Source organism: Excalfactoria chinensis, chromosome Z (assembly GCF_039878825.1).
Source record: "Excalfactoria chinensis isolate bCotChi1 chromosome Z, bCotChi1.hap2, whole genome shotgun sequence".
NCBI classification, from domain to species: Eukaryota; Metazoa; Chordata; class Aves; order Galliformes; family Phasianidae; genus Excalfactoria; species Excalfactoria chinensis.
The window spans coordinates 74,926,197-74,989,162 of record NC_092857.1 but is presented as its reverse complement, the minus strand read 5'-3'; the positions used below and the strand labels follow the sequence as shown (position 1 = coordinate 74,989,162).

At 44.0% G+C, this 62,966-nt stretch overlaps 1 protein-coding gene and 1 pseudogene across 2 annotated transcripts; one reads left to right on the top strand and one right to left on the bottom strand.

Annotated features, from left to right (window-relative positions):
* Nucleotides 1-4,461: 4,461 nt before the first annotated feature.
* On the top strand, nt 4,462-4,637 carry LOC140264678 (U2 spliceosomal RNA; annotated as a pseudogene).
* Nucleotides 4,638-38,013: 33,376 nt separating this feature from the next.
* FEM1C (fem-1 homolog C) lies at nt 38,014-51,822 on the bottom strand. Of its 2 annotated transcripts, none has more exons than XM_072360287.1 (3): nt 51,643-51,822; nt 50,650-51,381; nt 38,014-43,066 (listed from the first exon to the last, which is right to left on the bottom strand). In XM_072360287.1, the coding sequence occupies exons 2-3, from the start codon at nt 51,191-51,193 to the stop codon at nt 41,757-41,759; spliced, it is 1,854 nt and encodes a 617-aa protein (XP_072216388.1). In that variant the 5' UTR covers nt 51,194-51,381; nt 51,643-51,822; the 3' UTR covers nt 38,014-41,756. The 2 variants fall into 2 exon arrangements, with proteins under 2 accessions (XP_072216388.1, XP_072216390.1); XM_072360289.1 differs by having other exon boundaries at nt 40,547-43,066; nt 50,650-51,316; nt 51,643-51,776.
* Nucleotides 51,823-62,966: the final 11,144 nt, after the last annotated feature.

Below are 62,966 nucleotides of genomic sequence, written 5' to 3'. Positions count from 1 at the left end.
TTCCCCATTTTCCCCTTCTGTTCTTCCTAAGCAGCCAGATCCTTCCATTGCACTCTCTGGTCATGGTACACATCTAACAGTATCTCCATGATCCCACTGAGGTCACAACCCTGCAGCTGCACACATATCTCTTAAGTCATGATGTTTATTCTCCATACTGCATTATTTAGTACATGCACTTCATAGGGGCACCATACTATATTGATTTCTCAGAAAGGGTTGTGGATTTTTTGTTTGTTCTTTGTTTTATTGTCAAAATAATGATGCTTTGTAAGCACTCCCTTGCAAATACAACTCTGGTTAAGCCTTGTTTTGATGATTTTGTGATCCCTTCTTGTCATGTTTCTCCAGGTCCTCTGCTTGTTGACCTTCATTGCCTCGCAGGGATGCTGGAGACTCCCTCCCCCATCATTTTTTGTATAAAGCCGTCCTTACCAGTTGGCCATCCTCCTAGCAACGATGTTTTTGTCTGATCTTGTTAGATCCTTCTCAAGTCCTTCTCCACAGGGCTGCTTTCTCAAGGAGATCTCCCCCCAGTCTGCATAAACACCTGGGATTGCTCTGACCCAAATGCAGCACCCTGCACTTGACTTTGTTGAGCCTCATTAGGTTCACATGGGCCCACTTCTCTAGCCTGCCCAGGTCCCTCCAGATGGCTTCGCTTCTTCTGCAGACAGTAGGTCAGGTTGATGGATGAGTGTCTGTCCCTGGAAGGAGGGAGCAGCCCACTGCCATCACTTGCTTCTTCCTGCTTTACTCCTAATGGACTGCTGGCTGTGATGCTCGGCTTGAGAGCAGACCTGGCTCCTCCTCACCATGTTCAATAGCTGTGGGCCTTTGTGTTCAACACAAACCATCTTTCCAAAAGTCCATCCTTTGCATTTTCCAGGTGCTGTGTTTACCATTTTACTAGGTACAGATACTGTCTGCATCTCCACTGCAGCTGGGATCTCAGGCTTTTGAAGCTGTTGCATGTCTGAGAATATCCTGTCTCTCTTTCAGTAAAAATGAGTGAGATAGATTTGAAATTTTATTTTCTTAATATGCATGAAATGTTCTTGTCTTCTGACGTGATTCCTTTATTAAGAAGAGAGTTACAAGGCAATTACCTTGGGTTCCTGCATGGAAGGAGAACTTGAATAAGCAGAAATTCCTTATTTAATATAATCTGCTATCAACCTGAGCAAAAGGCATTAGAAGTATATTAGAATAAAGTTGTGTTTCTCTAGCCAGCATGCATTTGAAGAGGAAAAGTTATTTATATAAAGGGAAAAGAAAAGGTCAGTGCTTCATTTTCAGTTGTTTGAAAGCACGATTCAAGCCCAGGATAGGGATAGTAGTTTCAATGGAAAAAATGGGGGTTTCTCTGAAAATAATACCTCCTGTTTTAATATCCTGGTTCACAAAATCAGAGGCAGATAAAGTCATGTAGCTGAGAATTTGCTCTATCAAATAGTGTTACTGTGCTCTTCGTATCTGTTGTAGTTTCCACAGAAATAAAAAGGAGGCATCACTGTTGGGGCTACCTTTATACGTGCCTGAGAAAAGTATGTTCTTCACAAGGAGAACAAACTTTTTCATTTGGCCTGAATATTCCCTTGGTGGTAGGATGAGGAAAACAAATGTGTATAATAGAAGTTACAAGACCTTTGGCTGTTCAAAGACAGGAGCTAGAAAAAAATTGTGGGTTTGAAGTTATAGTTTCAGCAGGATGAGAGATTCAAGGGCATAAGGCAGGAGCTGAGTCACTGGGTCCTATATCTGCATTCCCTCCAATGGATGAAATATGTTAGGTATGCTTATTAGCTGTACAGGACGGTCATGACTTTGTGCCTTCTCAAAAGACATGGGAAGATTACAAAGCCTGGCATACTCAACTCCAAGGGACTGATCTTCTTACCCTGATGTTGGGGAAGTTGAAATCCCCCATGAGGACAAGGACCGGCAATTGCCCAGCTTCCACCAGCTGCTCGTACAACACCTCATCTGTCTCTTTATCCTGGTTTGGTCCCACCAAGATGTCTGCCTTGCCAGCCCTTCCCCTGATCTTTATCCATAGGGGTTCAACCTTATCATCCCCAACCACAAGCTCAGTAACATCAGAGCACTCTCTAACATAGAGAGCCACAGTGCCACTACTACTTCCTTGCCTATCCATCCTGAAGAGTTTGTAGCCATGCATTGCAGCACTCCAGTATGGAGCGGTCCTACTATGTTTGTCATAGTTAGTGTGCTGCACAATGGCTTCCAGCTCTTCTTGTTTGCTGCCCATGCAACAGAAAAACACTCCAACCTTCAAACATGTTGCCACTTATCAACTTATTACTGCACCAGTCCAGAGCAGAACTGTCACAAGGTGTTCAGTGCTGCTACTCAGCTTAGTTTACTGTCTGACTGGCACAGCAAGCACCCACTGCCACCCTTTTGATAGGCATAGCCACCTGAGACTTGATTGCATCAGGGCAGAGAACTGCTCATCTCAAGCAATCAGCTTACAGCAAGCTGCTCTGCCTACCACTGCAAGAGCAACGTGCCTCGCAAGGCAAGAACACGTCAGGCTGGTGCAAACACCTGTTGCAATGTTATCTCTGCTCCTCTTCATCAGTCAATCATTGCCACTTCTGGATGGTGATAGCTGGAAATCTGATCTGTTACTTTTAATACAGGTTCTGTTGCTCTTTTACTCGAGGATCAAACAGGGCATGTCTTAAATAAAGGGCATCGGATCAGCTTGTCTTCTAAGAAACAGGTGTCAACACTGGGCAACAGCCTGGAAATGAAACATTTCCTTTCACCTGCAATAATGTGCATGAGCACATTTTTGTCCCCAGCAGTTACCTCACTGTCCCAGACTGACCTGGGCTGTCTGCCCGGTACCTACCCAGTTGCTTTTTGCTCACAATCCCCAGAAAAATAAGGTGAAATGCTCATGAGTTGACGTCAGAACAGGCAGATTGCTTACTCGTTGCCATCACAGACAAAACAGACTCAGCTTGGGTAGCTTAATTTATTGTAAAGCGAAAGCAAGGCAGAGAAAACAAAACTAAAAGCTCCTTCCTACTTTCCTCTTCTTACCAGGCTCAGCTTCACTTCTAGCTCCTCCCATTGAGTGGTACATGGGGAAAGGGAATGGTGTCTGTGCTCAGTCCACTACAGCTCCTCTCTGATGCTCCTTCCTCCTCATGTCCTTCCCCTGCTCAAGCACAGGGTCTCTCCTGTGGGGTACCATTCTATTGCTCCAAGGCAGGTCCTTTCTATGGGATCCTGCTGAGGTTTAATCTGGCAGGTAGCTCAGTACTGCAGAGTCATTGGCTCATTGCCCTCCTTCCAAGTGGGATGAGGGAGAGAATAAAAGAGCAACTTGTGTGTCCTGTGGGTTGAAATAAAATTATTTGCTAAGATAGAAATAAAGAGAAGGAAAATAGTTTTGACTTCCTGTATATAAATGCATTTAGCAAGCGAGGCACAATAATAGCTCTGTACAATGCTGCTTAGCAGCAACTATAAACACTGGTGTGCTATAAGCGTTGTTTTTCTCCTAGAACCAAAACATAGAATCATGCCAGGTGCTCTGAAGAAAACAATTCCATCCCAGCTGAAACTAAGACAGGTACAGATTTTGCCTCACAGATGCCATTCCTGCAGCCCCTCCACTAACAAAGCCTAGCCACATAGACCCAATACACTTACAGAATACACGGTGCGAAGAATAACTGAGTTCATTTTATTTTGCTGGACAGTGTCTGTCTTCTTCTGTTAAAATTACAGGGCATGTCCTCTGCTCCTCCTCACTGAAAGTAAAATGGCGTTTAAATTTATTTTGTTTTCCTACTGGCTAAATATTTAGTAATCCCTTGCCACTCCACTGAGATTACACCTCCATTAGAAAAGGCTAAGTGGTGTTGGCCAGTGCTTTCACAGTGTGTGCTTGTGTCTTCAAAGCACAGCAACACACTGACACCAAGGACAAACTGCTGGTAAAATCAAGGTTTTATTACCTGATTGCTGGAGGTTCTGATTTTCAGAAGGATACTGAGGTTTCTCATAACTTGTTCATAGATTGATTTATGTACTTGCATTTGGAAAAAAAAGAACAAACACAACATGTTATTAATAATGGATAGAATCACTGTGGCTATTTTTTATGGGGGGCTTCCGGGTTTGTTAAACTTTAAATAGATTCATAGCGTAGCATAAACACACAGTTTATACTTGTCACCTTTCACATCACGCTGCATGGCTATAAGGTGGTAAGCCTTCTTGTGAGATTGCCTTGTTTTTTAGCACAGTTCTGGCTTAACCACAAGCACAGTGGTTGCTTTTCCCCTTATGCAACCAGGGGTGTGTATTTTGAAACCTGGTGTAAAGCAAAGTCTTGTAGAGGGGGTCTGTAAGAGTTTCTTTTATTAGATTTTTATTACTGCAGCTTGCTGTTTGGGGGATGCAAGTAGATGGTTACAGACAACTTCTTAGTCTTTTGACTAAGTGTTCATATTAGTTTAATATCTGGTACATCCTCAATGAGAGGACGATACATTAAATGGATTTTGAGGGTCAACAGCTGGACCCAGAGCTTGCTCCCACCACTCCATGCATCATCCCAGTAAGGAAGTACCTGCAGCCACAGTGCACACTTGTTATTTTGCCTGCTCAAAAATGTGGTGGTTCGGGTCTGTGGCTTCAGGGGGTCCCTAAGCCTGTTGCTGCTGGTGAAGGGCAGCAGGGATATGATTTGTTTGAGGTGTGACCAGGAGGATGACCTGCTCTGTATGATGGTGGAGCTCAAGGAGGACGTGGAAAGGTTAAAGAGTTCTAGGAAGTTCAAACAGGCTGATGGAATAACTCCTTGCAGTACCAGCGTGAAACACCATAAACGGCAGTGAACCTTCTGTCCTGCTGCCGTCAGGCAGGGGATGGGGATTTAGGAGAGGAGTGGAAACAGTTCCCAGTTCAGTGTCGGGGGCAAATAACATCCCTACCTACCTCAGTTCTCCAAGTGTCCCTATGTAATATGTTTGAGGAACTCGAGGGAGAGGTGAGTGAAGATGTTGTGGAAGGTCCACCCATGAGGTTGTCTGAGGCAAAGCAATTGACTTCATGCCTCAAGACCTCTTCAGCCAAGAAGGAAAGAAGGGTAAAGGAAACTCCCTTCTGAGAGGAATGGTGGGCCCCACATGTTGGTCAGACCTTATATGTGGGGAGATGGGCTGCCTCCCTGGACTCTGACTCAGGGACATTACAAGGAGACTACCTAGCCTGGTTCACCTCTCTGGTTATTATCCATTACCGGTAGTTCAGGCTGGCAGTGCTGAAGTCACTGAAGACTATCAAAAGGGACATCAGGGCAACGAATCAAATATTCAGCTCAAAAATCTCATCATGTTCCTCTACCAGACTTTCGTAATCCCCGTCTTAACAGAGAAAAATATCCCTTGGTTCACAACGAAGCCTCATTCATGTCACCACGTTTTGGCTGCAGCCACTGCTGCTGAACCAGGCTGGTGCCTTACTTTAGCATCACACCATAATGAGCAACTTTCTTTGGAGAAACTTTAGTGCAGAAGGAGAGAGTGTTGCTCTCTGTCATGAAGAGCCTGTTGTTTGATTATTTATTTGAGAGCACAGATCTCCTGGAATTCAAAGGAAAAGTGCTCATCAGTAACCAATGTGTGTTTATTGTATGGCGATTCTCACTGCCTCTGGTAGGAGACCAGACTCTTCCAAGACAACAAGTAGTCAGCTCCTTCATGTGGAGAACTGACACTTTGCCGTGTGACTAATTACTTTCCTAATTAACAGCTGTCAAGCTATTATTATCGTCATTATTTACTGTCGTTACTATTATTCATTTAAAATGTTATTATTTTCAATTAAATGATCAAACCGGACTTATTCTAACACAAGCAGCTCTTCATCACCAACACAAAAGTTAGATGCTAAGATTTATAGATGAAGCCTGGCTAATTTAAAAGGTGCAAGTGCCTTCATATTTATAGACCCTGGTGTATACATATACCCAATTCCAACATGCTGGAGCACTGAGTTGGAGAAGCATGCTGCCAGCAAGCTCACAATCCCTGTGTGTGAATAGAGCATTTCCTGCTCTTCAAGGAAGCTGCGTAAGGGGTGTTAACCCTACCCAATGCATTTCATGAGATAAGAGCAGCTCATTAATTGTGATGGCTCTGATATTATTATCAGCCAGGAATTCACGGGAAGGATGATGGGCAGTTGTTTGCTGCTGACTTTAGCACTGATCCCGGTGCTGAAGCGTGTACAGCCAACCACATAACACAAGCAGTTGTTTTGCTTCTGTGTTCACCTTAGGACGCCGGTCCACGTTTATTAAACAGCCCACAGTTGTAGAACTTTCTTCTTTCTCACTCCAGAAAATGACCAAATCCAATGGTCCAATAGAAGCAAGAATATATATATATATTTAATTTGTTTTTAAACATATGCCCCAAATCTTCCAGCCTAACCCAATTTTCAACCTGCTTTTAAGTGTCGCACTGATGAAAGAAAATCATTCCAAGTCTGTTTACTGTAATCAAAATCAGAATGCACATTGGCATGCGGGTGGTATTTTAATCTGTTTTTCTTCTTATATAATGACACACATCCCTATTCAGTTAGGTGACTCATCATATTCTTCATCAGCAGCGTGCTCTGAAAAACAGCAAAATGCATTCCTAGCAATTAGCTACTTCTTCAGAAACTTATAATCAATCAAGATTGATAGAAAGAAACAAGGTTAAGCCCCATTTGTGTCATTTAAAATGATGTTGTGGTCTATTTCTGTGCAGCGTCAGTTTAAAATGGCAGCATGGTGTGTGATTCATACCCATACCCACCTGTCATGTAATCACACGTTTAATTCCATTTAACCACCTACATACATCAACTTGCTTTTCACCTTTATTCCTCGCTCTTTCATGCTTCACCCAGGCTAATGTGGTCCCAGAGCTCTTCTAAAGCAGCAACAAGACGTGTTTGATATATCCTTTATTCTTTAAATTGCACTTAAAAGCTTTCAATTGTTCATCAGCTCTGGTGCCCAGTTAGTCTGCTAACGTGCCGCTAGAAAAACCCAACTCTGCTAAAAGCAAAGCACTAAGAGGAGGAGCATGTTTCACAGGTGCTGCACAGCAGGCAGTGCAGAATGGATCTCCGACCAGTCACTGACCAGTCCTCACCTGGTGCATGAGGCTCTGCAGCCAGGCCACATGCGTGGCACATCTGAAGCCTCACATCCATGTGGATTAATGCCAGATAGTTCAATTAGTTTGACTTTCCCTTACAAATGGGATTCAGAAAGCGTTTTAAGTTGAATGATCTGAATGAAGCTGTTTCTTGTGGGCAGTTCGGGATCCGCGTAGCTATGAATCAAGCAATAGCTACAAAGAATGGTGGGGGTGAAAGTCAGACCCAGGCACGAGGATTTTGTCCACAAAATGGAAAATATTGCAGAGTCATGGTTAGTTCAATAGGTGGTACTCCAATATTAAGATTCTTTCTTAAATATCATGCTTATTTTTAGGAGTCAGTGAAGAAAAAATACTACCAAAAAACAAGTGAAAATGCAGAGGATGAATAATCTTAGTGCAGAAAAGGATGCCAAAATGTCAGTAAGTATAAAAACTGCAGATCTCGGAGCAGCTGAGAACAGATTCCATCAAGACAATCTGTGGCAAACTCCATCACAAAAATAACACTGGAGATTTCGCTCTGCTTGTGCCTACTCAACAGCCATATCCTATTTGAGCGCATTCCTTGTTCCTGCCTGATGAACTGAGATGTTATTCAGAGTAAGGAGTAAGGAGTTAATGTAACTTTCTTTCATTAAGGCTGATTTAATCCACGAGTTTGATACAGGCTGGTTTAGCATTAGGGATCAGCATATTAGTTTGAGGACCAACACGTTAGTTTAGCCAAAGGAATCAATTGAGTGCTGGTTCTAAAACTTTCCAGTTTAGCTTTGTGTGGAGCAAAGCTTCACGGAAGGACTGAAGTCACAACAGACCACTTTTATCTTTGCACCCAGCAGGCACAAGGACTTCTCCCTTGGATTTCACATATGTTGTTTTGGGTTGTGTTACACCAAGATAGAAAGCTGCTCATTATGGTGTGGTGGGGAGGAACAAAAAGTCGGCGAGACAGCTGTACCAGCTGCACCTATGATGTGAATTTTAGTGATGTTTTTCAATTTGTTCTCATAGTAAAGAACTTCCCCCTGATATCCAAACTAAATCTTCCCTCCCCCAGCTCCAAACCATTTCTCCTTGTCCTATCGCTATCTCCCCTTTCAAAGAGTTGATTCCCCTCCTGTTTATGGGCTCTATCTCCTGCTGCCTCACACTCAGCCTAATCAAAACCCACGTGTCTTACACCTGCCGTGCACTTCTTCCGCTCGATGAGTAACACAGGGATTACTGATAATAATGTTGTAACCTACCTACACGTGTGTGCCTGTGAAGATGTGCTTTTGTCATTAAGCAGACATGAGTTTCCTTGTTTAATTATCAGACTTGGGCTGGTGTAGTTCCATAAAATAGTTTAGTAAGTTAACATGCTCGCTGTGGAAGAAATATACAGATTAATTATGTTGTGGTGACAACAAAAGTGATTTTAATTGGTTTCCTGACATTGTCAGATCTGGCATTTTTGATGGATTTGGCCACTTGTTTAAATCAGTGAAAACATGTGTGTTCAAAGTGGAAAGCAACTTCTCTGTTCTATGTTTCAAGCCACACCAGGGTTCAAAACTAAACTACGGCCGGTTCAAGTTATGGCAAATAATTTTATACATTTTGATTTGTTGGCTAAACACGGTCCTGTGAACAGTGAAAAATATGCACCCGTGCTTTCCGTTTGATAAAGGAATTCCATCAGTTGGGATTTTAGCAGCTGGAGCAGTTTACCTGCCTTCCAGAGTTACCTCAGCCTCCTTTTCTCTGTGACTAAAGGGAAATCATTGAGTGGCTCAGAGAAGACCCTAGGAAATCTCCAGGAGGAATCTGTTCTGATCTCACCTCATGCGTGGTAAGTGCCCAACTGATCTAGTTTCAGGGTGCCAAGCTGTCATCCTGAACATGCCTATGAGCCACAGTTTTATTCCACCCACCAGGCGACAGAATAAGACAGAGCACGCAGGTTTTTTTTTCCTCTCCTTTGAGTCCAATTTCACACTGCAATTGCTAAAGTTGTTTTTCAGCTCCTGCTGTAAAGGGAAGACTGTAAGAAACAATTACAGACCTTCTCTGAGCGCTGCTTCCAACACCTTTTCAATTTCACTGCCTACGGAAACACTGTATTTTTCTGTCATTTCTGTCGTATCCATTCTGTATTTTTCTGCTATTTGTGTTATCGCTGCTGAGTGTGTGGTGCCTCAGTATTTACCTCTGTAAGTAGCTCTGAGTCAGTGATTCCTACCGCTTCCCTGCAGGAATGCAATAGATGATGAAAGGTTGTTTGGATGCCAGTGGATTACTGTTGCACCTGAGGCCCATTGTGTTCCTGCCTTGCCCTTGCAACCACTGATTTGGCTAACAACAAATGCTCAGTCACAGAACGGCTTGAGAATGGCACTGTGCATTTGCAAAACTGGGGGCTTGATGCCTTGTTTTGTGTGAAATAACTTCCTGGCTTTTACATTCACTTTAGTAAGAAAATGACATAATTGACAGCTCCGCCTGTGCCCCTTTGAAAAGAAAATGTGCACTCCTGAAAATCAGCACACCTTTTGTGACAAGCTGGTCAGCATGCCTGCATGCAGCACGTCTCCAGGCAGGCATGAGACCTGGCACCCATTAGCCTCCATCCCTGCAAGGACCAGCCCTCTTTCCCAGAGAAAAGTGTGGGTAAAGAATGTAGTTGCTTGGCGGCTAGGATATAATGTGCAGTTACATGTCAGCTGTAGAGCTCTGTTGGATGAGGTTTCAATATCAAGACAATCTTGACAATGTAGTTTTGCTGCTCTTGCTCCTCTCAAAGGGCAGCAGCGGTGCTTGACTTCAGAGCTTCTGTGGTTGAAATCATTGCTGGGGCACAGCTATCAGCAGGCTTCTGCCAGCATCCACATCCACAAGTGCGTGCTGCTGCGGAGTATGGGAACACAAACATTTTAGCCTCACTGACATGACTGTGTGCAAAGGGAACTGCAAGCAATGACCTTTTGATACAGAAGTTTTTAAGCTGTCATTAATGACTTTTGCTCTGCCTCTATTTTTTCCATAACTCAAATTGCAAGTGATGATTGCTTCTGAGGTGCATTTAAGCTGTATAATTCTTATGCTTTAAATCAATGCAGTAATAAAATTCTTCTGGTACTCTGTTAATTCCTTTCTGAATTAAGGGAGAGTTCTGCACCCAGCACAAATGTATTTAGAAACTGGTTCCCATGGAGTTGTGGTCATTTTCTGTTTTGATCTTCATGTTTTTCTACCAGTTAAATTTTCTCTGAACAGTATGGGTACTTCACATCCAAGCTGCACTGAAAGATAAAGATAGGCAGCTGTTCTGGTTAATAAGAGTGAAAATGCGTGGGATTTTCTGTTGACCTGGGAGATTTTCTTTGTCGTGTTTTTATAAGCCAAAAAGAATCTCCCTTTGAGCATGACTCTTACTGCAGGCACCAAGAAGTGGTTTCTGGTCAGAAGGAAGAGATAAGGCTGCACCATTCACGGTGTTGTGGAACAGCTCAGAAATGGCATTCCTCATTGCTCAAAACACTGCAAAAAATGTCATTGGGGCCTATCTGGGCCCCCATGCATATTTGTGCCTTGGATCCAGCAGTGCATAGAAGTGAATGACACGTAATTAGACTGGGAAAGGAGAACAGCAACTTGTGCAGTCTCTGATGAAAGCTACCATGGCACAACTGGTCAAATGCAGCCCTATGGACATCACCAAGAGGTTCATTTTTGGAAGAACTCAAAAACGCTGTAGAAGATATGGGGAGTAGGAAACATGCTGCACAGCAGATAAGAACAAGAACACGCTCAGACCAAAACTGCACTGACTCTTCCGTATTTACTGAGCCAGAAGTAAGGCCGCACTGTTATTTTAATGGCTTTTTGACACGTCTCAGCACTGTATAAATATGTGTTTCTAAAGGCTGTGCTGCAACTATGAAACTGGGGTGTCCAGTGAGGAGTGACTTCATTGTGCAGGCACAGCTCCTTTCTCCTTTGCTTTGCCCACCCCTACTCAGCACCATTGCCGGCCCTGTGACCCCTCACATGTAATGCCAAAAGCTTCACTGTAAGTGGCTCTACTCCAGCTTGCCATGACTCAGTGGAGAGCATGCACAGCAAGCTTCACTGAAGTTGGAATCTCATTCAAGATACCAAAGTGAAGTTCCAACAGAAACCACAGGTACTTTCTGAGACACACTGGAAAGCATACTCAGTGAGGAAACCGCTGCTAAATACAACAGAATGCTGATTAATGAGTAAGATTTCATGCAGCAGGAAGGTTTTCTCCACCAGCTTCACTGGCATAAACACTCAAGGTGTAGGAAACCTGGTAACGTGGGGCTGCAGGTAAACAGCCTTAATTTACTATTGAGTAGATCCTGCAGTGTTTTCAGAAGTGAAAGAAAATCATGTTTTCACAAAAGAACAGGAAAATACCCAAGCCTGCGATAATGCTTTCAATGTGACAAACAGTGTGGAATAAAACATGTTAATTACAAGGAATCGCTACAGGAAATAAATGCATTTCCATGTTAATACAGTGCCATTGGAAATGATTCATATGGGAAGGGATGAGTACAGAAACTGCTTATGAGTGACACTATTTACCGTAGAAAGTGGAAAAAACTGAGGTGGAAAGAGGATCTTGCACGAGAAGGACAAAGTGCCTTCTTGTATTTGGAAAATAAATGCTGAAGGTGTTGGAGATGTGACTGAAGTACTGGTGCTGCTACTTGCGATGTGGTTGGCTAACTGGCTGGGAAACCACAGTTCTTGCAGGTCTCGCTTTGCTTCTGTTCCTTTGTGTGCTGATTTTAAGTATTCCTACAATCAAACTGCTAACGAGATGTAGAAGCTGTGTGAGAATATGGATCAGTTGTTCAAAGACCTGGAAGGGACAGGGTTTATTGTATCCTTTGGTGGAGGCGTCCGTGCAGGAGGGGTGCTGTTATGAGCCTCTGCAGCTCTGCAACACCCAGTGTTGCCTTTGGTCAGCATGCAATGCAAACTGGTTCCTCATCTGTGTGTGGTTGCAGGCAAAATAACAGCCTGAGCAGGCTGAAAGACAAGCCTGAAAAACAGGAAATCTAACTGCTGGAACACTGTAATATATATAATATTGTGATTGAGAGCAGAGCAAGGGGATAATGATGAGAAGGATGCCTGGATTCCATCAAACTGAGGCAGCCACAAGGCACCTGTGATAGTGTCCAAAGGCAGCACACATAGATGTGTGTATGGGCTGGATACATGGTGCTTGAGAACATGCTCAGCATAAGGAAAAACTGCCCCAATAGGAACGTGTGCTCAGTGCGTGCTAGATACAGCCAGCAAGCCTAATGTAAAACACGGGGGGCTGCCTGAGCTCAGGTCCCAGTGGACAGTGGTGCAGCTGCCCCACAGCTTTGGGACCCCTCAGTGTTTTGCTGGCAGAGTAAGCACCACATTGGCAGGCTACAGTTTGCCCCTGGGGCTGTCAAAAACTCCTCTCAGCATTCTGCAGCAGCAGGGCATCTGCTGACAGACAAATGGCTATTTATAAAGCTAAGTAAATGAATTACATAAATAGCTTGGTTGACCTCAAAGCCATCCAGGTGAAGAGGCTTGCCCTGGTGCTTAGCAGGCAGAACACCAGCCTGGGGGGCTCTGGGCCCAGATTCCTGCTCCGACAGCTGTCACTTTCTCTCCTGGAAACACGAGGTATCTCAGTGACCACTGGACAGGCAGAGGAAATATTAAGACTGGGCTTGACAGCTCAGGGCACTTCTCTTGAGGCACAGGATACAAAGCCAAGCCTGCATGCTGCTGACGCAATGCAGTGCAATGCTCTGCTGCTCCAGGGCCAAGCACAGAGCAGAGTCTGGCAGCTGGGCAGAGGAGGACTTGTCACCTAGGCCTTCTTACACTTTCCTGCCTTTCTTTCTGCAGAGTTTGGTGGTTTGCATGCTGTGGAAAGATGGAAGAAGTGCACAGAATGGGAGCAGTGAGTATTTCAAGCATGGAAAACCCAGATGAGGAACAAAAGCTTCTGTTTCATGAAAGGGAGCTGGTCACTAAAAGTTCCTCAGAATCAGTAAAACGAAATAAGAAAGGAAGTGAATTTTAACACACCATGCACTGTAGTCTGTGACCATTCTTTCACACTGAAGGGTTAAAAAACCTTTTATGAGAGGAAGGAGTTTAATGTAATTTATACTAGAAACGAGGGCAATTATTTTTATTCAGGCTTACGTTCTGGCACTGACATTTTATGACTCTTAAGCCTGTGGGACCCTGCTGAAGATCTGTAAATGATGTTATCATCTGTGCCTCAGCAAATCAGTACAATTGGCACGCTGGCAGGGGTAGAAAGGGACCTGAGTAGGAAAGAGGGAACAACCACTTGACATTACACACCACTTTCCAGCTCTGGGGCTGATCAGTGAGCTCCAGCCACTGGGGTTACACCAGAGATGAATTTAGCCTGTTATCTGCAGGACTTATCAGTATCATTGTTGTTGCTATCCCTGTGTTGCCACTTGAAGACATTCGTGGCATATGGGATGTTCTGAAACACAAAAATCCTTCAATTACTCACCAAATGCTGTGAAACTTGTAGGTGGCTCGGTATTCAAGCAAGCAGCATTTTCAGTGCCCAATTAGTAGCAGGATGCTGTGTACAAGCACACAGCACGCTTGACAATTTTGCAGATGATTTAGTGCAGGCAGGGAGAGCTGAAACACTTCAGATTGTTTTATAGGTCTATTACCTAAAGTGCATCAGGATCTGAGTGTTTAACAGCTAGTTTGGGGTGTGTTTATAATGCCTGGTTTACATCTCTTTGAGGCAGAGCCCAGTTCGCAGCGTGTGCTTTCCTAGCTCCCAAGCAAAGCAAGCTCTAGACGTGCATCAGCTCACAAAACTCCAGCTATTTTAATGGAGACAAAGCAGTGCGTAGAACACAAGGCTGTCTTGTCAGAGGAGGCTTTGAACTGCTATATCAGACTCTGAGTAAATGATTTATTAATTATTACCACAAATGTTTTAAGAAGAACGTTTCAAGTTGACAAATCGTCTTTGGTAGGATATACAAAGAGGAACAGAGCGTAGGATAGGCCCATGTCAAAGAATTATTCAGCAGGAGATCATACAAGCAGCTGGGGAAGTCTTATAGCAAAGCAAGAGAGTATCCTGCAATATAGGTTATGACAGCTGGGACTGAGTATATTATTTCAGATCTACGTATCAAGATAACTTTGCCTCAAAATGAACTAGAAAAATAAATTGGGAAGGAGCTGATTCCCTGACATTGAGGAGGATGGGAAAAGCCAGGTGGCTTGGGATGTGCAGAAGGTATTTTGGGAGTTATGGATTAAAAGAAGATGATAGAATTCTTGCTAATGTGTCATATTGCAGGGACAGTTGCCATAGCACCATTTGCTGCTAAGAATAGATTTCTATAGCCCCGTGGTAGGTCAAAATAGGATAAGAGGGTGTTTTTTTTTTCATGGGGATTCAAACAAATTCAGACAAAACACAGGGCCCTGTACACAAGGGCTGAGAAGTAGGAGATGTAGCTCACGTATACCAGCCTCAGGCAAGGCTGAGGTGCGACGACTAGACACGGGATTTGGGATTTGACGTGAGGTTCCAATGACAGCAAAGCAGCCTACGATACACAGCCTGTCATACCTGCACCTTATTTTGGGAGGCGAGGTGCCAGAACTTGGATTACGAGGCGTTATTTCAAGTTAGATTTTCTGAAATAATGGAAGGCTTGAGGCAAAACAATGATCTGAGATAGTGCTTCCCTTCACCCGCCAGTTCTTCCAGTGTAGGAAGTCTGGCAGCAAGTCCAATATAAAAGAGTTCGGTGGCCCAAACAATGAAGTTTCCTCTCTGCAGCTGCCTTCACAACTTGGCTGGCACTGCAGCTGCCAGTGTGAGAGCAGCAGGGCAACCACCGGAAGCATAGCAGGGGCACTGTGACAAGGCTGACTCTGCCAGCTGCAGAAATACCTTGCCCCAGAGCAGCTAGAAGTGATCTGAATGGCTGAACTCGTTCTGTGCACTGGGGCTCAATGGGAATTGCTATTGCTCCCTCAGCAGTTAGCAGACAAGAGTCACAGAGAGGTTGATCAGCAGAAAACTGCTCCCAGCAGTGCAGAGAACCACAGTTCAACTGGAGAAGCGTGCTGCTAATGTTCCACTCCCTGCAATGGGATGCACCTACTTTCGCTGCCTCACCTAGGCTAGGCTGCACACCCAGTCTGTGACGGATTATTTTGCATGAGCATTTGTTCTGAATTGGAGCAGGAAAAGGAGAATTCAAAGAAGCCTCCGGGAAGAAAATGGAAATATAATGTCAGACTGCATCAAAATGAGCTCTTTTTGTCACTCGGGATATTTCTGATGAAGACAGCACTCATTTATGGGACGCACAGTGCCATCCCTCACTGAAGATTTGATGAGATCCAAGAGGCTTGCTGCAGACTGGCAAGCTATGGCAGAAGTTGCTGACTCCCTTTTAGTAATTGTGGGGGATTATTGCATTCCAATAACATGCCAAAGAATGGGAGAGCAGGGTGAGGAAGAGCAGGAAGGTAACAACAAGAGTCTGTCATCTTCAGAGGATGTCAATTAAGCATGCTGACTCCATGGAAAAACACTGATTCATGTTCTGCGTCTTCACACTCCTACAGAAAAATAGCTTGTTCTGTGCTGTATCTGCAAATTGCCCTTCTCCTGCTCTCAGCACAAGGAAAGTTCTTGGAAACTAGGGCACACAGACAATGGACTTACACTGACACTACAGCAGTCAGTTCTTAAAGTCACCAACATACTGATATCGTCCCTGCGTTCTTTTTCTTACTTGCCTGAGCTACACGCAGAGCATGATGAAATCTCCCTTACTTTTTCACTGCGACATTCACAAGGTGTCAGCTGACTGTATGCATTTACTCCATGAACATCTGCGTGGTGCTATCTCTTTCCCTTTCTGCTTCACCTGTATCTCTGTGAACCAGTCCATCTCTGATAGGATCAAGCCTTGGCGTTTTAGAGGTGCCTAGACACTGGGCTGCAGCTCGTGCCTTTGGTATACACAAAGCATTCCCCATGAAGATGCATAAGAGGTGAGAGATGAAAAGGTCCTTAAGCATTTGTGAATTGGTGCTTGGTATAGTGGAGAGTGTAGTTATTGGTTTATTGAATGAGGCTTCACAGAGGAAACAAGAATGTGCCATTGGCAAAAAGCGCTGTATGCCCCTCCTTACCACAGCCTAACTTAACAGTTCAGTACAAAGCACGACTCTGCTTATGCTGAACTATAAGCAGGATGATTTTGGTATTATGGCTCAGAAATAGAAGTCATTTCACAGTCAACATGGGGACCGTCAACATGTGGGCTTCTCATTATTTGGAACGTCCCATAACAAGCTCATCTTTGTCGTTATGTAGGAGGAATGTGAAGAAACATGGATACTCCAGGCAAAGAAAGCTCCTTGAAACTGTGCTCTTGGCGGGAGGTCCGCAGGCAGCAAGGAGACACCTGCTCACTGGAACCCAGCTCACAGTTTGTAAGAGGAAAATCACTGCCTCAGCTCTGCATGAGACAAGGTCAGGCACCTGCAGAGCACACTGAGCTGTTTGTGGCAGTACCCACATACAGGTGTGCTGGGTGCTAACAACATGTGACATTCAGCTGGGAGGCTGTAATGACAAGGCAGAAGGCATCTCCATTTGCAAACTGGGGTTACGGTCTGATAGCCAACCTGCAGCCATCCTGCCCACACAGATCACTTGGCTGGTGGCTCTGCCTTTCTAAGGGACAGTGGGCTTGCTCCATCTCATGCTTTGCCCCACGGCTGCAGCAGGTTGAAGCCCAGCCCAGCCCAGCCTTTCTGATGAGGATACCCCAGCAAGGGTGAAGGGCTTCTACAGCAGCCTCTTGGGCTTTTTGCTTACTAGCTGTAAGTGAAAAGGTAGTATTTCCCCAAATGACTAAGGTACTATTAAATGTAAAACTTGTGTCGTGGAACATGTAGTAATAATGCCATGAACTGTCAATGTATACATATTCTGAGTCACTGCCTCTAGGGAAAGGAGAGAATTTGGGTCATAGTAAGGCAGAATAATATATATTTATATATATATATTTTCCTGCGATGTCTGAAACTAGCTGAATACATACACATGCTAAAAGAACTCAGTTAAGGAACCAGCTCAACACACTTTCCCACATCATTGAGAAATGAAGAACTTCACCCCGTACTGGGTGCCATACTTCCTGTCTTTTCCTCCTTTGCTGTTGATTCCTCATTCCGTTTTCTTTTCCCCCCACACTTGCTGTTTCTTGTTTTCCCACCTCCATCCTTACCATGCGTGGTTGCTGCTTTTCCCATTCACCTGCCCCAGTTTTACCTCATGCTGAGCTACTGGCAAGAAGAGACATCAATCTTGGAGACAGCAACAGCACAAAGAATTGAATTTGCATCCCTTCCCTGGGGCGACCAGACCCGTGTGATGTATCTCCTCAATACATGTTGCTGGTGTCTATAAGAGGAAAGAAGAATGCCTTTTGTTTCCCTTTCATGCTCTCAGCTTTCCCAGTGGTATTTACTTGTTGTGGCTTTCATCCAGCTTAGTAAAACTCTGTATTAGATTCTCAACAAAAAGAGATTGAGTAATACAAGCAGCACACATATCATAGCATCATAGAATGGTTTGGGTTGGAGGGGACCTTTAAGATCACCTGGTCCCAACCCCCTGCTATAGACAGGAGCACCCCCCATAGCCCAGGTTGCTCACAGCCCCATCCAGCCTGGCTTTGAGTACTTCCAGGGAGGGGGAATCCACAGCCTCACTGGGCAACCTATGCCAGTGCCTCACCACCCTCACAGTAAAGAATTTCTTCCTAGTATCTCGTCTAAATCTGCCCTCTTCCAGTTTAAAGTCATTTCCCCTCATCCTGTCACTCAACACCCTTACAAAAGCTTTCCTGTTAGCTTCCTTTGGGTACTGGAAGGACATGAGGTCCCTCTGGAGCATTCTGTTCTCCAGGCTGAGATATCTGGGATGCTACTTAATAACAATGTCAGAAAAGGCAGCTTTTAAGTGAAAAAAAAATTCATTCTCGGATGCTGTCAGTCTATGTTTTTTATTTGGACAGGAGTTCTGATATCTTTTCTGGGTGCTACTGACACGGCAAATGTCTGCTGTGGGGAATATCTCTGTTTTTGGACACCAGGGTCCTCGCTGTGGGTTGCTTTGCTGTAGATGGCAGCAATGATAGCAAGGCCTATCTGTGAGATAGGACTCGTGGCCTGCAGAGGTGCAGACACTAAAGCTGCAGATGATCTCACTTAAGGGTTCTCAGAAAGGCAGGCAGCCCTAATCCCCCCTGGGAACACCGGGCTGAGAATAGCAGCATGGATGGGCACAGTACCCAAGTGCTGCTCCCCAGAGCTGCCTGTTTTTCAGAGTCTTGTAAGGCATATTTGTTTCTAATGCATTAATCAGCTACAAGAGGAGTCACTTTGTGGCTAACATTCACTGGTCGGGGTACAATAAGGCTACCTGCAGGGCAAACTGCACTGTATCAGGTGCAGGTTCTACTGCTGGCATTGTCCCTTGCTTTGGTTACCTGGATTTTCAACGTTGCATCAGCCAATGAGTGGGGAAAGAAAAGAAAGGCTTTTGATGATGTTAGTTTAACAACACCAGTCCATTTTCTCCCTCCTCCAACTAACCTATTATTTTTTACCTCTCTGACACATGCCCAGTTCTCTTCTTTGGGAGGAATTAGTTGGTGAACATAAGTGCTACATTTCAGCAGTCATGCTGGGCTTTTTTGTGAGGTCCTTTGCTATTGCTTGACATGAAATGCCTATTGCCATGCTATTATGGAAAACTGCAGAACACAACAGGCAACTCTCCAGTGTTATTACCTTTGGTAGGAAATAAATCTCTGACCTGAGGTGAAGTGCTTTGTATAACAGTTTCAAAGCTGTGTGAACAAGTTTCATGGGCGTTCTCTTCTTAACTCATTTGGCATCACACACAAAATTAAGTTCACTTTTTGTTAATTCATTTTTGTTAATGTTTGTTAATAACACTTTACTAATGCCAAAGGTACTTTCCATTCAGATGAAGTCTTGCATGTATATATGTGTGCATGTGTATCTATCATCTGTAAACAGCATAAATGTACTACAGCTCAGGTTTCCCATTCCATCCATCTGAGATGATCTCTCTCTTCAGATGAAAAGCATCATCTCCTATCACTGTGTATCCAATTAGCCACAGTCACAAAAATCTGAGCTTTTGATCACATCAGCAGTTCTCTGAGCATTAATTCCTCTCCCAGGATAAACTACTAAAATGCATACAACTCTCCGCTCACTTCAGATTGCATGAAACCAGATGGTTCAACTCTCCTCACCCATCTAGAAATGGTATCTGCGTCCTTGTGGAGAGACACTTCTTCAGCTGGTCTTGCTGTTTCTCTGTCTCTGCTTTGATAAAGATGGTATTTTCTAAGTTTCTTCATGATCTTGGGGAGGGGGAGAAGTAGATAGACATTGAAATGAAATGCTAGGTTAGTCAGTAGTGAGTAACAAGTCATTGCAGCACCCGCAGGAAGAGCCCCTCCAGGCAGGTATATTAGATAAACTTGACAGCCATCTGCAAGTATACCCACGCTTATGGAATGATACACTGCATTTAACAACAGGTACAAATCCATGCTCAGGAGTGTTCTGCATGCTAGATGGGCTATAGCACCCCATGAACTTCATTGAGCTTGCAGGTGAGAAATGCTTTTCCTTTTTCAATTTGTATTGTAATTAAATTCTAGGTAGAAGGGGGACTTATTTTTCCCTTTCTGTAATGAAACAATGTTGGAGGTAGATCTGACAAACAAGTGGGACTATCTATTTTGAATACGCTTCACTTTTAAGTCTGCTTTTAGTTGCGCCTCCATTAAATTCCATCCCAAATTTGAGCAGACAGGGATGTACAGTTTGCAAAGCAATGGAAGAATGATACTGCTTGAAGCACAGCAGTGTACTTACGGAAAGTGATGACATAAAGATGCAGGAGAAAGCTTGTCATGAACAGCAGCAACAAGAGAGCCTTGTGGGCGGTGTGGTGCGGGCAGCATTTCATGGAAGTGCCAGGATGACTTTTGCTTGGGTTATTGCAGTTTGTCATGCAGGTGACCAAGCTGGTGGCCATTTAGAGGAGGTTTTGTACAAACCACAGCTGTCTGGAAACTGCTGATATGAAGTGTTTGGGACTTCCATGGAAGGAGACAGAAAAAAAATGTACAATTTCAGTGTGCAGAACCATCAACGTGCTTTACTTACTCTGTTGTTTACTCAAAGACAACTTCATTAGTGATGCCAAGTTGAGCACCTCGGAGGCCCATCCTGGCAGCCTGTTTACTTTGGTTATAATGGTGAGATACTTATAAACACAGCAGAAGGAATAGTGCAGTGACCGTGCCTTGGATCAGCATTGCATTTTCAGAAGACTAGGAATGTATTTTTGCCCTTAGAAGAGCAATATTAGAAATCTTCTTTTCCAGTATAAGTATCTTGAAATAACAGAGACACAGAATCTAGCAGTCAGGCTTGGTTTCCATAGAATCATAGAATCACAGAATCATAGAATCACTCAGGTTGGAAAGATCATTGAGTCCAACCATGACCAACCATACTACACTAACTAACAAACCCTCTGCTAAACCACGTCCCTGAGCACCACATCCAAACAGTTTTTAAACACATCCAGGGATGGGGATTCAACCACCTGCCTGGGCAGCCTATTCCAGTGCTCCACAACACTTTCTGCAAAGAAGTTTTTCTTGATATCCAACCTAAACTTGCTCTGGTGCAACTTGAGGCCATTTCCCCTTGTTCTGTCACCTGTCACCAGTGAGGAGAGACTTACCTCACTCTCACTGTAAGCACCTTTCAGATGTCGGAAGAGAGCAATAAGGTTTCCCCTTAACCTCCTTTTTGCCTGATTAAACAGCCCCAGGTCCTTCAGTCTCTCCTTGTAGGGTATATTCTCCAAGCCCTTCACAAGACTCGTTGCCCTTCTCTGGGCCTGAAGCCATAATGAAGCTGAAGCTGAGAGCACACTGCTCAGAAACCTCAAGAGACTCCGGCTTCCTTCCTCCCACTCCTGAAAGTTTCCCATGTCATCTGGCCAATCAACTGCTTTGGTGTTCCTAGGTTCTTTGTCTATCAGTAAAATAACAGCAAGCAAAAACATCTCCTGAGGATGTTTTGTGACTTCAGTAATTTGCTTTAAGTCCCCAGGATGAAAGGCTCCAAAATGTCTGGTGATAAATACATACAGCCAAGACTGCAATTCGATTAAAAGCATTCCAATTATTCATGGAAAGAGGAAATGTAAACCAGAAGCTGCCAGATGTCCTCTGCACTCCTTCCAAAATCTTCCTATCAATAATTTAGCATGATTTTGTGCTGGGCAGATTCTTCACTCATTCCACATTGGAAAGAAATCTCAACCAGAGCAGTACCAGCTCTGTGATAGTTCCCTGCAGATCTGTAGTTAGTCCTCTACAGTAGATATTGGCAGCAAGAAAATATATGCTGACGTTTATAATGGGATAAGCATCACCATTAACCTATTATTCAGCCCAGATCAGGTGGGAGGGCATATTAATATACTTTCCTTGAAAATGCAGCCTAGTCATGGAGAGAAGTGTGTGTCACAGGAATGGAAGTGAGAACTTCCATCCACATTGGAAGCAGTTAAATAAGCATTGTGAATAGCAATGCTCTTGGTGATCTCTTCTTCCAGGTACGCTGCTTCCGCAAGTCGCTGCAGCATTAACAGCCTTGAAATCTGTGATGCTGGGCAGTGGAGGTCTCAGCATAGGATTAATGCAAAGCATGCACCCCCTGTGCTGCCTGGGGTTTGAGGTGGTCTACCTCTGGCCCTTGGGTTCGCCACCAAAACGTCAATCAAACCAATGTCAAGGCTGGAATTCACTCCCCCAGTCTTGGTGCAGAGGTTGTGCAGCTAGCAGCACTCACAGTAGCTCTCCAGTGCTGCCTTTACTCTGCTCTCCCCGTGTATTTCCTTTGCAGGTGACAAGTCACGAAGTTAGGAAGGAATGGCCAAAATCCCCAGCCGTGACCTTGCATCCAAGAGAACCTTATGAAATGCTGCCTTGCATAAAAAGAACAGGTGGTTGTTTTCTCAGCAAAGATTGGCTTTGAAGAGAAGCAAAGGCACATAGCCAGGAAATGATCGTGTTTCACTTTGAGATGTCTTTCTAGCTGGCTTGGATGTTACAGATAAGAACCAGGAGGCTGGAATTAGACTGCTAGGGTACGTGCAAACCTTTCATTACAAATTCCAGCCTACTAATGACAGTTTAATTTATTTTGGTGGGGCTCTTGGCTATCTTTGGAAAGTCCTACGTAGTTTCCACAGGGCAAAGACTCTGAAGTGTCCATGTGTCGTGCCGTTCTGAGAATGCATGGGTGTGTGCAAGACGGTGATCTTCCTTTAGGAGAGATAGGGTCTATCCACTTCATAATCTATTGATTTCAAGCTTAGAAGCAAAGTAATAAGTAGCAATCTCTCTTCCCCTCCGCCTTGGCACCCCACTCTTAATTTATAGCAACAGTGACTTGATCAGACCTGCTACTTAGAAACCCCAGAAACCCCTCCTGACAGCCCACCTCACACTGAGCCTGCTCTGCTTTCGTTCTCCCTCTGTGCAGTAAGGACATTTTACCTTTAGGATCATGCGTGTTCCAGGTTTCACATGTGGAGATCACTACAGAACACTTCTGCTGCGCAGCATCCCACCACCTGCATCTTCTCCTCACCTACTGAACCAAGGTCTTCATCAGCAGATATCTCAGTGACTTAACAAAGAGTTTACTCGAAGCCTCGCTCACCTCGTCACTGCAGCCCTTGCCTCTGTAGCTCAAGTACTAAACAAGATCCAAGTTGCGGGCCTGAAATACCTGGATAAAAACTCTCCCAAGAACTGAATCCAACCTTTGGACTTCCATCCAAGGAAGTTCTGTTTGTGTTCCAGTGTCGTTATCCCTTCCAGAAACAAATCCCTCCCTTTTCTCACAGATAGCTCCATCACAGTTCGGTGTGTTACACTGGCAGAGGCGGTCACCACAAAGTGGGATGGGGGGAAAGGCTCTTCTAACAAACCAGGCTTGAATGATCCCCCCTAGCCCTTTATTCAGCATTTTTACTGACAGGTTTTTAAAGGCAGTCATAAGACCTTCATGCACTGATTTGACAGGAGGCTTACTTACTGCTTTAGTTACTTCTATTTTCAAGCCTTTTTCCTTATTTGCATGCTTACTCTAGAGGGAAATGTCTGAAAGTGACCTTCCACAGGTCATTGCAGCTCCCTCTGCTCACTGCCTTGCCTTTACATGGTATTTCATTAGTACCTCGTAACTCAATTTGCATGGCCAAAGTAGGTCATTCCAAATTTAGTCACTGCCCTCTTTTTGTATAGACCCAACCTCTTCATGTTCCTGCAGCTACATTGTGCTGTGCTCACTATGGGACACAGCTGTGGGACCCTGACCTTCCACCCCATATCACCGTGGGCTCTGTACAAACCTTGTGGGAAGCCGAGGCCACTGCCACAGAGGCCTCAAGATAATAAACAGCACAAGAATGAGAGGTGGTCTTCATTTTACCAATGGGAAAATGAGGCAGTAAGGGATGCCCAGACATGGCAGAGCTCAGAGCATTCACCAGACCTATCCTGGCACTGTTGCATTTTCTATCATGATTTTCTCATACAGGTTTTGATTTTCCAGCCAGCTCTCCAGTCACTTAAAATGTATTTGTTCTTTCTGTGCACTCACTTTGCCCCGGAGACCCCTGTCTTGGGCTGCCTGACCATTGCAGTGGAAGGATCCAGACCGCGAGCTATTGAAAGCTGTTGGGAAGGTGAAAGGGCCATAAAACAGCACCTTACAGTGGACATCAAGCTCATGTACTACATGACTGACTACTGTAGGAATGAGACAAGATGAGCACAATTGCTAGAACAAGAACTTCATTAATTGTTCCTCTTGGGACTTGCTATCCACCTTTCACTCCTTTCTGACATGAGTTGTACCAGGAGGGAATGGTCTGGGCATGGGGAGTATGAGCAGGGTGTTCCAGGCCCTGATTTGACATAAAAAACATAGAAGGGAAAGCCCTTTACCAGGCATAGAGACAGCGCTGCACAACACTGGCATGGATCAGGCCCTGAACTATCAGTTTAATGTGTCTAATCCCATTCTGGACCCAGTTGTACTTTCAGTCTCTCAGCACAGTGGCAAAGTGGCACAAGTAGCACTGACATCCAGCACTGGTGCTGCAGGCATTGACCTCTGTCTGGATCATCTCCAGCAATGATGTAGCTTCACGAACAGCTTCAGAGTCCATCCCCACCATGAACATTCTCTAGAGGTATTTCAGCTCTTTTTCCAGTTAATTTTTGTGCCTGGTCTGACACCTACACTGCTGTTAGTAAGGCTGCCTTCATCCAGGTGAGAACAAGTTCATACCACACATTTCTACCCGAGAACAGAGAGAAAATCATTTCAACATGTAAAAAAGCAAAACTTGTACCTTCTATCAGATCTAACCTTGTTTAAAGTTTAAGAAATGCTTGGGAAAAGGTGCCACAACACAAGTGAAGTATAAACTAATCAGTTTCCTAGCATCCTGAGAAGCGGATCTGCATAACATATATCTCTGTGTCATAGTTATAGAGAAACCAGAACCAGCAGTGGAGGGCAGACCCCAAAGATGCATGAGTTTTCTTCTGTTCTACTTTCAGTTTCCCTTTCTGAATGACCCTCGTATACACACTGCAACAAGATTCACTCCACATATGAACAACCAGCTCACGGCAGCCAGAATTGTTAACAGTTTACATAATAATATATATTACGTGATATACGTGGTGACACACATGATGATATACTCCACACGTATAACAGTTTGTCCATAACAGTCTGCCCAGGTGCCCAAGCCTGTCTGAGCTCTGTGCCCTCACAGAGTGGGGAGTAGGGACAGATGGAACAAGCTGCAAGGGTAGCAATGAGAGCCTCTGTAGCATTACAAATACCAAACTCTGCTCCTTTGCCACACTTTGCAGAACATCATCCGTGTGCTGACTGCAGGATTTTCCCTTTCAAGGAAAGCTTTTGCAAGATAAACAAATCACGTTTTCTCCACTGCGTTATTCCCTGCAGGACCATCTAACAAGCTCTTGTACTGTAGAGTTAAAAGCAGATGTACAGGAACAGCAAAGAATGGATCACACTGAAGTTGAAAATACAAGTCCAGTGCTGTTGTGATTTCTGTTACAACTCACACTGAACTCTTAATTTTTAAGTCGGCAGGTTCTGATGCTAGCAAGATGGCCTGTTCTGGACAGCAGAGTCCCTGGCCTCACCCACTACCCTGCTGCAGTGAGGGGGCTATGTGAGCAGCCCACCATAGCCTGTGGTACAGCCCAAGCCCCATGGGGCTGCCTGTGGGCCTGGGAACAGAGAGGGGCTGCCAAGGGTTCCCTCAGGCCTGGGTAAATGTTAGCTATGCACAGGTACACATGTGTGCTTGAGGGCTTTAATGCCATCAACAGCAGGTGCCAATCCCACTGCTTTCTAGACACAGCATGCTCTTGCTCCCAAGGGCTTGTAAAACGTATGGAGTCTGAAAATAGAAAGGGAGAGAAGAGGAAAAGAAATACATCTATATGTTCGCTGCAGTTCATTACGTTGCTTTCTTTGTGAGGGCTATGTTAGCATCTGTTTGATTGTGGCCAGTTAGACAAACTGCAACAGGACCTGCAGGGATCAAAGCTGAGTGGCAGCGTGAAGGTACTTAGCATTAACACACGGGTGGACCTGTAAGCCAGAGAGCTGCTGCAAGCATCATCCTGGTAGGTGGGAGAGTCAGGAGGCACAACCAAGCAGCTGCTCCATCGCAAGTGTAGGTTTATCTTTGCTCCTCTACGCTCTCCCACTGCGGCACCAAGCGCTGACTGTACTGCTACTTAAGAAAGGCATTCTAGGAAGTGATCTTAAAAGTGTAATTGCAAGATGTGCCATCATCTATCTAGCAAATTCATCTTTCTGGAGGAGTCTTGTAAAGCTGCTGTGTCCATTCCAATTAATACCTGGTATTAATCTTTTGAAATCAGATTGGCATCGCACTGGTTTCACATCACACATGCACTGTACTTGGGGCCACTCGTACTCCATGGTAGATCACTCCTATCAGCAAAGGAGGGATGAAAAGCTGTGCACCCTTATGCTTTACCTACACTCAAATTCTAGAAGATATTGTTTGTATTTTCTTGCCTTTCAACAGTTTTTCGGGCAGCTTGGTTGCCCAGGAAGCAATGTGGGGGCCATGCATGCAGTGCTGACTGCACTGCAGAGCAGTGTAGAGGCCACACCACCTTGCAGCCCAGCCGCAGCGTGGGTTGCTGGGTGACCTGTCACCAAACAGATGCAGTCACTTGGGTATTTAAAGCACAGCCCCTCCTCAGAGACCCGTGGTGTTGCTGAGACACCTGTTGCTGGCATGTTTGACATTTCTGCCCTGAAGTGACAGGCTCAATATCACGCTCTATCTAGTTAGTGCTTTTTATAAGGAGGTCGTGCAAGATGTGTGCAGTCCTCCCTGACCTGTGACACACCACTGTTACTTAAATCAGACCTCAGCGCGTGCATTACCAAATGGACTGCAGGAGCAGCCTGTCCCTTCCCAAATGCATGGCAGTTTATGCATTTACTTGTATCTCTCTGTGCTTAGTGAAAACTGAAGGTCAGCTGCACTATTCAGGAGCAGGAAAACAAAGATACGTTTGTCCTTGTTTGCAGTATCTGAGGGAGAACATTTTCTACCAAAATGGGCAGAAATTGTTCTGCAGCATCAAGTCATCCAAGTACCAACGACAGAGCTGACTGCTGAAGTCCCTGACCTGCTCTGTGTGCTCTCTGCCCCATACACCTCATATGTTGTGGATGGAAATGAAGTGACAGATGAAAGAGACGAATAAGGATGCTGAAGTTACGGGGCAGTCAATGCAAGCTCCAGAAGCAGTAGATCCCAATTCCAAAATAAGAAGCCCTATGGGAAACCTTATTTCAGCTCTTCTGATTATGTGCTTGATGGGAACACAGATGGTGACCACTTCTGCTGACAGCCTGGGGCTACTTTCCATGGTTTAGCCATGGAAAGTGAGAAGCAGGAGGTCAGAAAGGAGGCCTGACCCTGACAGCAAGCATCTGGGGCACTATGGCACCCATAGCTCCCACACAGAACAGCAGTCACCTTTTCAGTCATGGTAAAGCCAAGGAGTTTATCTGCCTGCCTTTAGAAGGCAGCTCAGCAGTGTTTGCATTCTCCAGAGCAGTGCTGGCTTTGGCTGGGAGAGGCTGGAGTGCTAACAGCATCACCATCCCCACTGCCAACACCTCAGCTCTTCTATTGCCCCTAGTCAGAGCTGTGAAAGCACAGCTTCTGATGTCAAGCACTGTGTGTATGCACTCTGGAACTAAGGAACACTAGATATACGTGGCTGAAGTCACTTGCTTCACACCCTCAGAGTCCTGCAACATTTGGATGGCATCCACTTGACCAGACCACAGTCTGTCCTTTTGTGTCTCCTGCAGATCTCAATCCAACTCAATCTGCAGAGGCTGCTGTGCTGAGCCAGCCAAGACAAAGAGCAGAAATTCCACATACCACCTCCTGACTTGGGTAAAACACACACACACGGCTCCATGCTAAGATCAGAGCTCAGAAGTTTCTTCTTTCCAGACACTCAGCAGAGGGTTAAGATGTAAGAACCACAAACCATCCAAATTTTCAGGACCCATCTGGGTGCAGCCTGAGGCCTGGCCTGACTTGATAGCTGATCCTGCTTGCAGCTAGAGGTTGAACAAGAAAGCCCCCAAGCTCCCTTCCAAGCTGGGTTATCCCAGGAAAGTCTCCAAATGGAACCAGCAGCTGGAAAACGTGCAGTGTCTGATGAACACTTAGCATCTGGCTGAGAGTCAGACGTAACGTACATCTCCAGTCTCCTTGGCAGCAGTGGGGCTGCCAACAGGAAAATCTACCTGTCAGCCCGACACAAACAGGCCTAATATTGTGGTAATACAAAACACTGCCCCAAGGCTGCTTGCATCTCTAAGCTTCCAGCAGTGTTGCAAGGATGAAGGTTGTCCACAAAGCCATCAAAGACAGGAATCTGCCAAGGAAAGACAAGAGCGCTTATGCTGCAAATACGTTTTGAAAGATTTTTGTGTGCTTGAAAACACAAAAATAGCTTTATTAGATATTCCACGCACTCTTTGACGACACAGATTTATGCTATGCGGTGCATTCCTATCTTTGTACAAACAATTTAATCCTGCTGTGAAGGATTGATGAGTGCCTTGATAAGCAGATAACAGCTACCAAATATCATTGCAAAAGAAGGTTACTCTGTTGAGCCTCAGCCACTGCAACGCTCATCCTGCATACTAAAGCTGTCAGTTCTACTCAGCTCTCTTCTCTCGTCTTTCATTTTCAGGCTTTACTGTACTCTCTCACTCTTGTTAATGCTTACTGAATAACTTCACAGATCTGATCACCTCAAGATGCCAAAATGTGTGCTTGGATCATATAAGAGAGTACAGAAAGGCGGGCCACGTCTGATCAAGAGATATTATCCACACCCTGCCATCACCCTGCTGCTGAAGTACTGAGCATTTTGATGGCATTAACTTCCCTTTGTCAGCAAGCCCTTACACAACGTAGATGCTCTTTCACAACAGAGTCTTGACCTCAGATGACAGTGCACCACTGACTTCAGAGAGCACCGCACGCTGTCCCCAAGCAATCATTGATGCCTGTGGCAGAAAGCACACAGCACAGATGTCCTTCCAAAGGAGGTGTTACCCTCACAGAGCAAGCAGAAACGAGCCCCCAGGGAATGCACCTCACCTAAATGCAGACCCCTGGGGGACTCCCTTTGGAACACGTCCACAGCACCAACACAGCAGAACTAGGCAAGATGAGAATGATGATAGTGTTCTGCTAAGTTTCACCGACAGCTGGAAGACAACAGTATTAATAATCCTGACGTTTCTTTGCAGCTTGGGCTGGCATTTAACATGAATAAGCTAGGTAAATATCACTGCAGGTTTCCACAATAGTCACACTTGAGAGATGGCTCGAAAACAACTCAATTCTGAATGCTGGAACTCCAGGCTGCCTACGAACGGATCTGTAGTTTAGTGCTGATTCCCTTCTGGATACGAGTGTCACAGCCACAGACACCAACATCTTCATCCAATTTTATACAAGAAAAGCCTAAAATTAGGGATCAGGCAAGAGAGATGTTTGTTCTGAAAGCTTCCCACTGCTGACTCCCACCTGTGACATCTGCCCTGTTTCAGAGGTGTCTCTTACCAGCACAAGTTCTACAGCAGAAAACACAGCTAGGGATGTATCCGAGTAACAGTAATTGCGTACCAAGGTGCGTGATAACTAAACCACTCTCTCTCTCTGCTACCACTTTTCCATTGGTTCCATCCTGGGTGCTCTCAGACCCTGGAGACAAACCAAAGAGGTTTCTAATCCTCTAGACAAGTTCTCAGCTGAGTTTTGCAAGTTGAGTGTTGCAAGTGAGCTATTTAAGCAAAGCCACGCTTCCAGTTTGCAGATGGAAATAATCATTTTGAGGTTAAAAACAAAGAAGTTTTTACAGTTCTCATTTACATGCAGTTATTCCATGGAGGGTGAGAAGGGTGTTCCTTTCCAGAACGTCATATCGTTACCAATATCAGAACATAAGTTCTCCTTTTTCTTCCCACCCAATGAGCAGCCTCTGCATAAATGCCATATACTTACCTGCCAGACTTAGCATATATGATTTAGCAGAGGGGTATGATTTAGCAGAGGGTTTTTAGAGCTAGGGTACTATGTTTAGGCTGCGGTTGGACTTGATGATCTAAATGGTCTTTTCCAACCTGGGTAATTCTATGATTTCATGCAGGCCCTTTCTCCACTGGGGGAGCAAAGTGCATGCAGTCAAAGTGCATGTGCTGGCTTGCTCAATGCTCACGGCAGGAAAGGAAACAAAGGTAGGCATGAATTGATTTTCCACCAAATATTAAGTTGTCACACATATACGTAACCATACCAGAACGGCAAAGTAGTGTCTATCTATCCGTATACACAGTTGCATCAGATGCCTTTGAGTACACAAAACCAAACAATCACATGAGAATAAGGTTTTTTTTTGCTCTGTGGATGACTCTGTCCACTTGCACAGGGCTTTTTTTGTGTTTTTTTGTTTGTTCGTTTGTTTTTTGTGCTTTTTTTCCAACAGCATCAAAGAGACTCAAGCTATTACAGTGGCATCTCCTCATTTCTGCTTCTCTTGGTGCCTCAGCGTAGCTAGCTGTTATCTCTGAATTTGCCACTTCAAGATTTAAAGGAGGCTCTGCCTCTGCTGCTTACCACAAATGCAAGGAGATGCATTAAAAGCAGAGTTAATTAACCAGTTAAGTTCACAGCTCTCGCAGCAAAGTGTTCGCTTCCCTATTTGTAGGTGCATGTCTATACGCAGACCATTATGCCCCCATATGCGCATGCATATTTATGCAATGAGCTGTACAGAAATTCTTACTTCAGGCAGGCGCGCTGGCTGCCTTGCCTTTTTAATGGCAAAGGAATGTTTTCAGCATGTTTCAAGTTGTTTTTCAGCACTGGCCTGCCTCCAGCCCCAGTTGCTAAGCGCTATGACTTCAGGACACACTGCAGCAGGTTGCAGAACGTACACGCTCAGGTTGGAGAGATAGATCCTCCATTTCTGGGAAGATTTTTGATGCGTTATGTCTATCTGGCATTACTGATTAGTAAAAATCCCACCTCCGCATGGAAGCTGATCATCTCCCTCATTTAGGTAGCAACATTCCCAGAATTCATCAGCCTAATTGAACAGTTGTTGAACAGCATTCCTCTGCAAGCCAAAAGCACTTTCTGGAAGAAGCACCATAAATTATCTTTCAGAGGACACAGAAGAAAATATCTGAACAATCTCAGCTATCATTCTTCTTCTGAAGGTCTCTAGCCATGTTGTTACAGATGATGGAAATATTGTTGTTTTTTGTTTGTTTGTTTGTTTGTTTCCTGCCGCTAATATTTGAAAGAACGGTGCACTTTTATCTCTAAATTGGAGAGATATGGGTTCAAAGGATGGATTATTTGGTGGATAAGAAATTGATTGGAAGAGACTTGTGGTCTGTGGCTCCATGTCCAGGTGGAGGCCAGTCATGAGTGGTGTCCTCCAAGGCCTGTGTAGGAACCAGTACTCTTTAACATCTTTGTCAGTGTCCTGGATGATGGGATTGAGTGCACCCTCAGCAAGTTTGCAGGTGACACTGAGTTGAGTGGTACAGTTGATGCGACAGAAGGGAGTGATGCCATCCAGAGCGACCTGAACAGCCTTGGGTCCATGTAAAGCTAATGATGTTCAACAAGGCCAAGTGCGTTTGGGTCAGAGCAATCCCAGCTATGAGTACAGACTGGGAGAGCAGCCCTGCTGAGAAGGACCTGGGGATCCTGGCAGATGACAAACAACATGAACCAGCAGTGTGTGCTCGCAGCCTGGAAGGCCAACAGCATCTTAGGCTGCACCAGAAGAAGAAAGGCCAGGAGGGCAATGGAGGCAGTCTCTCTACACTCCACCCTTTTCAGGCCCTGTCTAGAGTACCGTGCCCAGTTATGGGGACTGCAACACAGAAAAGACGTGGAGCTTTTGGAAAGGGTTTAAAGGAGGGCCACAAAGATGGTAATAGAACTACTGCAAAGACACGCTGAGAGAGTTGGCCTGGTTTATCTTGGAGAAGGGTCTGGAGAGACCTCATTGTGGCCTTCCGGGATTTCAAGGGAGCTTTTAAGCAGGAGGGGTGAAACAGTGATAAGACAAGGGGAAGTGGCTTTTAACTAAAGGAGGAGAGATTTAGTTCAGATGTTAAAAGAACTTTTTTTTTACTCAGATGGTGGTGAATAACTGAAACAAATTGCCCAGAGAAGCTGTTGACACCCAATTCCTGGAGGCATTCAAGGACTGATTGGATGAAAGCTGGGCAGCCCCATCTGATCACTTGCAACCCTACCCATGGGAAGGGAGTTAGAACTAGATGATCTTTAAGGTGCCCTTCCACATCAGCCATTCCATCACACACCCAGAGAAGCTGTTGATGCTCCATCTCTGGGGGTGTTCTGTGGGGAGCCTTGGCAGCCTGATCCAGTGCTTGACCTAGCTGTTGGCAACCCTTCCTATGGCAGGGGGTTAGATCTAGGTGATCTTTGAGGTCTCTCCAGCTCAAGCCATTCTATGATTCTATGCATGTTTCTTCCCATCCCTGCAGTGATTTAGCATCTGCTGTGGTGGATATTTTAGCGCCGTATCAGAGAATGGTTTGATGACTACGCGTAAAACCTTGGTTGCTAGAAAAGACAAAGCTAGATTTGTACTTACATCTTTTTTGGTGCTCAAGCTTGCTAAAATTACTAAAGTGTTATTTCAGATTTCTTTTTTAGCCTGAGAGTTTACTACATGTGAACAGAGACACCAGTATTCTATCTATAGTAGCTGCCTTGTGTTGCTTTTTGTCACTGGTACAGTAATGACACTTCATTTTCCCACCAAGCATTCTTCCAGCATCCTCTCATCCCTGAAATAAAACACACAACTGCCTGCTAAACCAGCCTGGTTTGAGGTAGCTGCATGCTCTTCATTCACTTTTCTTCCATTCACGTACAACCAGTGCTGCACAGTTGAAGACTGAATCAAGTGGGTGATAGAAGAGTACCACCCCACCAGTTTGCCTTGATACCATTATAGTCAGATCAACACCTTCATGCACTGTGACTGGCGTACTGCACTCCAGCTTAGATGATGGCCCAGCTCAAAGTGGAGAGCTGCCTGTGCCAGCACGCTGTTCCCACAGCACCTGCTCCAACAGCAGAAGAGCAATGGCTGCTGAGTGCATGAGATGAAAGAAGGCTGCTGGCCACAGCAGCAAGAGCTGAAGTGTGCTCTTGGCTTTGCCTCTTGCCCTCGGTGCAGCAGAAACAAACCCAGAGCTTTGCCAGCAGCATGAAAGATGGCAAGGAAGGACTACTCCAAGGAGCTGAGGAGCATGGACTGATAATAGACATCTGTTCATCTAATTCCCTAATTCACATAAAGCATGTCCCAACTGCCCAGCACATCCTCCTTTCTAAAGGTGCTTTCTAAGCCTTTCTTCCTTCTCCTATTCTAAAACACAACCCCCCCCTACCAGTCTGGAACTGGATTTTCTTTTGCCTGCTTCCATGAGGAAGCTTTGGCAGCTCTGTGCAGGAAGTGCCACTTATTGTAAGTCCACAGAGGTGTTATTATCCAGCTAGAAGGAAGCTGGCAATAAGCAAGGGTGTGAGCAGGCTCAGGGCTCAGACAGAAGGGCATTTACATGCTCCTAGAAACCCACCAGCAGGTGCTTGTGTCTTGGGCCAAGGTGCAGTAATTCATATCCTGGAAGCATGTCCAGCTGCCTTTTTTTTTCCCCCCTCTTTTTGGATGTAGAGAAAATAGTTCCATATTTAATTCAAGTACGGGAAACCACAAATTCAGCCAGTTTGAAAAGACAGGACTGGCTGTTTAGACACAGGGCAAAGTTTTATGTACCTGCACTGGAAGAAATCCAATGCTGCTGACTCTGGAATGAGATTTGCTTACAGAATCAACAGTTTACACCATCAAAAACTGCCCTGTGTGCAAGCAGCCTCACACGAGACATAACACATCATGCAAACAAACAGTCAGCAGTCAGAGGTTCTCACTTTGTCCATCCCAGTCGGTTTTCCTCTTTATTCTGTGCCATCTTGAAATTAAGAGAAATGAAACCGTAAACCGGTTGGTCAGATAGCACCACCTGGATGAGCAAGTGGAAGGATTATATGATATGTGCTGTAACAAACATACAACCTGCCCTGACCAGCACCTGCTGCTGTCAAACAAGTGGGATACCAGAGACTTCTGTGGTTGTGAGTAATCAGTCTAGTCCTATGTGGATGCTCTCATGCCTAGTAACAGCCAGGCTCATGCCAGTTCTATGGCAGAAAGTGCTGTCAGGATCTCTGCCTTCTGTGCTGTCTACTGAGAAAAGTACTGACACTTTCGAGGCTGCCTCGTTGCTGCTGAATATATTAAACTGGCCCAACATGTTAAAAAACTACTAAGGATAGACACGTACGGTACGACTACGCAGTGATATCAGTCTCACTTCCCTAAGAAGTGAATCTAAAGAAACAGACGAGAACATTTTGGTTTTACTTTCCCTCAAAGCAGACTCTCCATAGGTGAAATCACCGAGGTCATAATATACCAGCAGCAAAGGGGTCTCAGAAGTAACATTCCTTCCTAACATCGGGGCCTGATGACCTGAGCCTGTTCCTTGCTACAGACAAGCTGCCAAGGGTCATTTTGAGAGAGCTCCGAACCTGTTGGTTTCTGCATTTCTATAATGGAACACATACTTCTTAATATCACATTGGCAGCATTTGCATTAAGGTCAGTCATGCTGTCAGACACGTACAGTATGGCTGATTCATTTTCCAACAGCTAATGATGTGGTAGGTCCACCATAGCAATCAAGTACATTATCTCATTTTCCAGCTCAAACCATGGCACAAATTATGGGGTGTTACACTGGAAATGCAGGAACCACTTAAAGGGAAGAGGAAAAAAACACCATACAGCACGTCAACTTGCATGTAAGGCAGGAAGAGAAGCTACAACTACATTTGTATTAGGAAGGAGTAGATCTGTAGAACAGAGTTGGTGCCAAGGTCAAAAACTGTGCTGCACACTTCTGGGGTAACGAAGGGGAAAATGGGAGGAAAAAGCACTCATTTCAGAACAACTTACATTCTAACCCCATGAACTGAACACCCCATTAGTGCTAAGTGCCTGTTATGTGAGCTTGTAAAACACATCTTCCAGCTTAGCTTCATTCAAAAGGAATCCAGGTCAGGGAATAAAACAACTGTGTGTTGTGAACCAAAACACAGAAAGAGAAGGCAATCAGAAAAGTGGCTTCAGAAGCATGCTCGCTCAGCACGACAACCTGCCCTTTGGTTCCAAGGTTAACATGAGATGGGACTGAAATGAGCCATATTGCACTCCTGGTTTAGCCACTCGCTGACCACCTTCCTCAGTGAGGAATTTTAATATTTAACAGTAGGACCTGGTTTATTTATTTTCAGCTCCCTGAAGTTTATACTAAATGCGATGAAATGAAAGCATGATGTATGTGAAGCCAGAGAGCAGCAGACAGATAGTTTAGAACTTAATCAGACAGGTTAGCAAATAGAGAACTGCCAGGGTACAGCTGGCAAAGCTGCAGAGGAATTTAAAAGAGACAGTACAATTCTGATAGTCCCATGTGCAAGATGAGAGCAGGGCAGAAAAGCAAGTTTGCTACTCTGAAACTACGTGAGGACAAGACAGAACGATCTGTCTCACACACAGAACATTTAGCCTCTCTTTTCCATTCGGCTAATGCAGTTCTTGGAAGGAAGACATAGTACCTAACAAGATCTAGAACAGGACAGTACGAGCTATGCTACATCAAGAGAAAATAATTTACTATTACAACTGTGCTTGCAGCAGCAAAAGGCCAACTGTGCCCTGGGTTGCATCAAGAGAAGTGTGACCAGCAGGCTGAGGTGAAAAAGGGAGGAAACAAACCAACAACAGGTTGGCTTAAATGACTGGATGATTTTGTTTGCTCATCCTTACAGTTAAGAAAGCTTGCTTGGAGTGGCCTTCCACTTGAACACTGAGAGGAGAACTTTCTGCATCAAGGACAAAGAAGCACTGAAACTAGTGAACATAAGTAACTGGGGAAAAAAAAACAATAAACACTGAATGGGAATTAAGTTCTTAACCACTGAGGGACTGGAGTGCCAAACAGACCTAGGGAGAAAAATTTGGCAAGGAGCCTTCAGCTAGATAAAACTTCCTTGGATGCAATGGAAGGAATCCTTAGCATTTCAGACTGCAATCCGTGCTTCTTACAGCCCCTCTGGGAGACAAGGCTGCTGCTTGTACCACAGCCTCATACTTCAGACAGGCACTTGTCAGGGTAAGAAAGCAATTCTGTCTTTTCCTCCTTTATGCACAACATCTTTCTTGGTAACTTTTGAGTTTCTGTGTCCACTCTTATCCTTTTCTTTTTTCCTTCATGTCAGAGAAAACATAAGGCAAGGAGTGGAGGGAAGCGTGGCCTTGTTTTCCACTGTTCATGTATGCAGCCCTTGAAAAAGTACATGGGTAGAAAGTACATGGGGAGGAAGAAAACCAAACACAAGTGCATTGACTTTGGCAGAGTAACCTACCATTCACTTGGCCTCTTTTGCCCTCTCCCTGCGAGGCTGTGCATTTTCATCTTCAGCTGACAGCCAGCATTTGTTATTGCCAAAAAGCACTCTGCGTGGGTACCCAGCTCAGGTAGACACTCCTAAATGAAACAGCTAGCATCACCTGCAGTTGCAGAGGGATGAAAAACAACATGAATTATTGTTTCTGGTTCTTCCCTTTCCCAATTAAGTGAATCCATGTTCAATTTATTAAGCCATCTGTTCAACAAGCGTGTGAATGCTCTGAATCGCATTATTTCATCATTTTTTGATGCATGTGTTACTGACCGGGCCTAAAACTAAAATGTCAGCTGTCCAAATTGGACACTACCTCACGGGATTACATCAACCACGTCTAACTACACAAATCCTTTGCAATTACGACAGCAATGCTCATCAAGGTACTGCATTCTGCAGTTCCTTTTCATAGAGATCTTCTCTTAGTTTGTCTCTCACCTTTGTAGTACTTGTTCCATTTTTTTCTCCCCACTCTCCAAATGGTGCAAGCAATAAGGAAAACAATTCAAAGACTTGAAGAAAACTAATCTGTACAGTTCTTAATGACATGGAATCGAAAGTCTAAAGCTCCATCATGGACGCTAGTTACCTTCAGCTTAGGCATATCAACCACCACTAATATAACCTTAAAGAAAAGGGATATTATAGACTCAGACAGGTATTCTCCAAAACATATTTTTAATATAATCTGCATCTGGAGCCTCAAGAGAATGTAAGCACAGAAATATGCTTGTTATTCTTTTTTGTTTTGTTTTTTTTTTTTAAACATTGATGCTAAAGCTAAATTACTTCACGTAAAAAAGAAACTGCAATGTTTCCATACATGAAGCTCACCCCGCACAGGAATTCTCTGTGGTAGAATGGAACAAATACAAAAAAATCAGTTAAAACCAAACAAACAATACCTTTTTTCATTCTGCCCTCACTGAGGGTTCAACAGGTACATTCACACTCGGAGCCAAGAGATACGGACAGTCTAGTAGGTCTCCCATTAATTTCCTCGTAGTTACTTTGAAACGTCAAAAAACCACTTGACTTTATTGCAGTCACAGAAAATAGAAATTAGTGTTAATTCTACACGGACACATCTGTCAACATTTCAGAGTATAACATGCATTCCACTCTGTATATTCCAAAGCTTGAGGAAGCTCTTTCAACAGTAGTCATGTTCCGCCACCATCACCTTGCAGTTGATATAAAACCGAGGAGAGGCACATTTTTATCCCCTTTTAAAGTACTTCTGTAAAGATTTTGCTATGGCATTCTATTCCTTTTTTTTTTTTTTTTTTTTTTTTTAAAAGTTTTTTTTTTTTCTTTTTTGAGTGTTTTATAAAAAAAAAAAAAAATTGAAAGTTTAATTTTAATGAGCTGCAAAACATTTATTAGGAGAGAACTTTTTGAGGACTTCAGAAATACACAAAATAACTTCCTAGCCAGGGACTGCTGTGAAGTACAAATGGAAAATGAATTGCTGCCTTGCATTTCAGAAAGTGCATTCATGTTGCACTTAAAAAGCACAGAGACATCACAGACAACAGCTGGAACCTTGTTACCAGCATGATACAAAAGCAGGAATATAATGTTAGGCTTTGATAAGAACAGCATCTCACGTTTTACTACAGTACTGTTCATCTACCTGGCTGAAGTATTTCTGTTGAAGCCCAAGAAGAATGGAAGAAAAACTCCAATGAGTGTTTCTATCCCTGCTCCCTCCTCATAATCCCCAAATACACCTTAAGAGGTCTTAACAAGCAAGGAGGTATCCTTGCACTTGTAAACTGCTTATTCAGTTTTAAAACCTGTGTCACCCTTGCTGAGCGTTACAATTATTTTTTATCCACAGTGTTCTCAACATTTTTGTGCTGGTAGCTCAGGAACTGCACACTTCACCAGAGAAAAGCCCAGATATGACAAGAATAGGTAATGTTAGAACAAAAAAAAACACACCTGTATTCTGAATGTATTCTGAACGCTCTTTAGTTCATTGCCCTGACCACATCAAGAGCTGCGCTACTGCATTGAACATCAATAGGTTTCACTAAAATCATTTTACAGCCACCACTGAATGAGTAACGAGGCTGAAAAATAAAAACCAAAACAAAACCAAAACCTCTTGTCCAGAAGGTTGATATATGGATTGCAGTGGAGACAATACTGCGCTGAACCAGCAGCTAAGGGAAAATCTCTTACTTCCCATCAGCACTGGCCACACATTGGTACGAGCATATATACAAGGCCTGCCATGGCCCTTCTACTCAAAAAATCCTGAAATCAATCCATAACGTTTTATCTGACACAGGCCTCGTACTGACTTTTTTTTAATGAAGCAAAAACTAAAGAGTAATGTGAACGTACAGGTCGAGAAGGAAATGGAAAAAGATAATTAAATGCACCAAGCACCAGGCGAAAATCGCAGCGTTGAGTTCAGCAGATAGCCTCAACATCATGAAAAATTAACTTCTGAACGGAGATGATGCACTTCAGGATTGGCTTGCGTCATCAGGCATTGAGACAGAACTGTACACAGTAAATCAGGACTCCCGATCACATAAGGTAGTTCTTAAAATTAAAAGCAAACAGTTCACAGAATAGGCCTTCCCTGGGTCTCCACTGGATTTATATACATTTAGCCATGATCTGCTTTCTAACCATTTTGGAAATGTCTTCAATAGAACAGATACTGTTTGCTAACAGTTAATTTCTCTGACTTTATATTTCTGGACTAACAAGGTCCAAATAACTGATTTTAAACTGGCTATTAGAAAATTACACAGGCAAATGTAAACTAAAATCACCAAGTGAGATTCCAGAGTATAAAACTCTAGAGTTGTTAAAAATCTTTCTTTCTGCAACCTACCAAAAGGTGAAGTATGCTCATGACTTAGTATAATAATGTGGATTATCTGTACTGTGGCGTGACTTCTCCCACTTAAAAAGCAGTAGAGAAGCATAAAAAATAAAGATAAGGAATATAAAAGTCAAGCTGTTGTTCTCAGCGTGGACAGTTGGGGTGGCACATGTTTTAATCGTCAGAACTCAGAAAACTCCAGCTAATTCAATAGTTTAGCTTGCAAATACACTGCAGTATCTGGATTTCTTCACTCCCAGGCTTTCAAAAGTGCACACGTGGCATTGGGATAAACAGGTGAAAGCCACTTCTATGTTAAGCCTAAAAGTGGCAATACACCAATGGCACTTTCAACATACCTTTGTTTAAAAACATTCCAGTATTTCTTTCAAGAATGACCAAGCTAGTAGTGTACACTTTAGAAAGAACCCCGAAATAGTCAGAAAGCAATGAAGAACTACTCTAACGTGCCCTCAAGACACATTCTTCCTCAACTCAGTTCACAGAAGACAAAGATGTTCCAACGTGAGGTTAGAAAATCAAAAATTACTCTCCCATGATAGATTTTATCTAGTTAACTTGGCCTTTAAATTTCTACACATCTGACAAAAGGCATAAGCCAACTTGTTGAATCTTCTGGAGCAAGAAGCCCATAGGTACGCTTACTACCCACCACTGGAATGAAACCTTAAGTCAACAATATCCAATATGCTAGGCTAAGAAACTTACAAGCGTATTCTACTCAACAGAACTGAATTTCACCTCAAGACATTTGCAGGGCTAATGTGCCATAATATAATCTACTATTAATCAACAGTAAAGTGCTGAATTATATTAATTACCTGAATTGCACATTTATGATCTCCATTTATAGATTTAACAAGTCAAAAGAGCCCTTTCTGTTGTAAAAGCTAAGCTGTTGTGCAAATATTATAAAAATAGGTACTTTCATCAGGAGCTTTATACACAACAGAACTTCTGCTTTTTTTTCTTTTCTTTTTTTTTAAAGTACAGCTGACACACTAGAGAAAAGAACATGCAAATATTTATAAAGATATTCAAAATGGAAGAAGGGACACTGCTATAGAACTCCCAATACCTTGCCATACAGCCACACAGTCAAAATAACGTTAAGTGATGTTTAAATCTGGACTGATAAGCGTCATGCCACCAACATGCTTTAGTTTCTTTTGTAGCTAAAGTTGATCTGTAAATTTAAAACTACAGCATTCATTTGATCTAATGCTCGTTAAAGTGTATCGTTAAGTCTGAGGTTAAACTTTGAACAAACTTCACATCTAGTCACATAACCAGCACAAGCAAGACATGACTGCAAAGGGGAAGGCGTCAGTTGTATATAATGAATACTCTTCCCCTAACTGTATGATGCAACAGAATGATTTTCAGACTTAAAGTTCAGGGAAATTATCACGTGAAAGACTTTCTTCTCCAAAACTTAGCTCAAATCTCCTGAGGATCAAGAGGAAAGAAACCTCAGTTACGGCACTCAGAGGAGTAAAATCCAAGTTTGGAGAACTGGTAAATAGTTCCAAAGTGTGTCATGCTATGAAGCCAGCATTCTCAAAAAATCTCCAAAAAAAAAAACGAAAAACAAACCAAAAACAACTGCAAAATGAAATCTACGTTTAGTTCAAAATTGGCCAAGTGCTGCATAGAAGTATGCTCACACGCAACAGTCATAACTCAACCAGTGCATAGAAAAGATAAAAGCACTTATGGTAGTTGCAAATGTTAACAAGTCCATCCAACTCAAACAGCTCAGCAATGAGTCCATAGAAAAGAAGAGAGTAGAAACGCTCAAGAAAAGAAAAAAAGAAACAACAAAAAAAATATGACCTTCCAACTGTAAAAAATCCACACAACAGTTATACTATAAGACTTCAGTGGAAAACACTCAACTCAGTTCCAAACAGCCATCAGGCAATTAAGACCAGAATAGACAAGCCTTTGGCAAATAGTTTTAAGAGTCTAAATATGGCGTTTCATTTCTATTTAACTCACAAAATATAATATATATGGCATACATTAAATACTGGGTAACCAACTCCACCAAACCGATGATAACAACGCTTTAATTAATGTAAGCAAGATGGAGCAAGCTAAGAGAATGCTGGTGTATCACAACATCGTTCAAAGCAAAACACTGTCACCTAGTCGTGCTTCAGAGAAAGCAGTGCTCTGGGATTTCACACTATCATCTATGAAGTAAAATAAAGTTCTCTAGTTTTTCAGGGATGTGGCCTGCATAGTGTATGTTACGATTCACTACAACACGGGCTGCAAGACACTGCAATGTAATATGGTTTATGGGCTGGATTAAGTTTTTGGCTATTTCTTTATCATCCAGCAAATCACTAGCAGTTTTTCTATGCGAGTTTGTGGCATCAAAGTGTGAACCTGAATTAATGAGAAAATTCATGATGTCTGGATGGTTGTTCAGTGCAGCAATGTGCAATGGACTATTGTTATCAGAGTCTCTGACATTTACATCAGCACCACATTCCACCAAGATAGCAGTAACTTGTAGAGAAGGGAATTTACAAACTGGGTAGCGACCCACACATGTAGTACTATTGTCAACAGCAAGGTGAAGAGGACTGAAGTTATTCTTCCCTCTAGGCTGAAGCTTAAGAAACTTATAAATAGTCTGTTTCTTAAAATACTCCTGTTCTGAACTGCAAGGTACCTTCTCCAACAAGCAAATTAAATGCAAAATGATGGCAAGGGCTTTGTTCAGTTGTACTGGATCAGGAGGACACTGGGTTTGTTTCATGGCCCGCTCTATTTCAAGAACACTTTTGCACAGTATACCCATCAGATCGTCAAACGTAACAGTAGTGCCTAGTAGGCCTTTCGCCCTATCCTGCAGCATGAAGGAGAAAAGTTCAGCAAATGACAGCAAGCTGCTGGATGTCATAGGGCTCAGAGGATCCAGATTGCTCTGCTGCATGTCCAACGCGTATTTCCATAAGTTGATGCAACGCTTAAAGTTGCCAGAGTCCGCATAGACAGCACCTCTGTATCTAATATAATAGGATGTATCTGGGTGAGACGGGCCAAGAATACGTTCTCTAATTAACAGAGCTTGCATTCTCATCTCATCAGGGTCAGCAATAAGATTTTCTAGCTCTTCAGAGCTGTTTACCTCTTTAGCATATGCATAGGCCATAATTAGTGTTTGCGGCACAGGTTTGCTCAGGATATTAGTTCTATCACTGTATCTCATTTCCATAGCTCGCTTCCAGTACTTCAAAGCACCAAGAAGATCTCTCTTTTTGTCAACAAACGTTGCTCCTAGAAGTTCCAGAGCGTTTATGCACTCAGCCTTACTGGTCTGCACATGCTGGGTCAGAAAGTCCACAATGTTTGTGTGGCCTGTCACACTAGCTGACAGAAGCGGCGTCATCCCGTAACCGTCCTTTTCCATTTTAGCACAATATTTGAGAAGCATCTTCATGATCTCCAGACTTCCAGATTCTGCACAGTCATGTAACGCGGTGTTTCCTACACAAGAGAAGAAAATAAATGACACAAACCATCAAATTAGAGGCCAAACCCTACTACTTTAACCATTTTAAGAAGTCTGATTTGACATTTATGGAACATGAAAGGCTTAGAGGACAGTTAAAATACTTTAAGATCTGACTAAGAAAATAAAATACCAAGATTACGAGGCAGTTAAAGGAATCAAAATGCTTGATGTTACTCTGTGAAGGAATTAGGCAAGTCTTAAAAGCCTTTTTGTCTCATTCATAAGGAGAAAATTAAAATAGATTTCCCAACTACACGTGCGATTTTTCTTCTAGATCTGCTCCTAAATAGGAAGCAAAAAGCTCCAACTTTGTTGTCTCCGTGTTGTTTTCTTTTCCCTTCTTCACCTGTCAAGTTTTCTTCTCCCTATCTTCAACAATGTTTAAAAACAGTGTGACCTGTATGAAAACTAAAGATGAGCTAACTCAACACGAAAATGCCTTCAACAAAACACACAGCCATCTATTTTGGAAGAGTCTTATTTACACTCAGATAATTTTTCTATGCCTGCCACTGCACAGACTGTAATTTAAGACACCTCTAGCTCTAAAACCGTAGAGAAAGTTCTAGCATGCGCTAGTACCACTTGATTAAAAATAATATACCAAGCTAATTAGAAACAACATTGGACACAACAGTGAAATACTGAACTACTACGTTCCAAATAAGTGAGAATTTTGCACGCCTTCTAATACAAATACATCACTGAGAAGTGACTAAGACGGATAAGCCCTCCTGATCCCTTCCCAGTACAGAACCTCACACTGTGTAATTCAAAACCAATCAAAGTAAAACCCACACTGTATTATGAATACTACAGGTTCTGGCTTAACTTTTCAGCCTCCCACTCCACCAATACGAAAACAATTAACAGAAAAGCTCATGTAACTTGTTCCTATTGCTTCCAATAGGTGTTTTTAATTATCAGCACTGTGAAATCCTAGTTAACTGATTGCCAGATCATCCATTTCTATTACGCAGTCAGCAAGTTTCCACACTCCCCAAAGAGATCTTTTCCCAGAGCTCCCCATTCACAGTCACTGGATTTTGCTTTTCAAAAAAAAATGAGGGATAAATTTCTTAGAGCTTTCTCATTGACATTTTTGGTAAGCTTTTCTATGCCAACAAGCAGGTTAGGAAACAAAGCAACAGACTAAAATGTTATAAAGGACACAGAGCCTTCTACCTTGATTCCCCCATAACTACCTCAATTGCTGACCCTTTCTCACTCTCTTCTCCTCATCTTTCACTTCTCAAAACTTCACTTGGAAATTAGTTCAGTGCTCCTTCCCCAAACCAGCTTGCAAACCATCTTAGGAAGAACTGACAGCACTTTCAATACCTTTTTCTTGCTTTCATTTCCAGCAGCCAGGAAAATAAAGGAAAGGACAAATGGTTGCTTTTCAGGGCTTAACTGAATCTCAACTCAAGCACACCAAATAATAACAAATTACTGCCATACTAATCAAATTCATACAAAGAAGCGCAAACAACTCTTTTCAAATGCTAAAGCTTAACAGTGCTGCAATTGCAGCAGAAAAACAGCTATGAATGTATTCTGCCCATCAACCAGTATTTCAAGCGTTAAGTTCCAAACATAAAAGAAAGTATTTGATTTCAGACAGCCAACTTGCAAAGTGTTCTTTTCCAAACATGTTTTTCCAGTGGTGGACAATTACTTCACTATCACCTGTTACAAAGTAAAACAAGTAAGCAGATAAAGACATCCAACACAAAGTGTTGGCCATCTTCATGTAGTGATGAAAGCAAAACCAGAGGCATCTGGGTGCTGCCTGAATCACCAGTTAATACAGCCGTTTAAGTCCAGCCCCCCACTCAAAGCAGGGCCCAGGAACTCTGGAATTTGCCTCTACTTCCTACCTCCAGGTCAATATTTTACACAACGACAGTATTTACATCTTAACTATACTAAAGACAAAATACGTTAGTAATACTGGACTCACAAATCCTTCAATTATTAAATACTTTGCTGGCTTTGAGAATAGGATCCACAAAGCTATTTGTACTATATCCCGTAGATCCATCAACACATAACTGCTGCTCCTGAAACTTCTCCATCAGTTGGGCCTCACAAGGGCAGAGCAGAAAGGACGTAAGAGCCATGGACCACAAGTAGCTCTCTGGCTACTGTGACCTCCCAGCTTATTCCATATTAACAGAATAGTGCAACCTTTAAACCCATATCTCCAATTTAGAAATAAGGATGTTGGACAGGACCTAACACTGGTTACTAACAGCATCATCAGAATTAGGGTAATTTTTTAGCAACTTATACTGCAGGATCCCTTGGAGACCACAATGTGCAGGCTAATAAAGGAAGATCATTACCATCAATTTTTAGTATCTACACCTGACTTACTATGACTAGATAGTAGATGTACAGTTAATGAGAAGGAAGCACTGTTAAAAGAAGATGCAGCAGTGACATTGGAGATAATAAGCCTATATTCTACATACTGTACAGGAATTTAATTTCTCCCCTATGAAGACAGGCTGAGGGAGCTGGGCTTGTTCAGGCTGGAGAAGTGAAGACTGTTAGAAGACTTTATTGCAGCCTTTCAGTATTTAAAAGAGGATTACAAAAAGGAGGGGAATTGACTTTTTACATTATTTCTAATGATTATATTACTAAATTTTGTTCGTTTACTTTCAATTCTGAAATCATTTGCAGGAATTTGGCCACGTATAGAAGACAGCAGATGTTACAAGAACTGGACTTCCCTAGTCCTGCTCACCACGCCATTCCTGATACAAGCCAGGATGCCATTGGCCCTCTTGGCCACCTGGGCACACTGCTGGCTCATATTCAGCCCACTGTCCATCAGCACACCAAGGTCCCTTTACATCAGGCAGCTTTTCAGCCAGTCCTCCCAAAGCATGTAGGGTTGCCTGGGGTTGTTGTGACCACAGTGCAGGACCCGACACTTGGCCCTACTGAAACTCACACAGTTTGCCCAGGCCCATCAATCCAGCCTATGCAGGTCCCTCTGTAGTGCCCTTCTCCCCTCAGGCAGATCAACACTCCCTCCCAACTTGAATTATCATCATAACTGCCTGTTTTTTTTTTTCTTACTTTTATTTTTCAACATATCACAGGCATTACAAAAACATCTTCCATATCACAGATCAAATCCCTACGTTCCCAGTGTTACAAAACGCTCGTATGGGTAGGGATTCAAATTTATAATGAGGTCGTGTCTTTCTATGTCAGAAAGTAGTAACTCCCAGAATAGAACTGAAACACAGGGATGAAAAGAAAGCAAGGCAGTGACACAGAAAATGATCTGACTTGATTTGCAACCTATATTAAGTACACTCACTTCCTAACAGAAGGGGGGGGGGGGAAAAAAAAAGGCCAGATTTCTGGTAGTAAAATTTACTTGAAAATGTTACACCAATCTGATTTATTTTCCTTATTATTTCCTTATCCGATCTTCCTTATTTTACTCACAGTCATTCTTACTGAGGTTCAGGTTCACATCGTATCACACATGGAGCACCCACAAAATGAAGTGCTCTGTCATGAAGCATTCACCAAAAAAAGGAAAAAAAACAACAAACACACAAAAAAAAACCACCCCAAAACCTAAAACAAGTATTAAAGATTTCTCCTCTCCCAACAGTTCTGAGCATTATAGTTTCCAGCCTCTCACATAAAAACAGAGCTGAAATACAGTACTACTGCTTGTATGCTCCTGATAAACAACTTGCAATAACTGAGGTCTGCATACTTCCATAGCGTTCAGAATAGTCTAGCCAAATGAACAAGATTCATCCTTCATTTTATTTCGTGAAGTCAATCCAGTCAAATTCTGTGGTCTAATAACCTAAGGACAGAAAGATTTTTAACTGTACTTTGAAAATGCAAAGATAACACCGCATTACTCCCCCCAGCTACTACAGCAGTAGTACTGAAGGTCGTAAGTGATGGCAATTGTGTACTTAACTTGTGTATTTCACCTACTAGTTACAAAAAAAGAAAATTACATTATTGCAGCAGGCCTGGAAAAGGAGAATAAAGATTAATGTGCTCTGTTACTCTGCATATAACTGATCCTTGCAATGCAAGGCCAACATGTTTTGTCTGCGGTTCTAAGTACGAGATTTGTTTAAAAACAGTCGGCAGGCAAAGTAATTATACAAAACACTTGATTTAAATACACAAGCCAATTCCAACAAATATAACCCCAGACCTATCACCAAGAGAGTCCAAATCAGTAATCAGAAGGTAGATTGCTCCGACAGTAATGCTTCCAATTTCCTTCCAAGGAAACTACAACAAAGAGCACAGTAACACCGTTTGACAGAGTGAATTCTCACCTACAGAATGCTGCTTTTCAAGATAGCTGCCACCGTTACCTACACATAATTTTGACCACAGTGAAAAAGAGCCTGCATGCCACACTCGAAGTCTGCGCCCTGCAGAAGTGACCCACTGCCACCACTGCTGAAACACACCACTCACCAACTCACTGTGCTGACATTTCTATTGGAGAAATACAATGGGTAGATCAAGCAATTTTGCCTGACCCCTTTCTGGTTTGGTGAATAGCATATTTAAGAAAATATGTAATAAACTCCTATAAACAGCAATTCTCTGAACCTACCTCTGGAGAAATTACACCTCTTTGTTTTTATAGAGAACTTAGTAATTCTAAGCACTGCAAAGTTTACATTAAATACAGCTTTCACAGAACTGGAGGCTTCCCCATAAATGGCCCAGGAAGGGGCCTATCTAAAACTGAGCTTAGATACAGAAACAAGTTCCACTACTCAAGAGCAGAGCACTCGAGACTTGCATCTCTCTACTAACCTAGACTTACACTTTGTCGACTTTCTAATACATGGCAGGGAGGAGAAACTGAAAATAATGCAGAGGTGGGATATGACAATGTCACACAAACCCTGCTGGAAACAGGAAAATACACTTTGATGGAGTGACAGCTTTGGTGGACAGGGGAAGGGCGATGGATGTCATCTATCTATCTGGACTTCTGCAAAGCCTTTGGCATGGTCCCTCACCACATCCGGCTCTCTAAATCAGAGAGGTGTGGACTTGAAGGATGGACTGTTTGATGGACTAGGAATTGGCCTGAGGTAGCACAGGGGCTGTGATCAATGGTTCTGTGCCAGGGTGGAAGCCGGTTACAAGCAGTGCCCCTCAGGGGTTAATCTTCAGCATCTTTATCAGTGACACAGAGAGTGGCATTGAGTGCACCCTCAGCAGGTTTGCAGATGACATCAAGCTGAATGGTGCTGTCAGTACATTGGAAAGAAAGGAAGCCATCCATAGGGAATGGACAGACTGCAAAAAGGGGGCCCATGAGAACTTCAACAAGGCCAAGTGCAGGGTGCTGCACTTGGGCTGGGGTAACCCCAGGTATTTATGCAGACTGGAGGAAGACCTCCTTGAGAGCAGCCCTGTGGAGAAGGACTTGGGGGTCCTGGTGGACAAGAAGCTCGACATGAGCCAGCAGTGTGCAGTTGCAGCGCGGAAGGCCAACTGTGTGCTGGGCTGCATTAAAAAAGGGGTGGTCAGCAGGGAGAGGGAGGTGATTGTCCCCCTCTGCTCAGCTCTTGTGAGGCACCATCTGCAGTGCTGCATCCAGGCCTGGGGACCCCAGGACAGGAAGGACATGGAGCTCTTGGGGTGGGTCCAGAGGAGGCCATTAAGATGATCAGAAGGCTGGAGCACCTCTCCTATGAGGAAAGATTGTGGGAACTGGGCTTGTTTAGCTTGGAAAAGGCTGTGGGGAGACCTCACTGCTGGGATCACATGAGAGAGAATTTTTAAGTACAAAAAGTCAGGACACATCTGACCAAGAGATATTATCCACACAGAGTCATTCAGACGCATTGCAGCTCAAGGTATTAAATGAGTTATTACAATCTAAATCTTATCCAATCCAACTTTTTCTTTTCAAATCAACAGGGAGCAGTTACACCTTAGTAACTTTTGCTCATGTGCCTAAGGTATGAGTCACACCAGAAACTAAAGGACATAAACAGAGCAAGGAATGAAGACAGAGGAATGAAGAGTAAGAACGCTCAGGAATGCCTTGCAGTTTAAGCAAACAAAAAAGCCCTAACAGAGTAGAAAAGTAAAATAACAAGAAGCAGCAAATCAAAGTCTATTTCACCAACGCGAAGAAAACAACACTCAGATTTCCTCCTTCCTGCCTCCCCCCCCACCCCATTACATCAGATACTTTACAGCTCTGTTCTGCCCTTACCTACCATGGAAAGGGACACAATCCTTTTCAAAACCAAATAGAAGGAGGCACGTTTTATTCTCAACGTGTTGCTCCGAGAACACCCTTTAGAAAAAAATGACATTTTTGTCCTAACACACATCCAAGATGATTCATAAGTAAGCTTAAATCCTTGCAAAGGAGGATTTATTTTTCTCTTCCTACACTTATGACAAATCTGTGTTATCTTGCTTTACATTAACCCCCACATCTGCATGATTTGCTGAAATAAAGTATATTTGCTTAGCAGCTTTTTTCAAATACATTGCTTGCATGCTTGTCATTTACTAGCATAATATAATATAATAACCCAGGCCCAAAGTAAATTGTGACAGAATCAACCATTAACTGTATTATTTTGCTACCAATACAATTTAACCAGAAAGAGGCAGTGGAAGTGTTATTCCTCGGGGTGGGGGGGAAATACAAAAAAACCACACCACTGAAACACAATGGACACACAACCCTAGGTCAGTAAGCTAAAAATTAACTGCAACCTGGAATACTTGGCATGCTTTTTTAGGCCAGTATCATCACCACATGAAACTCTGATGTATAACAAAACATGGCAGGGGTTCAGCCAAGCAGGCTATGCAGTTCCTACTGAAGCCAAAAAGACAAATTTTTCACTCTGACTCTGCAACAGGACTGACAAAAGGTGCCAAGTGTGAAGGGCAGGCCTCTGCCTTTATTTTACAGATATCCTGATGCTATTGCTCCATCACCTGAAGCTATTCTCAATCCTAACATACACTTCTGTTTACCAACACCTTAAAAAAATAAAGGCCCAAAAGGATGCAAGAACGTGGAGGGAAAAGTGGTGGAGGAGTAAAGTTCTCATTTCTTCTCAGAGTAGGAAAGATTCTTTTCCCTTGTTTACATCTTTCCCTATTCTAGTCTTACTGGCACAAGTCAATCCTAAGTACAGCTTTTTATTCCCCCCCCCCCCCTCTTTTTCTTTTTAAGACACAGCATAAAAACAGAAACACATGCTTACACATTTGAGCATTCAACTCCATTAACCAACAGTCGTTCCCCAGCAAAAGTTTATGTTCTCTTTGCACGTACACGGATATCAGTTCACATGACATTTGAAGAATGCGAGGCTTAATATTAATCAGCCCGGAAATAAATTGTGTTAAGAGTACACTGAAGAAACGATAAAAACATAGCTGAGTACAGTTTATCTCCTCCTCATCTACGTGAGACTAATTTTGGATCCTCACAGCCTCCTGAAGGTGTAATTCTATCCCTATCTATCACAAGGAGCGTAAAGCAACTTACCTTTAACACTTTTTCTGTTAACATCAGCTCCTTTTTCAAGTAAATACTGAGCAATTTCTTTGTGGCCTTTGTAACAGGAAATCATCAAGCACGTGTGGCCGTGGCGATTTGATACTTCCAGGTCTGCTTTGTGCTCCACGAGGTACTTCACTATTTCCAGGTGACCATCAAAACAAGCAGCTCTGAGGGGAGTCGAATTCGTCAGGGTTGTGTTGTTGACAGAAGCACCTCGATCCAAAAGGGACTGAACCACGTTCAAGTGGCCGGCAGCAGACGCTGCCCAGAGCGGTGGAGCTCCCTCAATGGTCTCACCATCAAAACTCACTGAACCGCCAACTTCTATGGATGCGGAGCAATGGTCCAACAAGTATTCCACCATGTCAAGGTGACCGTAACGGGCTGCCACCAGAAGCGGTGTGGCACCATCGGTTTTCTCTGACATCAGCGAGGCCACCTCTTCTTTTGTTTTGCTTGCCAGTAACTTGGAAAGGAGCCGCAGCTTGCCTTCACGAGCTGCGTTGAACACTGCTGTCTTTAGATCCATCTAGCCTGCGCCTCTCCAGCTCCGGGCAGATACACGCCTGCTTCTTTCAGTCACAAGCAGGAATCTCCTGGCAGCACAACCGCTCTACAGCAAACCCCCAAATTTCTCTCGGATCGGTTTTACCTAGACGGGACAACATGGAGTCTGTGAGCAAGGTCCAGACCAATCACCGGTTCTCTTTGACAGATCTGCAAGAAAAAACAATCCAGAATGCTTCCACCCTCTCCGCAGACACACAGCACAGCACAGCACAGCACAGCACAGCACAGCACAGCACAGCACAGCACAGCACAGCACAGCACAGCACAGCACAGCACAGCCCACCCAGCGGCCTCTCGCGGACCCTCCCGGCGCTGCGCAGCGCCTCCCCAGGACGGCGCCCGGACCGGGCCCTGCCCACGGCAGCGCCAACAGCCGCCTCCCGGCCCAGCGGTTCCCTTCCCTCCTACCTCTTAGCCGCCAACCGCCGCCTTCACGCGGACGCTCCCGCCGCTTGCCGCCCCCGTTCCAGAGCCTCCATGACAGACCGCGGGCCGACGCTCAGCCGCGGCCGCACACCCGGACGCAACGCAGCCTAGCAGGCAAGGCCGCCGCCAATAAAGAAACCGCGCGGGCGCCCGGCAGCCACTGGCGGCGGACGGAGGGAGGGACTGCGCCGCAGCGGGAGGGAGGCGGAGGGCGGAAGGGGCGGATCTCCGTATAGCGCGGGAGACAAGGCGGGCTGGGCTGGGCTGGGCGCCGGGTGTGGGGTTGGTGTCTGTCGGCACGGGTTGTGGGGGCAACTGACAGCAGGGAGATGCTGACAAGCACTTGAAAGACAGGGCGGTCGCTGGCCGCATCCAGCGTGGGTTCGAGGTTTAATCCTGTTTAACTAACATAATCTGTTTGTTGTTATGATAAGGTCACCCGTCTAGATGACCGAGCGAAGACCATGAATGTTGTATTTTTGTACCTCAGCAAAACTTGCAGTTCTGTTTCTCACAGTGTCCTTCTGGATAAAACGTGAGAGAGGGACTGTCCCTGTACTGCTGTGGCCTCACCTCAAGTGCTTTGCATGGTTTTGTCCACCATGGTATAAGAAGGACATAAAGAATGTCCAAAGCAGGGCTGCAAAGATGGGGAAGGATCTGGAGAGCAAGGTGTATGAGGAGTGGCTGAGGTCCCTCAGTTTGCCTAGCCTAGAGGGGAGGCCTCATGGCAGCTGCAGCTTCTTGGTGAGGGGAGATGTACCTCGGCTCTCAGTGCAGACACTAAAAGTGATTCATCTTCATTAAGATGGAGATCCTTTTAAGTTTTTTATCCTGCTTTTCATCACAGGCCAGGGAGTACCCCCAGCATGACTATACTTCTGCTAGACCCTGAGCTAGCGCAACTGTGAGTTACACTTTGTAGGCCATGGGTGGACACAGGCCAAGAGCGAGAGTTCTGGTCCTTTAGTTCCTCGCTTCAATAGGTAAATGATCACCTCTACCCATGTGCCCTGGAGAGAAAAGGTAAAGCTTTGCCTCCAACAACATCAGCTGAGCTAGGATTTGACCTCGCTGAAAGCCACACTGGTGTTTGGCTCACTGGTTTTCTATAGTTGTACTAAGGAACTGTTGAGAAAAATAGTAATCAATTTAGTTACAACATGTATAATCACTCCAGTTTTACAGGATTTTAAATTACTTACATGCATATAATATGTTCACATGTGCATGTGTATGCATGTATTACGGAAAATGATGTATTGATTCACCTCCCTAAACGCGCACAGTGGGCTAGCAATTGGAGGTGTACAAGTGCTGTTTCAAACAGTAAAACTAGTGAATTTAACACAGCAGAATTTAAGCAGCCAAAAAATAAAACTCCCTCCTGAAGCAGTATTTGCCGTGTACAAAATATCCTCACATCGATTGGTGTGGTTGTTCCAACTCAGATGCAGATGTAGATGGCAAACACATCAAAAATTAGTCTGCCCTACTGTAACCATTAGGCAGAGCTGGTAATTCTCATGGTGCTATCCAGGCCAGGAGCAAGGCGTGCTGTGCCCTGATGGGATCCACCACCAAAGAGACACTGGTTGTGTGTGGCGACTTTGCGTGCAGTGAGTTGGTGTGACTAATGCCTTGATTTGCTAAAATCCAGGTCAAGACCTCGTGACACCAAAAGCCTCTTACATGCCGTGGGCTATACCTGTTCTGCTTTGTTACACAAGTGAAATCCTGGGGGAGGCTGCTCACAGTCTCTGTCCTGCCCTTCTTTACCCCATCCATATTATCCTCCTGCTGTTTTCCCTTCTTTGCTCGCAGTCCAAGGTGAAGACAGGCCTGACAGCCTTGATACAGATACGTGGAACTGTAGTTACGAAATTCAACAAGATTTCTTCAGTGAGTGCAATTAAAAATACATAATAACCTCTGTTTTCTAAATATGGTGCAAGTATTTCATCTACCGTCGCGCCATTCGGCTAGTTGTGATATTTAGTAATATCCATCCTTCCACTGATTCATCAGATCACACCCAGAAAAAGGAGGGAGCTGATCCTCTGGAATGAAACAGGTCAAGAAGACTCTAGGGGGCCCAAAGCATTGGAAGCAAGCATCTCTGTGGCAAAGTAGACTCCGGTAGACTCAGTAGAAGGGGTGCAGGTGGAAGTCAGAGACGTGCTGCATTTGCTGTAAGCAGCACAGGCAGAGAGAATAAACACAACAATACAACGCTAGTGCTAGGCAACAGGCAGGACTGCAACACTGCAGGGCAGTGCCTGGCACAGCATGATGGAGCTGCAGAAGAAGCTGTGGGATGGCTGGGCATGTCTGCTATCCTCCAGCCCTTGGCTTTGATGTGGGCTCTAGTGTGGCCCTACATTTCAGACATCCGCAGCTGTAGCTGTCACTGCAAGCATGCAGCAGCAGCAACATGCATCTTGTAAGAGCACTGTCTTTCTGAATATAACCCAAAACCTGCAGGCAAGTGTGCTCTGTCTGTGTCTGGGGAGGTGTCTGTAGGTAAGGAGGGGGCTTCCCTTCTCATTTTCGCCTTCAGAGAAATTGCAGTGGCAGCTGGTCAGAGGGAAATGTGCTGCTCCTCATCTCTGGGACCTGCTTCTCTGAGACTACAAGTTGTGGCTTTTCTGTTGTTCTCCCTCTGACCACTGTTCCCTACTCACTGCTGAGAAGCATTGGTGTGGGTAGTCAGAAAGCTATTTTAAAGCCTGGCTTCACTCTAGGCTTGCTGCAACACAAGGCTCTGCGCTTAATATTTTCAGTTCCCTTGCACAGGGATGTCTCCTCTACCTGTCTGCCTGGTGGTTTTTTGCTAAGAAAGACTGGAGACCTCTGTGGGACAGTTCTTCTCCTTATGGAGCTGCTGCTGGCCACAACCACCCTTACCTGCCTGTATCCCTGGCACTGAAATCTGAGAAGGCGTGGGAAGGATGAGGGGCTGTATTTTGGTGGCCTTTTGTCCCTCCTAGCTGTTATGCCGAATGAGAATGGCAGTCTTCTGAGAAGAAGATCTCCTGGTTTAACCCTGCCCTTTCTGTATGGGATGAATATGGGGCAGGGTGATATGGCACCTAGCCTTCATGTTTGCCGCATGCCAAGTTGATGGGGCTAGAATTTTTGCAACAAGAATATACTTTTCAGTGTTGCTGGTATGCTTTCAGAGGCCTTTCAGCACCTAACCCACCAGATACGTGGCAAAGCAGTTTTCCAGTGCGCTTCCTAAGCTTTTCAGCACCCAGGCACCCAGGAATGTGTCTCCTCATGCAAGTCACCTCAGGGTGGGTGGGAGATGCAGAGTGCTTGGAGCAGCCCTTAGCCTCACCACCGCTGATTTCCAAATCTGGGACCTTCACAGGGAGGAGGTGATGCCAGGGCTGTCGCAGTGTGCTCTGGGATGCAAGCAAGAGTCTACAAATGTTATTGTCATGGCAACTGTGCTCCATATTCTGCAGAGAGGAAATTCAGCTTCAGACTTAATTTCATGTATGCAGTGGGTTGTGCTCTATTGCTCACTTGGTGGTAAGCTCACAAATTCTTTTACCATACTGCTGATGGGGTAGGGTGACCCAGCTAGCTTTTCCATTGCTCACATCACAAGCATGAGAGCAGGGGCAGGTCACAGCTGGATGACATTACACATTTCTCAGGCTTTTCTTAGTGCACGACACAAATTTCCTCTCGTAATATCTCCGCACAGCCTTTTAAGCACTGGAAAATGCATACTCTGAGAACTCTGCAGACAGCACAAACACAGCCAACTTACAAGAGGCACGTAGAAGCAGCAGTCTGCTGAGGGTACAGTCTGGAGCTCGTGACAGGAGCTTTGTTTAGCTGAGGTCTGCAGCTCTCTGGCAGGCTCTCAGTGGCTGGGCAGCTGACTCCTGCCAGGTAGCACACTGAGCATCCCACTAAGTCCAGCAGTGCTCAGCTACAGGCACATATCATACAATGGGAAAGGTAAAGGTTTCAGAAACTGAGGTTGCGTATGGCACCGGTAACGACAAGCTGCATTTGTTGGTACTAAAATGAGATGGTAATTTTTACTGGCAGGCATCTAGCATGCGGAATAGCTGTTTAGTGTGGTTCTTGCAGGCAGTATGCAGCAGTAGCAGCAGACAGCATCACACTGCAGGAACATTTTTCATTTGAAATGGATAATGAAAGAGAACTGCATTTAGACAGGTATGACCAGGGGGACTTTTACCCCCAGACACTGCCTGGAAGCTGCACAGTAGGGTATTGCCTGCAAGTGCTGGTTTCTCACTGCAGAGCTACTGATGTCTCCTGGGAGCAGCCAGAAGAAATGCCTTCATAGCAGTGTACTGACTTGGCAGCTCAGGAGACTGAGAATAGGCTTTCTTTTTTGTAAGTATTTGGCTACATAATTCCTGGTGGTAGACCTCTCCTCCTCCCTTTTCTGAGACTTTTTCCAACTCTCCTTTTATTTTCTGCCTACTGTGCATAATCTTCCCACAAGTGTGGTTTTATATACTTTGCGTCATAGATGGGATGTCTTACATTTATTAATTTAAGTATTACAGGAAAACCTAGATTTACACCAGGCAAAAGAAAAAGATGCCATAACAAAAGTTAAAAGTATCAGCACCAGGAGAGGAACTCGGAAGTACATCCACAGCTGTAGCCTTCTTCATGGCTCTGCATTAGCAGCTCCATCAGTGCCTCTGTGGTGAGGGGTTCAAGGATGAAGTCACCTTGACTTACATTGAAGTGTGCCTCCATCTGAAGGCAGCTTCCTGTCTAGGTGGGCATTGCACCTGGCACCAGGGGCTTGTTGGGTTAGGGCTGCCCCAGCATCTCCCTGGATCTGTGCATTATCTCTCCCATGGCACAGGGGTGTGACCTGTAGGTGGCTGGAGCACTTTGTGTGTTTGTAACTGGTTCATGCCCCAGTTTGGGGCAGAGATACACAGCTAATATTCTCCTTTCTTGCAAAGCAGAGAACAGAGGCAGAATGCAAAACACTATGTCCAAAATCATGCTGCATGCAGGCAGTGGCACATGTACCCTGCTAGCTGCCTCCCCACTACTGCTGTGCCTATACAGATCCCAACATTAGAGCCCCTCTCACAGCCTTTTCTTGTCAGCAAAGCACAGTTTTGGCCAGAGATGACTGTCCTCACATTCTCACATTCAGAATATGCTTTTTTTTTTTTTTTTCAGTCCTTCAGAAAATGATAATCTGCCATGTTTTAACAAGACAAAACAAAACAAAAAACCACAAAACCAAAACCAAACCAAACCAACCAACCAAACAAACAAACAAAAAAAGAAAGATTTCCAGTGTTCTTTCAGCAATTGCAGTCCATGCCAGCAATACCAAACTATTCTGAAATCTAGTGTAATGTGGATTACTGAATCGCAGGCAGCAGTTTTATCAAACACAGGAAGAAAAAGCACCACTGAAGGTCTCTCTTAATTCTGACCATAATGGCTTAAGAACTTGGATATTTGGAATACACAAAATAAAAGTGATTCAAAACAATGCAAGTTCTGTGGGTCTTCCCACTTTGGCTCATGACAGTTACCCTGAAGAGCATTATCTCCACCACAGTTGCCTAGTTTTTTCCTCTAAAAAAACATACCAGTCTTGAGTGAAAATGAGCCAGAATGTTTCCACTGAAACAACAAAGCACCCCTGAAAATGTTTTTGTACTTAAAAAGATCACGAACAAAATCAAAGTATCTACACACCTATTTCTCGAAGTAGCAGCTCTGATTTCAATAGATTGACCATGCAGGTCATTAACTAACCTAGAGGCTCTCTGGCCTGTATTCAGGCTGCTAGCCTCTTCTCTCAGCTCTCTGGTGAAAGAAGTTTGTTTGGGCTTAGTTACTGCTTGTTAATTGATGCTCCATAAAGGTTTGCTGATGTGACTAGCATCTGTCATCTCCCCTCTGAAAGAGAAAAAACAAAAAATAAAGACAAAAAGAAAAAAAAGCTACAAAGTAATAGGGCAATGCTGAAGAACTCCTTGTCTTTGTAAAATGGCACATATCAGTTTGCCTTAAGGAAGCTATCACACACTGAAAGAAAAACAGAGAGAAAAGATGCACTTCCAGTTCAATTCTTGCCAGTTCTTTTCCTTGATGAATGGGATGCTGAGCTCTCCGTCACCCATGAGGAGGTCTGATGTGTCCTGTGGATACCCACCTGTCACAACAGATGAGGACCCAAACCCTGGGATCCTGCTCTAGGCACGGCGCCTGTCCTGTGAAGGGAGATGCTTTGCTGAGAGTGCAGGCTGGGGGGTTATCCATCCTTCTGTGCTCTCCTCTGTTGGTGCAGTGGGGGACAGAATGGAGAACTCACACAAACAGCCTCTGGGCTGTTTATTCCTTTAATTGTTGTTTATGTGGCTGGGGCTAAACAGATAGGGGCATCCTCCCTTTCTGCAAAGATGATGGAAGAGCAAGGATTCTTAATACCATGGCCATGCTTTACAGACGTGAGCAAATCCACAGGAAAATCCACCATGGATGTCCTCCCTTACCAGGCTGAGGTTTCTTAAGCAAGCAGCATGGGTCTCTATGCTCTGGTGGTGGGCTAGGAGCTGTCCTGCCCTACCTGCTTTGAGACATCCATCAAGAGCACTCAAAGCCAAAGCTCAGTCTGACTCGCAGCTGTTCCTTCCTTGTACACAAGATTAAGACACATTAATACTACCTGCTGCAGAGCAAGACAGCATGCTGTCTATAACAGTCCGCCATAGGAAGTTTATGGCATGAACAGTTAAGATATCTTACTGATGGAAATGGAGACGTAATATAGTTTCACGTGTCCTTGTTCATTACATGCTATTAGTACCCTGCAAGCTGCATGAGTGGGAATGCAGCAGATGGAATATGTTCCTTCTGCACTGACCCCGGAGCAGCCTGTGGTGTGTCCGATCATGATTTCACATTGTGGCAATTGTTTTCAAATGTTTCAGCAAAGGTTTTGGCTCATTTCTTTTGTTTGAGAGAAAACACAAAGAAAACGAAACAGACCAGAGGCTTGTTTTGGAGTGGGAAGGAATTGGCAGCAAGTTAACTGCTTCAAAAGTAATTACAATGAGCTACAGAGGTTCTGTACTAATGACCCCTTGGAATGAATTCACATGTAACCTACTGTAAGACCAGGCACGCAGTTTCTGTGCTTGTTTGCTGCCCTCTCTTGGAAGCAATGTCCAATCTACAAGAAAGGAAACAAAGCAGTTTCTCAAGAAGACAAGCAGCACTTTCATTTCAAGATGTTGGAAGCATTCTGTAACAAAGAAAAAAAAAAATTACTTGTTTTCTAGATTGTAAAAATAAGGAAATGCCTCTAAGCATCTGCTTTCTTTTCTAAGACAAGGTTCAAATACACGTGAAAGAGAATTGGTCTGAGTAACGAGAATGTACGTCACACATAAACATGATTTATATACTTATCCCTTCTTTTACATCGGTGTTATTTTCTGGAAAAAGAGTGATTTTTACTATTCAGATCCCACAGGAGTAGTTGAGCAAATTCTCAAGGCATTGCATCACTTGCCTTCTGCAAAGATTTCTGTAATGTCATAAAGGCTGAAAGAAAGCTGCACTGTGTGAGTAAAGGCAATCCTTTGCAAGAATATGACCTCCACTCTTCAGCTTAAGTCTCCTTGCAACTTCAGGAAGTGAAATCAGTGATGTTCAAGATCCTGTATACCTGATAAGGAAATGCATCTCATGTCAAAGCTTACCATCAGCTCTGCACTTAAGCAGCTTACTCTCAGCAGGTGCACTCACTGACAGTGAACACAGGACGTCTGTACTTTATGAAGCTGCAAATGAGCAGCCAGTGGACTACTCAAAGTAAAATGCTTTTTCAGATGCAAGCTTTCCATGTCTGTTGGCCCTTTCAATTGGTAAAGCAGCTTCCAGCCCCCACTGCAATAAAAAGGGGAGCAAACTCTTCGAAAGGGCTGATAATAGCAGGACTAGGGGAAATGGTTTTAAGTTAAAAGAGGGAAGATTTAGGTTGGATGTTAGGGGGAAGTTCTTTACTAGGAGAGTGGTTAGGTCCTGGAACAGGCTGCCCAGGGAGGTTGTGGATGCCCCGTCCTTGGAGGTGTTCAAGACCAGGTTGGACAGGGCTCTGGGCAACCTGATCTAGTAAAGGCGTATGTTTGGTGGCCCTGCTAGGCAGGGGGGGTTGGAACTACATGATCCTTGAGGTCCCTTCCAACCTGGGTCATTCTGTGATTCTGTGAAAATAAGTCATTACTTATATGCATTAACTGCATTATATATTTTATGAGGGTTGCTCCAAAAGTAATGCCTCCTATTTTATGATGTTAGCCCATGATATCACGACATCAGAGGTGTCATGATATTGGTGATATATCAGTACAGCTTGAACCTTCCCACCATAACCTTCCATTGCATTTTGTATTGCACATTTGCAATGCGGCAGATGACAGCAGAAGGCCAGCCTGACAAAATGGCTTTTGATGTGGAAGTGCAGGTGGAGCAATGGTTTGGAATTGAATTCTTCCACGGGGAGAAAGTTACACCCAGTGAAATTCATTCATGCTTGATGAACATTTATGCAGACCAAACAGTGGATGTCAGCACAGTAAGGTGTTGTGTTCCAGCAGTGGCAACAGTGATCATCTCTGCTGGCACAGATTTTTATGTGAGTGCCACACAGGCTCTTCATTGCTGGCAAAAATAGGTGGCATATGGTTGTTGACTGTGTTGAAAAGATAATGCTTTATAGCTGAGAATTTGATCTATCCAATGATGTCATTGTGCTCTTTGTATCTGTTTTAGTTTCCACTGAAATAATCATGGAGCCATTACTTTCAGAACTACCTATGTATATGCATCCCAAGACTATTTCTCTTCACTCCGCATGGCTCAGGCAAGCCAAAAAATTGGTCACCCATGGCATAGCTGGTAGCTGCCCTCAGGTTCAAAAAACATGACAGACCATCTGTGCTCCAAGTTAGCCTGAGTCTTCCAGTGGCAGAGCTTGGAACTGGGACTGGTACTTCATTACCGAAGGTCTGTATTGTGCTTAAACTCTGAATCCTAAGGATGACAGCTTCACTGTCAAGCTTACGACAGTAACTCAAGAGACAAAATGACAGAAAATGATTTCAGCACACCTTTACTCCTGATGAATGTCGTTTTTGGAGAAAGCTTGGGAAGTTGTGCTGTTCTTCCCAGGCCTTTTAATTTTCTTTGAGAACAGGCAAGTTTTGATAGGCCACTGAAGAAGATGCAGAGGTAGAGAGGTGATATTTGGTTGCTCCATCTCAACATACCTCTGTTGGTGGGGAGTGGGATGACAGATGTGGACACCTGATTCTGCCTAGCAGTCTGTAAGAAACATGAATAGATAAGAGCCTTTGAGTCTTCCTAGAAGAGGAGAGCTCTTTGCTCAGCATTGTATGCACTTTACTTTAGATAGGTTCTGCTCAGTGTTACTCCCCTTTATTAAGGAGACTCTTTCAGACCTACCTACAATGAAAAATGACATTCCAGTGTTATCATGTCAACACTGTTCTGCTGTCAGATCCTGCTGTATCAGATGGAAAATTATAGAGAAGGAGGAAAAAAAATAAGTCAAATCAACAGAGATCAGCAATAAGGCAAAGAAAGCTCCCACATGAGATGTACTTGGAGCAACCTGCATTGAGAAAGTAAATAAAAGAGAATATGAGGGGATGCAGAATAAAGGCTCGTTCATAAAGTAGAGGGAACAGCTGCCATTCCACCCTAATGACAGAAAAGGGGAATCATCAGTGGTGCCTGTCAAGTTTTCATTTTGGGCTGGACCAACTTCTATTATGTTTTCAATTCATCAGTTCATTAATTGAAACAGAGAGCATGGGGGATATTGTCTCCTACATATGTTGTATGCATTCAGTAAGTATATTCTTCCTGCTGGGCTATAACAGTCACCACTTCTAGACAAACATGTACCTACCTCACTCTTTCCACTCATTTCCATTCCATTAACATTCCTCATTGTGATGAAATTTTCCCTCCCTGACAAATGTACCAATCAGTCATTAAATATTACAGTGTGTTTGTTTGCTTCATATGCTGATCAGTGGAATTTTACTGGGGACTTTGGTATTGTATGTGCTTGGGTAAGCAAACCAAAAGGGCACAAGCACATTGCCCTGGAGATATAGACTTTGCTACTCAGATGACCAGAGTAATAGACTTGCAAGCGAAACAACCAGGATAATGCTTGCATCTAAGACACCTCTTGAAATCCAGCCCACCCCATCATTGTCTGACATCATAGATTAAGTAACTGTTACAAAATTGTGTAGTTTTGCTAATTTTTACTGTGACTGGAAGTCATTAATTTGTGTCAGTGACTAGAGAATTTATACTATACCAGTATATATGCATGACTTTCAGTGATTTCACACAGTCTTATTCAGGAACAATCTTCACACAGCACGCAGTACACCTTTTTTACTGTACTCCCTGCCAAGATACTGCACGAGCCTGCATGTTATCACCCTATGCCATGTGCTTGTGTGCCTGTCCTTAGAATAGAGTCACCAAGGTTGGAAAAGACTTCTAAGATCATCCAGTCCTACCATCTGCCTACCACCAATATTTCCAACTACAGCATGTCCCTCAGTACCACACCTAAGTGTTTCTTGAGCACCTCCAGGAACGATGACTCCACCACCTCCCTGGGCAGCCTGTGCCAGTGTCTGAACACTCTCTTATATTTCCTAACATCCAGCCTGCATCTCTCTTGGCACGACTGGAGGCCATTCTCTCTCATCCCATTGCTGGTTACATGGCAGAAGAGGCCAACCCCTACCTGGCCACAACAACCCTTCAGGTTGCTGTAGAGAATGATAAGATCATTTCTTCTCCAAACTGAACAACCCCAGCTCCCTCAGCTTCTCCTCATAAGACTTGTGCTTCAGAGCCATCACATCTTGGTTGTCCTTCTCAGAACACACTCAGTGTCTTTCCTTTAGTGAGGGCCCCAACACTGAACACAGTACTCGAGGTGTGGCCTCAGCATGACCGAGAACAGAGGGACGATCACTTCCCTGCTCCTGCTGACAACACTATTTCCAGGATGCCATTGACCTTCTCTGCCACCTGGGCACACTGTTGACTCACGTTCAGCTGAGTGTGGACCAAGATGTGTCCATTTCTTCCACTCTGCCTCAAGCCTGTAGCATTGCCTGGAGTTGTTGTGGCCAAATTGCAAGACCCAACAGTCTCGTTGAACTTCATCCCACTGGTCAGCTCTTACGCACCCTGGGAAGTCC

Coding starts and splice junctions, on each gene's coding strand:
- FEM1C (XM_072360287.1), bottom strand. CDS start 51,193: ATGGATCTAAAGACAGCAGTGTTCAACGCAGCTCGTGAAGGCAAGCTG. Junction 43,067..50,649: donor TAACAGAAAAAGTGTTAAAG/GTAAGTTGCTTT, acceptor TCTCTTGTGTAG/GAAACACCGCGTTACATGAC.